The 72089-nt window shown below is 35.8% G+C and overlaps 1 long non-coding RNA gene and 1 pseudogene across 6 annotated transcripts; both read left to right on the top strand.

Annotated features, from left to right (window-relative positions):
• Window positions 1–977: 977 nt before the first annotated feature.
• On the top strand, window positions 978–3012 carry LOC133801726 (tetrahydroberberine oxidase-like; annotated as a pseudogene).
• Window positions 3013–45001: 41989 nt separating this feature from the next.
• On the top strand, window positions 45002–54068 carry LOC133801347 (uncharacterized). 6 transcript variants are annotated; one of them, XR_009876838.1, is made up of 8 exons: window positions 45002–45280; window positions 45745–45793; window positions 46022–46111; window positions 48253–48345; window positions 48837–52380; window positions 52479–52714; window positions 52794–53114; window positions 53188–54068. It is a non-coding gene; the product is annotated as an uncharacterized LOC133801347 (long non-coding RNA). The 6 variants fall into 6 exon arrangements; XR_009876836.1 differs by lacking the exons at window positions 45002–45280; window positions 45745–45793 and having other exon boundaries at window positions 45804–46111; window positions 48837–48955; window positions 49085–52380; XR_009876839.1 differs by lacking the exons at window positions 45002–45280; window positions 45745–45793 and having other exon boundaries at window positions 45804–46111; window positions 53188–53295; window positions 53402–54068.
• Window positions 54069–72089: the final 18021 nt, after the last annotated feature.

Raw genomic sequence — 72089 nt, 5'->3', positions numbered from 1 at the left:
ATTAAATCAATTTAAATTAATATTAAATAAATTTTCATTTAATTAATTTGTTTTTAAAAAAAATTGGGAGACTTTTTAATATCTCCTATCGTGAGACGTGGGATGTCTCTCACGTTTTCCAATAAAAGATATTGAAAAGTCTTTAAAGGACTTTCAATATCTACTATTGAGAGAGATGAGAGACATCACACGTCTCCTAGTGTGAGACATTGAAAGTCTACGTTTTTTTCTGACACCTTTCAATGTCTCCCACTGGAAAATGTGAGATGTCTCTCACATTTTTTCATAGTAAACGTGAGATGTGCACCTACAATGACTCAACTTACAATGCCATCGCCAGCAGAAGAGATTGTAGACTTTTATTGTCTCCAAAATAAAGTCATAAAAACCTCGTATAGTTGCAGTGTATTTATCCTAATTTGATTTCTCACCATGTTTCGAAAATTAAATAAGAAACGTCATCTTTTATTTAAGTAGATTGTTTTAGATGACAAACATTTCATACTTTATCAAATTTCCCAATTTAAAACTCTTTGTTGCCCAAATTTCATGATGGTATGGAAGCGAATGGTTGCTATAAAACTGGCAACTGCTGGCCAAAATGAATTGCGGCGGTCAATAGGAGAAAGTCAGACAAAGGAAGGTCATTCTATATTTGCTTTTGACCATAACTTCAGTAATAGTGAACAACTTAGTCAGGTGTTGAATGCTACAAATTTATCGAATCGAATCAAATAAAAATCCGAATTCAATTTATAATTCCCAAAATTGAGAAGAATTTAAATCATTTTTAAATAACTTTTCAAAAGAACAATAGAAAGTTATTATACCACTTTATAAAAATAATGTATATATTAACTCTTCTGGTCAAACTTTAAACTTCATATTCATGGACATATATATGAATTGTACAATTTGGAAAACTAGACAGAAATCAAAGATATATTTCAAACGGTCATTGGATTTGGAGATGATTTATACATAGCTTTCGTCCCATTTTTAATTTACATATCAAGTCCTACATCAATGCAACAAATTATAATAAAATAATAAGCCCTTGTGGAAAGCCGCCATAATAATGCTTATATTGTTCATTATGCAACCCAATTAAAAAACATTATCTCTACCGTCCCTCCAGAACCACAATAAATATAAATATACACATTCATCCCTGCTATCACAGCTAATTAGATCATCATGAAGTCTTCTCTTCCATTAATCTTACTCCCTTTCTTTTTACTCTTCTCATTTCCATGGGCAAATTCATCTCCCTCTCACGAAGGCTTTTTTCATTGCCTCTCAGAACATGATCATTCTCCTTCAAACACTTCCAGCTCCATTTCCAAACTAATTTACACCCCAAACGACCCGTCGTATTTCTCTCTCTTGAATCTCTCCATACAAAACTCTCGTTTCTCTTCTCCTTTCTTACCAAAACCCTTAGTTATCGTTACACCATTGCGCGCCTCCCATGTCCAAGCCGCCATATTCTGTTCGAAGAAACATGAACTGCAGGTTAGAGTTCGAAGTGGTGGCCACGATTACGAGGGTCTTTCTTTTGTGTCCAAAGCCCCATTTGTTATAATCGATCTCTTCAACCTTCGATCTATCAACGTAGACGTCGAGAAAAGAACTGCATGGGTCGAAGCCGGGGCTACCATTGGCGAAGTTTACTATAAGATTGCCGAGGCGAGCAGTAATCTTGGCTTTCCAGCGGGTACTTGCGCTAGTATAGGTGTTGGTGGACATTTCAGTGGAGGAGGTTATGGAACGATGTTGAGAAAATATGGCCTTGCAGCTGATAATATCATTGATGCTGAAATAGTTAACGTGGAAGGAAGAATTTTAAATAGAAAATCCATGGGGAAGATTTGTTTTGGGCCATTCGCGGTGGTGGAGGAGCGAGCTTCGGAGTTGTTCTCTCGTGGAAACTTCAACTTGTTCCAGTTCCATCGACCGTGACTGTCTTCACGGTCAACCGGAACTTGACACAAAATGCTACCAAGCTTCTCCATAAATGGCAATACATCGCAGACAAATTTCATGAGGATTTATTCATCAGACTCTTCTTACAAGCAATTTCTGCACAAGACGGTAAAAAGACAATACAAGTCTCATTCAACTCGTTGTTTATTGGTAGTGTGGAGACACTAATTCCCTTGATGCAAAAGAGCTTTCCCGAGTTGGGTTTGGTTAGAGAAGATTGCTTCGAAATGAGTTGGATTGAATCTGTTGTGTACTTTCATACATTCCGAACAGGACAACCTCTTGACGTTTTGCTTCATAGAACGACTCCTTCTAGGTTGTCCTTCAAAGGAAAATCTGACTTTGTGACTTGCCCAATTCCGGAGAAGGGTTTGGAAGGTATATGGGAAAGGTTGTATGAAGAAGAAGTTGGTAGGGCTATTATTATCATGAGTCCTTATGGTGGGAAAATGAATGAAATTTCAGAATCAGAACTCCCATTCCCACATAGAGCTGGGAACATATTCTTCATTCAATATTTGGTATATTGGAAAGAAGAAGAAAACGCTTCTAAAGCTGAACAACGTATAAGTTGGATTAGAAGGCTTTATAGTTACATGGCTCCTTTTGTGTCTAAAAATCCGAGAGCTGCATATCTGAATTATAGAGATCTTGATATTGGCACATATAGCAATAAGGGCGAGCTAAGTTATCCAAGAATTTGGGGCCCCAAATATTTCAAGAACAACTTTGACAAGTTGGTTCAAGTGAAGACCAAGGTTGATCCAACTAATTTCTTCATGAATGAACAAAGCATTCCAACTCGTTCGGCCTTGTAGAAGGGAAGAGGATAAGATAGTTCTATATAAATAATATTGGGATCTCATATTGAAGTATGTGTATTAATTCTCCAGGTCCATTCCATAGATTTAAATGTAATAAGTTTTCAAAAATATTAAGCTTCTACACGGGTATATAATAATATGTGCTGGGTAAATTCTCATTTGTACCTATTTATAAATATAAACAGCTAGCAATTTAATGTAAGTGACCTTGTGTTCAATATTGTGGTAAGCGATTTAAATTTGCGTTTAAAGAAAAATCACCCGTCTCAATGTCTCCAATATATAGGTCCCACTTATTACATTTCATTCTATTTTTAAAGAGAACACCAGAAATTAATTTTAATTCACTGTGAGAAAGGTTTTAAAAATTACACTTAGATTTACTAAAGAAAAAGATTTACTTAAATATAAATCAAAGATAAATCTAATCAAATTTTATTTTCTTTTCTTAAGAATCAAATATTGACTAATAATCTGTATCTCTTTTATATAATAATTGTGTAAATAATGAAAATTCTTGATTTTAATTATTTTTTTCCGTCAACTTTAATAAAATATTCTTATATTTAATTGTAGATTATAAACATGACTTCTTATATTTAACTGTAGTTATAAACATGACTTAAACTTAAATAAATAAATAATCAAACAAATTAAAATATGATATTTTTGAGATATTTTATAATTATTCAAAAATAATAAAATCATTTATTTTATAACATAAATAAAATTTAATTAAACTTAAACTTAATATTATATTAAACATATAATATATAATATTTTGTTATCACTGCCAAATTCAAAAACTAGAACAAACATAAACTTAAACAAAACAAAAAATTAATCAAAATATGATATTTTAAAGATATTTTATGATAATTTAAATAATTAAATCATATTTATTTAAAAATAAAAAATGCATACATATCTTTTTTTTTTATCTTATAAATATGTGTGATAATTTATTTTTTTATCACGTGATTGAAGCTATTTTTCTTTATCAAATTCATCAAATGACATTACGAGTTACATTAGAAACTAAAAATAGTTGATGCATGTATACTACTCTATACTATGACTTTTTCTATTCTTATTTAATTAAACTTAAACTTAAACTTCACGTATTAGAATAATATTATATTAAACATATAACATAATATAATCTACTATATCCTTAGTATATTATATTAACAACTACATAAACTTCAACAAAAATTAATTAATTAATTAATTAATTAAAATATGATATTTTAAAGATATTTTATGATAATTTTAATAATTAAATCATATTTATTTAAAAATAATAAAGTTATACATATCATTTTTTATGTTATAAATTTGTGCGATAATTTATTTTTTATCAAGTGATTGTAGCTCTTTTTATTTATCAAATTCATCAAAGAACATAGCGAGTTACATTAGAAACTAAAAATAGTTGATGCATATATACTACTCTACACTATGACTTTTTATATTCTATTATTAATTTCTTTTTAAATATTATTGTAATTTATATATATGACATGTAGTCATGTAAATATATATTTATGTCAATGTTGTGTTTAGCTGTCATATATATAGAGATTATTGATATAAATATTTATATATACTATAGAACTATAATTCATTCTATTATATATATATATATATTTTTAAATGACAGTGAACCAGTTTTTATTAAAATTATAGACAAGGTTTACAACTTTAAAACTAAAAAAATATTTATTGCACGTTGCTTCTTCCTAGTATTTATATATAAAAAAAAAAGCTAAATGGAGGTGATGCAGCTTCATGGAATCAATAATATATGATTTATCTATTTTATCATAATTTGTGATTTTTCTAATTTTTTATTTAAAAAATGATTAATTAATCATTTGAAAAATCTCTATAGTCTCACATGGTTTACAAATCATTGTGGGCTTATACTTCTAGGCTATAAATAAATCTTTCATTGACTTTGATTTGAAATTTTTCCAAATATTAATATATTTTTTTCTTATGATGGTTGATTTAACTCAATATTTCCCTATAATTATATTTTTTTTAGTTTATCAAATTTATATTAATTTTTTTTTTGATCAAGAAGAAAGAAACTTCATTGAACAAACCAATCAGTACAAATGAAGGGCCAATTCACCCAAAACTAACAAACAACCTGTACAACCAGCTAACAAAAGCACCTGAAAAAACCTTAGTTACATTGGAGTTTCCTAATGAAAAGCTGGTTTTGAATAGAGATCTTTCTGTTATTAACAGTGTATAATCTATACTTAACTATGTTTATAACTTCCTTAGCTATACTATTAGCTGTCAAAGAATAGCCATCAAAAACACATCTATTCCTGTTCCGCCAAATGCTGTAGATAACAGCAGCCACAACCAAGCTCAGAATAGAAGCAGTAGTACCAAGCCGACCATGATTAAGCCAACCAACCCAGCCATTGAAATTACTAGGCCAGGCTTTAAACCCAATCCATGAAAAGATGAGGTTAAGAATCATCTTGGAAAGGCAGCACTCAAAAAAGAGATGAGTGTGACTTTCATTGTGATCTTCACAAACTGGACATAAGAGGCTGTTCAACTGGAAGTTGAACCTGGTCAAATTGTCTCTAGTGAGAAGGTGAACATTTACCACCTGCCAAAGAAGAAATCGGTGCTTAGGGAGAGTCAGCTTACACCAAATCGCATGATGATAACCCACCAGCTGCTGGTTTAAGGTACTGTTGTACAGTTTTGAAGGCTTAAACCTCCCTGAAACCCCAGCAGCAAGAATCTCTGTCTTACTAAATTTTCTCCTTAAATGGCACAATTTCCTCCAATACCAGCTACTATCTGGTTTCAGAATATAATTCCAGAAATTGACACCCTTCAGATAGATTTCCTTGATCCATTTGACCCAAAGTAAATCCTGCTTTTCAGAAATAGCCCAGATGTATTTAGCTAATATAGCTCTATTCCAACTAGCCCCATACTTAAACCTGAGACCTCCATAAGCTTTAGGGAGACACACCTGTTGCCAAGAAGCCATATGAAGCTTACTCCTGTTCCCTGAAGCTCCCCACAGAAATCCTCGGCAAATCTTATCAACCTCCTTAATAATGCTCTGAGGTAAGACAAAGACACTCATCCAGTAATTCCTAAGACCAAAAAGAACTGAATGAATGAGAAGCATTCGGCCTGCAAAGGACAGATGCCTACTGGTCCAAGACATCAGTTTCAATCTGATTTTGTGAAGAATTATTTCACAATCCTCATGTCTCCACTTAGTAGGCCTCATAGGCACCCCAAGATACCTAAGAGGAAAAGATCCTTCAGGTAACTGAATCTCTTGGGCAATAATCCGTCTCTCGGTTGCATTGACTCCTCCAAGATAAATATGAGACTTATTAGCATTTATAGAGAGACCAGTAGCAGCACTAAACTTCACTAGGACCTCCTTAAAAATGCTAACAACCGAACGAGTTCCTTTACAAAAAAGAATCAGGTCATCAGCAAAGCACAAATTGAGAAGCTTAAGGCTCTTACACATGGGGTGATATCTGAATTTAGAAATCTGAGCAGCATGTTGAAGGCTCTTAGTCAAATACTCCGTAATAAGCACAAACAGAAGGGGAGACATTGGATCACCCTGTCGCAGCCCCTTCTTACCCTTAAAACTACCTTGAACTCTACCATTCATAAGTAAAGAGTATGAAGTATTTCTCACACAGACCATTATCCAACCTATAAATTTCATAGGGAAACAAAGGGCCCTTAAAATATCCTCAAGAAACTGCCAATCAACCGTATCATAAGCTTAACTTAGATCTATTTTAATCGCACATCTAGGAGAAGTAGAAGCCCTCCCATAGTTCTTGATTAGGTCCTGAAATATCATGATGTTATGAGCAATTGAACGACCCCTAACAAAAACTCCCTAGTTCGGCTGAAAGAGGACAGGAAGGACTAAAGCCATGCGAGAACATAATAGTTTGGCCATACACTTCTATAAAGTAGAACAGCAAGCAATAGGTCTATAGTCTATAGCCCGAGCTGGATTAAAGACTTTAGGGACCAAAGATATAGTAGTTTCATGAAGCTCAGAAAGAAACTGCCCTGTGGCAAAACACTGACCTATCGCTGAACAGACTTCATCCCCAATATCTTGCCATAATGCTTTGAAAAAACCAGATCTGAAGCCATCTGGTCATGGAGTCTTAGTGTTGGGAATACCAAATAATGAAGCTCTGATTTCCTTACGAGAAAAGGGTTTTAAGAGAAGCAGTTGTTGATCCATAGAGAGCTTGGAACCCATCTCAATACAATGTAAATCGATCCTGCCTGTAGCCGAACTTGGACTACCTAAGTAGCTTCTAAAATGATCAACAAAGTGAGCCACTACCTCCTGAAAATCATCAATCAAATTTCCTTGCTCAGTAATATAGGAAGCAATATTATTATCAGCTCTGCGTTTTTTCAAACAACCATGGAAAAAAGAAGTATTCATATCTCCCTTCCTAATCCAAGTAAGTTTGCTGCGTTGGGCAAGGAAGCTATAGTACATATGTTCCTGAATAGTAAACGCTTCAGCAGTCATTTTCACTGCCTCTTGCAAGTTGTAATCTCGAGGATGAGATTAAGCTTGAAGTTGAGCTTCCTGATAAGCCTCCTTAGTCGAGTGATAGTTCAGACCTATATCACCAATGTCATCTCTATTGAATTTCTTTAGCCTATGCTTCAACCTCATTGTCTTTAAAAAGATTGCTCTCAACCCAGATGCCTTAACAGGGACCCTCCAACTACTCATAACCACATCTTTGAAATCCAGATGGACAGTCCAAATATTATAAAATCTAAACAGATTGATTCCCACCTTCTCCATAGGCAAGTTAGTGACAAAACACGAGCAATGATCTGAAACTACTTCCCATCTAAACACAGCCATAGAATGAGGAAAAAGATCAAGCCAATCCTCGTTCATGAAAACATGGTCAATTTTAGAGTAAATCCTAGCTGAACCTTCTTGGTTGTTTGTCCAAGTAAAATAGGAGCCAATACTTTTAAGAGACTCAACTTGAGTATCAGCTAGCCATTGAAGAAGATCTGTCAATTCCAAACCAGAAACTGGTTTCTCACCAGATCCGTCTAAACCAGAGAAAGGGGCATTGAAGTCCCCTAAAACAATCCAAGCTTTAACTGAAAGAGAAATCTTGTGTAACCCTTGCCATAAACTCCTCCTCCCCTCCATCGCATTGTAACTGTTGACCGCGTTTTTGGCCAACGACGTGTAGACGTCAAAAACGATAAAAACCTTCAAGAGAAATAAACGACACAGACGATTTTATAGTGGTTCAACCCCAATGTGTTGGTAATAGCCTAATCCACTTAGAGTTATGATTATAGATCTGCACTCAAGATCAGAGGAACCTGAGTCAACTGAGTTTCTTCAGTGTAGATTACAAGAATACAATAATTCTCTCAAATACAAGTATTCTCTCTCTAGAAAATTCGGATCAAAAGTTCAAAAGTCCAAAAGTCCCCTTTATGATGCCATAAGCCTTGTATTTATAGGCTCAGGATCGTACAGATGATATCCCCCATAATCAGGATATTCTATTATTCTCATTATATTTAAATTACATTAATATTCAAAATATAACAATACACTACATTTGTGGGATAAATTGAGAGATTCATGCGTATGCCAATACCGATTCTTGTTGAAGCCGTTTCTGGGAATCTTGACGCAGTCCTGCTCTATGTAGTCGATCCATATCACATTCAGTCTGGTCGGCCAAACCTTCACTGGGCAGACACGCACTTAACTGGGCAGACATGCACTTGGCTGGGCAGACATGCACTTGACTGGGCAGACATGCACTTAACTGGGCAGACAGGGCATGACTGGTCGAACATGGTCATGACTGGTCGGACATGGTCATGACTGGGCAGACAAGGTCATGCCTCGTCGGTCATGACATTTGACTGGCCAGTCAAAACTCTTCATTGGTCTACTGGGTCACTCCTAAGCCAGATCACTTTATCACAACTCTGAGGAGCCAATATATTTATTGACTATTAATGTGTTGTTTACGGACCATGCACTACCACTTGTCACCTCTATTGCCACGTTTTCAATCTCCAATTTTTGGGGATAACATTTTCCCCCCAAGTTTATTATACGATTTTCTCGTATGATAAACTTTTCTTCTAGCAAAATGTTCTTAAGGTCATTCAAAAGCTCCTATCCGGTCGATAACTTTCACATAAACCCACGACTGAACTTGCCTTTTGATTTCTTCAAATTCTATTTTTTTGATCTTGTTGCAGTATGTGTTTTGGATGAGAAATGGTGTTTATGCTAGATGGAATTTAGGGCTTTGCTTTTCGGAATGGGTTTATGGTATGTTGGGGTATGGCCGATTGGCCATTACTCATGGCACTTTGAAAATGCCAGTCCGATCGGACCCTACAACAGCCCCTCGGACCCAAGTCCCATCCGATCGGATGCTTGGCTTTGGGCTCGGGCTAGGGCCTCATGCTTGGACACGCACACTTCGAACATGCTGGGCTTCTCGGACACAAGCGCTGCTGGTCGGATGTTGTGCTATCTACTCGGACGCAGGCCTGGCTCCTCAGACATAGGCGAGATGCTCAGATGTAGGTTGGCTTCTCGGACACGGGTGCAGCCCCTCGGACGCACGCTCCTCCTCAAACACAGGCGTCCGCTCGGACACCACGCTGCTCCTCGGACACGCTGGGCCATCCGCTCGAACGTTCATGTCTTGGCTCCTTAGATGCTTCGGCACACGATCCTCGGGCGCGCACCAGACTCCGCTCGGACACCAAGGGGCAGCTGCTCGGATGTCGCGTCTTAGGCACCCAATGTCTGGGCTTAGTTCCTCGGACACCCCGGCCAATCTGGTTGGACACCACTCACACTAGGCACCAAATTTTTGCCTTTTACTTTTTCCTTCATACATGTTTTTTCTAAGGGATAAAAAATATTTTTACTACCCAATAAAATAATTTCTGAGTAGTAACATATATTTTTCCTTTACATGTATCGATTTATGTTTGTTTGATTCACTCCAGGGACTCGTCAATGTTATTTATTCTAAATAACAGAGTTTCCTACTCGATCGGTGATACATGCTTAGCCGACCAGGGAAGCTGTATCTGCTCTCCCGAGCAGGAAAACTTTGCACCTGATCAGCTAAACTTGTACCTGGCTAGTAGTTTACTCTCTATTCTTGTATAGCTGAGCTGTTGGCATTTATACTTTACTTTTCTTTTCTAACTTAAAACATTCTAAGTCTCTTTTAGGCTTAAAAATTTTATAAGTTTTTTGTGAATAGTAAAGTCACTCTGATGTATGCCTTATATTTTCGCATGAGTACTTAGTTTTCTAACTTGGAAATTCTAGACATTTCATAAGTCCATACTAAGTATACTTTCTCACACTCTTATTGCTCTAACATTTTATGAGCATAATGTTTATTGTCACACGAATATCTGCTCCTAACTTGAAATTTTAAAAAATTCCAAGTTACTTAAGCTGTGTCAAACAAGTTAGCTTAATGGCCTTTTTGGACTTTGAAAATTTACAAGTCAGCCTAAAAATAGATATATTAACTCGTGCTCTTATTGCCTGTGTTAAATTATATACCAGTATACCCCATGTGCCCCCCAGGTGATCAAGGGTTGAAAGATCCTTAGTCACTCGCTACTTGACCGAATCTGTTCGAGCAGTTAATTACTCGTGAAACACATAGAATATATGGAAAATATTCGAACAGTTGAACACTGCTTGAACGTATCGACCAGTTGAACACTATCCGATTTTACCGACCAGTTGAACACTGCTTGGATAACTAACACACATGCATATTTGTAGCAAGAATCGACCATGCTGCGCGCAGTCTCTTTTATTACTCGTAAATTAAAAGGGACAAAACATGTCTGACAACGAGTCTTAAACAACCAAAATTGTTCAAAAATAAAATGACTGGTTAGCAAATAACCAGCTCATAAACCAAACTTAAATAACAAGTCAAACAAATTGAAATCAAGCTACCACTCTGAAAGTGGTATTTAGAAATAATATATCCTCCGATGCTCGCCACTTTAGTGGTTTCTGATCCTAGCACTCCCGCTCAGCATACTTCTCCTTTGCTTCGTTGCTTTCCTCAGCCAAGTGTGGACCTCCACATACAGTGTCTAAGGTAAAGTCCAAAGGTTCGGGCTGCAAGGGTGGAGATCTTTGTCGCTTGAAACCAGGATTGATGCTGCCTCCTTCTCCCTGGGGTGTCTCTGCCCGATACTTCCTCAACTTGCCCGACTGGAGAAGAAATTCTATCTCGTCCTTGAGGTGATTGCATTCATTCGTGTCGTGACCATAATCTCCATGGAAACGACAAAACTTATTCATTTCTCTCTTCCTCATCTCTTTCCTGATGGGTGGAGGTTTCTTGTAGGGAACCTCTTCATGACTAGCAAGATATATTTCCGCTCGGCTGGTCGATAGAGTGGTGTAGTTAGTGAATTGAGGCTCATACTTGGTTGGCTTTTCACTTGAATTCAACTTTGGTTTCTTTTCCTCATGGTGGTCAGACCCGTTATTTCAACGTTTCCTTCCACCAGAGTCAATTGATCCGCCCGGATTGTTTATGCCATTCACCTCTTTCTCTATTGCATCATCCAATTTCATATACTTGTCCGCCCGGTCAAGAAATTGTTGAAGTGTTGAAATTGGATTTCTATGTATACTGTCCCACAAAGGGCTCCGATAAGTTATCCCAGCAGATATGGCAACCATCTTCCCCTCGTCTCCTACAGCAGTTGCTTTATTGGCTTCTCTCATGAATCTCTGTATATAGCTCTTTATAGACTCATCTTTTCCTTGTTTGATATCTGCCAAGTGGTTGGCATAAACTGGTGGAGTCCGGGCAGTGTTGACTTGTCTACAAAACTCCTTCTTGAATGCTTCCCAAGAGGTAATGGAGTTTGGATTAAACTTCCAATACCATTCCTGGGCAGTATCCGTCAATGTAGTTGGGAAAACTCTACACCGATAATCGTCACTTACTCCGAGCAATTCCATCTCGTCCTCGAATTTCCCAATATGTCTGATGGGATCTTCCTTTTCTGTATATACTTGCAGAACCGGTGCTTTATATTTTGCCGGTGGCTGGGCTGCTCTAATCCGGGCACAAAATGGGCTGCCACTCCGGTGGTCTATCGCATCTATCTCAGAAGGTCGTTTTGACAAACTTTGCATTGCAGCTGTTAGCATGTCAAGCTGGGCTTGGATGGCCGGTGCAACTGATGAGGTTCCAAGGTCTTGACCGCCTGGTCGGGCATTACCAACTGGCGCGCCATCGTCAAGTATTTTTACTTGACTGGCAGGGCAGTCCAGATTTTGCCCTTCGACAGGGACGGTCCTCCTCTTGTTGGTGATAACGTCCCTCAGATCCTTCCAGGAACCATGCTCTCCTGCCCAATCAAACACCGTACTTTTCGATTTTTCAGGGGGCTTACCACGTGGGACTTGCTCTCTCCCACTACTTTGCTGGCCTGGGTGCAGTGGAGGCCTTTCGGTACGCCCTGGGCAGTCTTTTCCTCCTTGTTGGCCATTTCCCTCCTTTTCCTTTGACTAGTCGGTGTGATGACTATCAGCCTCATCACGACCATGCCCATCTTTGAATTGTGAACTCCTCTTCTCTCGAGGAGTCTTGGTCTGATCCTGCCCGAGTGGGGTCTTCTTACTGCCCGATCGGTGACTTCCTGATCTCGAAGTTTCTGATCGGTGGCTCCTGGAGGGGGTTCTAGAGTGCTCCCTTTGCATCGAGGCAGTTCTAGATCAGTCCCCATCATCTTCCCTGCCAGGGGGGTTACTCCTGCTTCTGCCCGGTTCTCGAGAATCGACTCTGTCAGTGGTCCTCCGACCAGCGTTATTATTTCTTGCTCCCTGGGTGGTTGCTTGTGCTGTGGCTTGAGCATTGGCCTGGGCTAATTGGGTAGCTACTTCTAGAGCAAGTGCTTCTTCACGATGTCTCCAGTTGACCACCTCCTGTCGTTGTCTGAGCTCTTCGCTTCTGGCCTCCATATCACGCCTTTGCTGCTCTAACGCGGCTTTCTGCCTGGCCATCTCTTCAGCGAACGCCTTCTGTCTAGCGTGGAATTGTGCCATCTCCTCCTGGAAGGCGCTCATGGCTTCCTGGAGTTCTTCGACTTCTGGAGCCACGTCCTCGAGCATGACCCTAGGCTCAGTCTCATGGTCTTGTGGGCTAGGAACTTCTGATCTAGCAGGCTCTTTAGAGGAGTCTGTCTTCTTGGAGGCCGCATTGGTGCTCTTAGGCACCATAATACTTCAGGGACCATCTGTCTTTCTCTTCAGGCTCTCAATGAAAGCACCAAAATGTTGACCGCGTTTTTGGCCAACGACGTGAAGACGTGAAAAACGATAAAAACCTTCAAGAGAAATAAACGACACAGACGACTTTAAAGTGGTTCAGCCCCAATGTGTTGGTAATAGCCTAATCCACTTAGAGTTGTGATTATAGATCTGCACTCAAGATCAGATGAACCTGAGTCAACTGAGTTTCTTCAGTGTAGATTACAAGAATACAAGAATTCTCTCAAATACAAGTATTCTCTCTCTAGAAAATTTGGATCAAAAGTTCAAAAGTCCAAAAGTCCCCTTTATGATGCCATAAGCCTTGTATTTATAGGCTCAGGATCGTACATATGATATATCCCATAATCAGGATATTCTATTATTCTCATTATATTTAAATTATATTAATATTCAAAATATAACAATACACTAAATTTGTGGGATAAATTGAGAGATTCCCGCGTATGCCAAGACCGATTCTTGTTGAAGCCGTTTCTGGGAATCTTGACGTAGTCCTGCTCTATCTAGTCGATCCATATCACATTCAGTCTGGTTGGCCAAACCTTCACTGGGCAGACACGCACTTAACTGGGCAGACATGCACTTGACTAGGCAGACATGCACTTGGCTGGGTAGACAGGTGATGACTGGTCGGACATGGTCATGACTGGTTGGACATGGTTATGAATGGTCGGACATGGTCATGACTGGTCGAACATGGTCATGACTGGTTGGACATGGTTATGACTGGTCAGACATGGTCATGCCTGGGCAGACAAGGTCATGCCTGGGCAGACAATCATATGACTGGTCGAACAAGGTCATGTCTGGTCGGTCATGACATTTTACTGGCCAGTCAAAACTCTTCATTGGTCTACCGGGTCACTCCTAAGCCAAACTACTTTATCACAACTCTGAGGAGCCAATATATTTATTGACTATTAATGTGTCGTTTAGGGACCATGCACTGCCACTTGTCACCTCTATTGCCACATCATCGATCTCCAATTTTTGGGGATAACAACAACCATGGACAAAAGTAACATAAAAAGTGGCCTTTGACCAGCCAATGTTACCTTCTTTGCCACCCTTCATCTGCTCCTGAAGCACCACAAACTTATTCAGCTACTTTTGCACTTGACTAGGAGGAGAAACACTAATACCAGTAGTTGGTCCCTGCCTTGTTTGAGTAGCCACATGCTTTGGTGTTTGCCATTTCTCACCTTCATTTGTTTCCTTCAATTGATCAACCTTAGCCGTAACTGGAAGCTGTAATGCCTTAGGATTCTGAACCGGAACACCCTCAGCAGCTTTAGCACTAGGCAAAACCTCAGGTATCTCATCATTAAGCTCATCTGAATCCTTATTCCTCCTTTCTTTTACCTCTGTTTTAGCCACATCATCCTTTTTCACCCACTGAGTTTTTAGCTCCTTACGAAAATCCACCATAGAATGACCAAACCTAGAGCATACCTTGCACTTAATAGGCAACCATTCATATTCCACTCCCTATTCCATAATCTGGCCATGCTCATTAAGAAACTGAATATTTCTAGGAGGATTATCAGTTATTTCCATTTCCACAAGAACCCTAGCAAATTGAATTCTTGAACGCTCCCTAATAAACTTATCAACCATAAGCGGTTTTCCAATAGTGCTCACTAGTGCACTAAGACATTTACTACCCCAATACTGAAGCCCAAGGTCATGTAATCGAATCCACAGTGGAACTGAACGAATTAATCGAATTGCACTGAGATCAGCTGTCCATGGCCTGATAATAACATGTTTTCTATCAAATTGAATCACCCCATTCTCCAACACATGATCTCTCGTAGCTTCATCATTAAACTTGACCATAGTTAGCCCCATCGTCATTCTAGCAATTTGAGCAATCCCTAGATGACCCCAAACTCTTTTGATGAACCCTTCAAAAACAATCATTGGAGGATTGGCACCAAGAACCATACAAATCACTGCCGAACTCCAATTTACAGATTGAACTTTGACCTCTTCTATATCCACCTTAGCATACTTTTGACCATCTCTAAACAAAGGTTCAGAAAATTCTAGTTTCTGGTCAGTAAAGGAGAACATACTAGCCGTAAACTGCTGCCATTGACGATGGGCCGAAGTCTGAAAATCCCCTTCATCTGCCTTATCCGCCTGGGATGCAGGGATCGGACCTTTAGCGAAACCATCTCCCTTAGAGTCGGACCCCTGAGTGCCGACATTCAGTCGATCGTCTTCACATGCGAGATTCAATCCCTCAAACCCAGCCTCATCCAGAGTATTCTAAACATCAGTCACCATGCCTTCATTTGTCAAACCCTCAGGACCTGAAACAATCGGAACCTGCTCATCGAGAATCAATAGATCAACCTATTCTGCTATATGAATTTCAGGCTTACGTACCGGCTTCTTCTTCTTCACCATGGAAGAGAACAAACCGAGGCTTAACTTGGAAGATATATAATTATAATTTATATTAATATTTATATTTATAATTTTAGTTATGTACTATATATTGAAAAAATGATAAATATAGTGTAACAAGAATGTATATATACATTTTATCACTTATTTTCTAAAAAAAGTCATCTTCACAATTGATATTGCCCAATAAACTCCTAAGCAGTCGCATTAGTAATCGGGCTATGTCGTATCCACAGAGAGGCAAACACAACTAAATATTTGATTAGTAAATTAAAGATAAAAATAAAGTAGAATTGAAGAAATGGATTTTATGACAGTAAAATGATAGAATAGGGAAAATTATCAGATAAAGTGCATGGCAAGGTAGAGATGCAGTGCTATAAAACCTATTCTAATATTGATATTAATTCAAAACACAGTTGCAATTCTACACCATTAACTCCAACTGGAAGATGTATATGTTAAAAGCACAAATTAAATAAGGGTTTATACCTTTTTGGACCCTGTGTTTTTTCCCACTACCTGTCTGGACCCTGTGTTTTGACAAAATACTTTTTGGACCATATGTTTTGTAAAATGGTTAAAATAGAACCCTAAACCCGATTTTGGTCAATGTTTTCTCAACTAAAATCACAAATAATTTACCAAACTAACAATTCAGAACAAAAAAAAAATCATTCTGCTTAAAAACTGTGTTGTTATATTCAATTTTTTTCCATCAAAATTGAATTTAGGGTTCTATTTTAACCATTTTACAAAACATAGGGTCTAAAAAGTAATTTGTCAAAACACAGGGTCCAAAAAGGTATAAACCCATTAAATAATCTAGATTAAATTGAATCTAACTCCTAATTTCATAGCATATCATACTATATATCCAAGAGCGAAAAAATACCACTGGCAGAATGCAGTAAAAGACATACAATATAACAAATATACTAAAATAAATTAACAATCTAAGTTACATAAGAAAATCATGACTGAATTGATGTAAAAGATGTTAAATAATTTTATAAAAGAAATTAGAAGATGAGAAACAAAATAATTAATGAGATATGAAAATGAAGTATAAGAAGAATCAATATCAATATTGAGAATGAAAAGTATAACAACTACACTCTAACCTCACCAATATTTCTAAAATAATTCACTCATTTTTGTCACCTAAAACAAGCAAAATTAAACTAGAAATAAGAAAAGAAACAAAATACAAAGTGTATTTTTCCACTCTCCAATCTGATACTTTTTTCCCTACATTTGGTCCTCTATTTATAGTGGAAATAGCACCCAAAATGTGTATTTTTGTGCATTAGGAAGTGGCGAAAGTGGCTACAAAATCTGATAGAAAAATGGACAAGTGGGACATGTGGCATGCGTTAATTGGCTTTAGAAAAATGGTTGTTGGTGGAGTGGGGGACAAGGAGGCCACGTGGCGCATTGTGGTTGGCTGGCAGGCATGCGTGGCAGGCTGGCAGCGCGCGTCAGGTGGATCGAACTCGCTGCGTCAGGTGGTGGCAGCACGTCAGGCGGCGTCAGGCGGCGTTAGGCTCGACTGGAGGCTAGCTGGAAGGGACACGTGTCGGCTGCTGGAGGCTCGGCTCGGCTCCTGTCAGACTCGGCTTGGCTTGGCTGAGCGAATGGCAAGCTGCCATGTGGCAGCGTGGGCATTACTAAAAGCTTGGGCCTAAGCTCCATTTTTGGCCTAATCTTGACAAAAATGTCATTTTCTTCATGATTTCTTCAATTTTAATTCTTTCTTTTTCTTTTTGTCAAAATACATTTTATTTCCTGAAAATTAAACACAAATTAAATTAAAATAAATATTTTCAAATATAAAATATATGACAATAAATCCATGAAAATATTAATTAAAATTTAATTAATCTTAAACTTTAAGACTAATAAAATGATACTTTTGAACACTAATCACAACCCCCAACCAGCTTATTGATAGTCTCTAGCAATTCAAGCGAAATAATAAATGTCAACATGATATATTTCCGGTCAAAAATTATAAAAGAACTTAAGTATAATCACAGATTGTTAGTAACAAGTCAACAAGAGTTATCCAAATTACTTCGAATAAATCTAGAGTTGTGAGTGTGTGCACCAAACTTGAACTTTCTTACCGCGAACCATAGCACATAAAGCCTTCAAAATTATGCCAAGTAAAAGTCTCAACTCCATTAACCTCTCACGTAATTGAAAATATTTAAAGTTTAAGGGTTTCACTCATGGAGTTGGAAAAGAAGTGAGCACTCATCAAATGGGTATGTATTTAGGACAAACTCTTAAATAATTATTGAAACGAAGATAGGAAATAAACTATTGTGACAACCACCATAAAGAGTACCACAAAACCAGTTTTTCGGGAATTCTAAGTTAAATAGACAATCTTTACATTTATTCTAAGAGCCATAAAATAAAACATGAAATTAATAAATACTTTTTTTTGACACAAGAGACAACATAATTGTAAATGATAAAACTATTGCTCTTGTGTTTTTCTATTTTTTTTTCTTTCTTTTTTTTTTCATCTTTTTTTTTTAACATAATAAAAGGCTCTCTAATACGATTTGTCTATAGAAAATATTATCCATAAAACATCATCCATTCATACCACAATACCTTGTCCAAATAATTATAACCATTTCTAAGAATCAATAAAAATTTAAAAGTTGTTTTCTCAAGTCTCACCTCTCACACAAAAGAATGAATTACTTAAACATGGAAAATTTCTAAGCAAATATGTGCTAACAATCATCTTACCACAACGTTTGGCATGTGCATTAGGTAACTCTAGAGAAACTCTTAGTAATTCGGATAACACAAATTGACTCAAAAGTAACATTTTGCAAGAATAAATAAGTAATTTTTAAAAAATTTGGCCATGAAAATATTAATATGACAAAAATGAACATGCATGAATATGCTCACCACCCCCAACCAAAATCAGACAATGCCCTCATTGTTTAAAAATATATGCACGAAAAGCATGAAATGAGAACATGTAGAGAATGAGCTAATGCAAAATGATATGATATTGATTCTTAGAAAAAGAAAAATAAAGGACAAGACAAACTATCAGAATAAAATAAAATAAAAAGGAAAAACAAATATTAAACAAACCAGAAATAAGGAAAGCAAGGTAAGATAGAACCTGATTAGTCTTGGCAAACCGGAGAAAAGTCTCCTCAAGTCGGTTCACCAACTCAATATTCTTGACTATCCAGTATCAAAAATGAATTTTATTTTATCCTGTGTCTCAAAAATGGAAGCATTAGTAACATTCTCAAGATAAAGAAAATGTTCGTTTTCAGTATCGTGGAGGAAATAGTGTGATTGATTCTTTGAGAAAAGTTTGTGAATTTCCTCCACAATAAGGTTTATCACATCAGTATGATAACACTTGTTTTCATTTGGAGTTGTTGGAAGAATTTCAACATGAGGAATATTTTCACTCCGAATAGTAATGACATCATCCTCATCAAATTTGTTGGAAATAGGATTAGAGATTGGTGCCATTGTTTCCTCATTTGTTTGGAATTGGCTGAAACAATGTGAATTAACTTTGTTGGTTAATTCTTAAAATTGAGTCTGAATTTCTCTAAGTTCCTCCATCATGTGTTTAGTAATGTTTTTTATGTGTTCAGTATAGTTTATTTGTTCCTCCATAAATGTGTATAATGCTTTTTCTAAGGAATTCGTATTAGTCCAAACATTATGTGGAGGTTCATGGTAGGAGTTAGAAAAATCGTGCTCAACATTACTTCTAGATGGTGCCAATTCCCAACCAATCGATGCACGGTAGTTGTACTTAGACTTCCAACTTGAAGTAACGGGGTTTTTCCAGCTAAGATTAATGTTCTTGTAGTAAGAATAGTATTGAAAAGCTTCATCCCTTTCTCTAAGAGTTGAGTAATCTTGAGCAAAATGGTCGACTCTTTCACAGTCAAGATATGGTTCATCATACTCTACCCTTATGACCTCGTTACTTTCTCAACTATAATTAGCTTTCAAGTTTTCGAATTCTCTAGTCAAGAATTCTACTTCAGATTTAAGGTACTCTCTTTCGCTAAGTTGGTAGGCACCTCTAAAATTGCTAGTACCCTCAGTAGCACTAGATTTTGGATTGTTTTGAAGTGAAGAGAGATATATTGGATAGTAGTACTCAGAATGTTGATGATCTTCTTCATTCATTTGCTATTTTTTATTATTTTTTATTTATATATATTTTTTTGTAAGTATTATAAGCACAAGTGTGTAATAGTGTAACAAGTATACACCAAAAATGTTCCCAGGCTAATTGGCAAGACTGCCAAGGTACCACTTTAGGCCCAAGAGTTTTTCTAGAACTCTCCGAGATTCTTAGAAAAGGTTGGAGGGTAACGCTAACACAGACCTTATTGAAAAACTAATTTTTCTAAGACAGAACAAGTTTGGTTTTTACTGATTTCCAAAATTACACAAATGTTCTCAATACTTTGTTTTGATACAAAATTTTATTTTTTTTTTATTATTTTTTTTAAAAAAAAAAAACTAAATCTAAAAAATAAAATCCTAAACCTAAACCTAAAAGCAAACAAAAAAGAATAACTAAATAACTAAAAATGAGCCCAAAAACAAAAATTAAAAACAAATAAACACACTAAAAATAAAAATAAACCTAAAAGTAAAATAAACAAATAAAACAATTAGAAAAATGAATAAATGAATAAATAAAAAAATAAAAAAAAATAAACTAAAAATAAAAATTACTAAGGAAAAAATAAAAAGAGAAATTAAAAAAAATATACTACTTTTTTTATAAAAAAAAAAATTAATGTACTATGCAAACCTTTAATTGTAGAATTACCTCCCCGGCAACGGCAGCAAAAATTGATATCGCCCAATAAACTCCTAAGCGGTTGCAATAGTAATCGGGTTATGTCATATCCACAGAGAGGCAAACACAACTAAATATTTGATTAGTAAATAAAAGATAAAAATAAAGTAGAATTAATGAAATGGATTTTGTGAAAGTAAAATGATAGAATAGGGAAAATGATCAGATAAAGTGCATGGCAGAGTAGAGATTCAGTGCTGTAAAACCTATTCTAATATTGATATTAATTCAAAACACAGTTGCAATTCTACACCATTAATTCCAACTGAAAGATGTATATGTTAAAATCACAAATTAAATAATCTAGATTAAATTGAATCTAACTCCTAATTTCATTGCATATAATATTATATATCCAAGAGCGACAAAATACCACTGGCAGAATGCAGTAAAAGACATACAATATAACAAATATACTAAAATAAATTAACAATCTAAGTTGCATAAGAAAATCATGACTGAATTTATGTAAAAGATGTTAAATAATTTTATAAAAGAAATTAGAAGATGAGAAACAAAATAATTAATGAGATATGGAAATGAAGTATAAGAAGAATCAATATCAATATTGAGAATGAAAAGTACAACAACTACACTCTAACCTCACCAATATTTCTAAAATAATTCACTCATTTTTATCACCTAAAACAAGTAAAATTAAATTAGAAATAAGAAAAGAAACAAAATACAAAGTGTCTTTTTCCACTCTCCAATCTGATGCTTTTTTCCCTACATTTGGTCCTCTATTTATAGTGGAAATAGGACCCAAAATGTGTATTTTCGTGCATTAGGAAGTGGAGAAAGTGGCTTCAAAATCTGAAAAAAGGGACAAGTGGGACATGTGGCATGCGTTAATTGGCTTTAGAAAAATGGTTGCTGGTGGAGTGGGAGACAAGGAGGCCGTGTGGCGCATTGTGGTTGGCTGGCAGGCATGCGTGGCAGGCTAGCAGCACGCGTCAGGCAGATGGGAGCCGATGCGTCAAGTGGTGGCAGCACGTCAGGCGGTGTCAGGCTCGGCTTGTGTTAGGCGGCGCAGCTGGAGGCTAGCTAGAAGAGACACGTGTCGGCTGCTGGAGGAAAGGCTCGGTTCCTGTCAGACTCGGCTTAGCTTGGCTGAGCGATTTGCAAGCTGCCATGTGGCAGCGTGGGCATTGCTGAAAGCTTGGGCCTAAGCTCCATTTTGGGCCTAATCTTGACAAAAATGTCATTTTCTTCATGATTTCTTCAATTTTAATTCTTTCTTTCTTCTTTCTTCTTTCTTTTTCTTTGTGTCAAAATATATTTTATTTCCTGAAAATTAAACACAAATTAAATTAAAAATAAATATTTTGAAATATAAAATATATGTCAATAAATCCATAAAAATATTAATTAAAACTTAATTAATTTTAAACTTTAAGACTAATAAAATGATACTTTTGAACACTAATCAACAATCTTTGAAGCGGTATATAAAATATTTTATGGTGTGATGATATTCATTTTTTTTTAAATATTATAGATTTATATATTTACATAATATATATATATAGATATCTATATCTTTATATAAATGAGAGCTATATGGAGGTAATGTGGCTTCCTAGAATCAATAATATATGATTTATCAATTTTCTCATAATTTGTGGTTTTTCTAATTTTTTTATTTAAAAAAAGATTAATTAATCATTTAAAAAATCCCTATAGTCCCACATGGTTTACAAATCATTGTGAGGCTGTACTTTTAGGCTATAAATAAATCTTTCATTGACTTTGATTTGTAATTTTTCCAAATATTAAAAAAATTTCTCATGATGATTGATTTAACTTAATCTTGCCCAATAATTATATTTTTTTTGAGTTTATCAAATTTATATTTTATATATAATTTCGGCTGAATTATATAAATATATATAACATAAAAGAAAAGTGGAGAATTATTAAGTGTCTACAAAAATTATAATTTTTTTACTCTTATTGTATTATTTTTTTAAAATATTTTAAATATATATTTATTTATATAAAGGAGAGTCTCAAGGAGATGATGTATTTTCTTAGTTTTTCTAAAAAAATTTATATATTATAAATCTAGTTATTTATATAAAGGCACTCTAAAATTACTTTAACTCACTCTATCGATTTTCTTAGTTTTTCTCATCTTTTATTCATCTTTTTTCTAAAAACAATCTATTTTTATTCTATTTTTTAAAATAATAATAATTAACTCTGTTTTATTTTAGTTTAGTTTCTAAATATCTATATATATATAATAATAAATTAATTACTATTAACTCTATTTTATTTTATCTTAGTTTCTAAACATCTATCTATATATAATATGATATATTAATTAACTTATTTAAATACAGATATATATTTTTTTAAATATTATAATTAAAATGAATCATGCATGCATATATAAATATATATTTAGATGATTTAAAAATTAAACTACATCACAATTATATAAAAGAAAATATATTTTGATTTACTCTATTTTAATCAAATATTTTTTCTGAAAATTCATATACGAACTCTTTGTTCTATAAATTTTTAATAATTTATTTTACCATTTTAAAAAATAAGGGGTCCAAAAATAAGTAATCGATCAACATACATGTAGTTCAAATAATCTATCTATCTATATTCTTATTCTTAAATTTTTCACAAAACACTGTTGGGGTTTTATACCCTAATTAAAACTCAAATTCTTTGTAATCTCATTATCAATAAAAGAATATAAATCATTTTTTGACTTGGTCAATCACTTTGCTCGCATATTTTATTTTCATGATTATTTGTTTAATATAAACTTCTATTAAATCCCGAGCATATAGCTAATCTTATTTATAGTGACATCATCACAGTGGAATATAAATATGATATATGTTCAAAATAAGTTAGTCCTAAGATTAGTCAGTGCACAAGATTTACACTGACTTGCCAATTTACGATATGATCTACTTACACATTACAGTGGTATGTTCTTTCCAGAACATTAGCAAAGTAGATAAGATCGGATGTATTTTTTACATCGGACTGGACCAATATTGACAGTTGATAAGATAAGTAAACATACTGTTATTATCTATTCTAGTCATATCATATAGTTGACCATAGGTCAATTCAATCTCAATTCTGAGTGGTTAGTATTCTAGCTGATTGTATTATTTGAGTTCTTTGACTTGTTCGTTACCAGCTTACCCTATGGACTAGCCCATACTTACATCTTGGGAACTTGGTAGTATAATTGTGGGGAGTGATTATCATAGATATGAACATCTATAGCTTCTGATGAAGAAGTGAAACGATTGTTTCCTTATAGTTTGGTTCAAGGTGTTAAATGATAGAGATCTCATTTCAGTAATTAAATTAGTTTACTGAAATATCATTTACAAAGAACTAAGTGTTTTAAGGATAAAATACAATGATGGGTAAAACGATATTTTAGTCCTATCTCATTGTAGACCGTCTATAGAGGATTGAGTGACAATTATGGCTGTAACAATGGATAATTAATAGCGTATCTATAATTTTTTATAGAGCGTTCTATGAATTGAAGAGTGCAATTCCGAGTCTATAGTGGAGTCACGAGGAATTAATAAGTTAGTAAATTTATTTGTTAGATTTATGATAACTTATTGGAGCTTGATTTCATAGGCCCATGGTCCCCATTGTACCTTGGATAAAATCATCTAGATAGTCTTAATTAATTGATTTTATCATCAATTAGAATTATCAAAGTTGACCAGGTCAATTTTGGATAGTTTCACAGAGTTGTGTAATTTTGAGAAGAAAAGAGAAATTATTGCAGATTTATTAATTATGATAAATTGGTATTTAAATTAATAAATAAGTTTAAATCAAGGTTCAAATTATAAATAATTAATTTGATAAATGATTTAAATAATTATTTAATTAATTAAATCAATAGAAAATAATACAGGCCTTGATTTTAAGTTCAATGGGCTTATAAGCAAATGAGAAATTTCACGTAGCCCATGATAATTTCGACCTAGGGCTTCAAAATGGCTATTATTTTATTGATTTTTTAATTAAATTAAATGGTCTAATTGATTCTATAAAAGGAGTGCTTAGAGAGAAGTCAAAACATAAGTCACAAGTCACATTTTCTGATAGTTTTAGATTCTCTCTAAACACAAGTCCTTTTCTAAGCCTCTTTGTTATTTTCTCTTCTTCTCTCTATATCTATCTCATGTGTTGAGAATTGCCCACAGTAGTCTAGGTGGTTCTAAGGATACTTTGGAAGATTGTGAAGAAAATAGATGATCGGTTCAGTTTCTTGATAATACTCTGCGACAGAGAGGATACAAGAGTTAGAGAAACTAAAGGAAGGACTCTTTAATTCCGCTGCGTATACTGTAAGTATTCTATTCTTTGTTTCTCTTTGAATTCAATTTTAGAAACATGTTTCAGGCTATCTTGTATTAATTTCTTTAATATTAGATATACATGAAAATAAATAAAGATCATGTATAAGCTAATCCAACAAACACGAGGTCTAAAAGTTAATTTTTTTAAAATAAAGGATCCAATCCGGTAATCAGCTAAAAAAGAAGGTTCAAAATGGTGTGAACCCTTACACAAAACATATTATATATAATTTACTTTTTATAAAGAATTTTGAACTTTTTGAATACATACTAGGTCCAAAGGTTAATTTAAAAATATAAAAGTTCAAAACAACTAATCGGTCAAAATAGAGTATTCAAATAATCTATCTATCTATTTATATTTTTAACCTTTAGACAAAACACTAGATGAGTAATCAGCCACAATAACCCTTGCACAAAACATAAATTTCTTTATACATAATTTAGACTTTTTATAAAAAAATCATGCAAAGTGTATAATAATAAATATGTGAATAAAATTACTCTTACAACAAGCTGTTTGAACTTTATTTTTGTTGATGCCATTTTTCGTCAACTTAAAATATAGAGCAATTAAACAATAAGAACTATGGCGCAGACGAATAATATGGTAGAACAACCAGAATTTTACGTGGTTCAGCAGTTAACTCTGCCTAGTCCACGAGTCTATTTTATTAAGACTTGGAGTTTTCTGGAAATCCTTCAGGGATGAATTCTCCAGAATTCTCTCAGTATATCAAAAGATCCGTCCTCTACAAATGTTCATGAACTCTCTATTTATAGAGAGTTTTCAGAGTTCATTCCCACATATTTCGGGAAGATACTTCTGATTATTAATTAAAATAATGATATTAAATACTGTAACTCCTATATAAAAGGAAATGTCCCCTGAAGACCAGGGGCGAATAATAGACTTGTTAATATCCCTTTAATGTTGGGATGTTACAACAATAAATATCTTTAAATGCATGGAACGTGTTACATCAGATGACTCATTAAATCTTCTGAGGTCGGCAATCAACATCATGTTGGTCCAGGTCTATAGATAAGTTACGAACTAGCGGCCTTACTCCAAGACTAGCTCGGAGTGGGTAGATACCATCGAGGCTGTTACATTCCGAGCCTGTACTCTTGCTAATCTCGGGCTACTTGATCCGAAGACACCCGATGATGCTAAGTTCTTTGAGCTCAGAAAGAACTTCGAGGTTAAATGTCTTCAAGGTTGCCATCTTGATTTGAGGGTTTGACATCTGGGCCACGAACATGCGTTTTAGATATCTCGAGCTCACACTTGACGAGTCCAACTTTTGAGGTCACAATCTCGGGTCTCGAAATCTAGGTGTAACATTTTGCCCCCTCAAAAGTATTAGTTCGAATCCTATGAGAAGGAAACTTTTGAACTACTTTCTTCGAGAACCGTTCCGTCACACACTCGAGTATGGACATGCGTCAGTTGGGTATTACTCACTCAAGGTACTTGAGTGCCTTGAAACTCTGCCCATGTCTATCTGCCTGCCCTCCTTTTGTATACTATCATTTCACTTGTCCCTGGCCATCAGATCTGATACGGAATCTGGCCAATGGCCCAGATTAGTTCAACTTTTAACATCTCCATGGGCCTATAAATAAGCCTCCGGTCGTCTTCTTCATTTTTCTTTCACATTCAAATTCTCAGAGAGAAAAAACCATAAAATTTTGCCCAGTTCTTGCATGTTCTCCAAGCCGAGAAGACAAAGCAACGTTGGACTTTTTGACTCAGTGAGATCGCACTTGCAACCGCTCATTCAATCATCCATTTCTCTGTTTCCACCAATCACATTGTGTAAGTTTTCGGTTCATGGCTTCTTTGAATTATATATACATTTTTTTTCTTCATGTATGTTTATGCTTCTGTTACACCATTGGCACTAGAATTTATTTTTGACCCATTCATTATTTTAATGCACTAGGATTAGGGTGCTTCGACTGATAGACATTAGATTCAAACCCAGTTTTTGGGAAAAAAGGTCCAAATATGGTTCCTTTTTAGGGTTTTCAAATTTCAGAGACCATATCTTGCACACCAAGATATTGGGTACAAAATCAGGGTTTTTTAAAGAATGCACGATTCCCAAAAATATCACCTTTTTAATAACCGCCACCTTTTTTCCCTAATATTTCAGGATTTCCCATAACTTATCCACCTTCCCTCCTTTCGGTGGAATACACGCTCTGAGATTGGCTTCATCCTTTGGATCGAGCTTGCCTTGTAGCCTCGATAATTTGAGCTTAGGTACTATTTGTCTCTTTATTTCTTGTTCGCTTGGCCCTCACCCTTTTGCTTTCTTGTTAGATGCCGCAGAATTCGGGAAAGTTATGGGGGTCAAAGCTCGCAATTCCTTACTCACCAGTAGCTTCGAGCCCAAAATCTCCTTTTACTCGAAACCAACGCTTAATTCGGGAGCACGAACTGAGGCGTGAGCAAGAGGACACTCGAGACCACTTCCGACGTCAGATAGACGAGGTCAAAGAAGGGAAGAGAAAAAGATTAAGGGTCGCCCTTTATCCGGATCCGGACACCAAGCTTAGACCGATTCCTCTCGATCCTACGCTCAAAGTGACAATCGCCTTCAAGACGGGGACTCTTCAATTTTCGCTGATGGGGGAACCTTCTACCTGGTAGCCGAGGAGAGAATTCTTCGAGGTCGAGCATTACTGGAGCTCGGTTACGTCGTTAGGTCAGATAGCTGATATTCTGGCCTTTCACGGAATAGGACTATCGGGCTTGATGAGGTGTCGAGCTCCGATCTCCCATGAGCGGAGTTGCCGCGCTCCAGGAGATGGAAATCCTGATAGTAAGCTGAGATACGCAGCTTGTAGCCAGGAGCATATGAAGGCAGGGGTGATACTGCCCTTGAAGTATTTTTTCAAGGACTTCACAGACTTTGTTGGGTTGGCTCCTTTCCAACTCAACACCAATTCTTACAGGGTTCTGTCTGCCCTGAGGTCGCTGTACCACGAGCTGAAGTTGAAAGGACCTTGGCTAGAAGAGATCTTATATCTCTTTTGCTTGAAAAGCAATCCCTCTCGAGCTTGGGGAGGAGATGGCTTCTACTATCTCTCGAGCTATCCCAAGGAGAAGAAGATGTTTGAAGATCTTCCCAACCACCCTCCTGATTTCAAGAAGGCCTTCTTCTGGACAGATGGCCTGCCCCGTCTCGATTCTACTCTTTCAGACGGATTCGTAAGTATCTCAAATTCCCTCTATTTTGCACTCGAACTTTGTTTTAGGCTCGTGCTTAGTTGAAATGTGTTTTATCTTCCAGCCAACTACCATCGCCCTACCCCCACCACGGAGATGAGGGAGCACAGAGAAACTCTGTTCCAACTTCCCTATGGCAGGAGATCCCCCTCTCCTACCTCCTATATGAAGGCAAGCTCCGGGCATGTGGGCTCTTAGGGGACGATGAGTCTACCTCTGACTGGTCCAACAAGAAGTACGACTGGTGGGAGCTCGTGCCTCAACCGACCGGCAACCTCCCCCTAAGGAGAGATGCGAGGCCTCCATCTCCGACTCAACGTCAAAGGAGTCCACAATCGGGGAATGAGGCCAACGACGAGGCCTTGAGCTCGGGCTCGGATTAACAAGGTACAACCATCCTTAGCTCTGATTTGTGGTCTCCCTCACTACTAAAACATAAGCTAGATAGATTAGTATTGTGTAAGGATGGTAGGAACCATTTTTATGTATGGTCTTGGGTATATGAGAGGGTACATAGGTTCGATAGCTGGCTAGGGAAATACGACACCATGTATAACCTGAACGAGGTATGGAACGGAATAGCCATCCAATACGGGACTAATGACTATAGGGACCTTTCCAGGTTGACATCCACCTATAGGGAAGGTACTCCCCCCACCTCCTCTGACGATGGGGGAATTTCGTGGTCGCCGAGCACAAGCTCGGGGGAGAGTTCCAGTTAGGTTTCTCTCCACTTGTCTTTTTATCCCTTCTGTCCGTACCATCGCCCTACCCCCACCACAGAGATGAGGGAGCACAGAGAAACTCTGCTCCAACTTCCCTATGGCAGGAGATCCCCCTCTCCTACCTCCTACATGAAGGCAAGCTCCGGGCATGTGGGCTCTTAGGGGAGGATGAGTCTACCTCTGACTGGTCCAACAAGAAGTACGACTGGTGGGAGCTCGTGCCTCAACCGACCGGCAACCTCCCCCTAAGGAGAGATGCGAGGCCTCCATCTCCGACTCAACGTCAAAGGAGTCCACAATCGGGGAATGAGGCCAACGACGAGGCCTTGAGTTCGGGCTCGGATTAACAAGGTACAACCATCCTTAGCTCTGATTTGTGGTCTCCCTCACTACTAAAACATAAGCTAGATAGATTAGTATTGTGTAAGGATGGTAGGAACCATTTTTATGTATGGTCTTGGGTATATGAGAGGGTACATAGGTTCGATAGCTGGCTAGGGAAATACGACACCATGTATAACCTGAACGAGGTATGGAACGGAATAGCCGTCCAATACGGGACTAACGACTATAGGGACCTTTCGAGGTTGACATCCACCTATAGGGAAGGTACTCCCCCCACCTCCTCTGAAGATGGGGGAATTTCATGGTCGCCGAGCACAAGCTCGGGGGAGAGTTCCAGTTAGGTTTCTCTCCACTTGTCTTTTTATCCCTTCTGTCCGTACCATGTTAAATTATTTTGTTTTTGGGATAACTCATAATGTGGTGTAAATGTGCAGGCGAGATGGACTCCGACCTTGACAACATCCTAGAGAGTGGCGGGGCCAAGAGAAGTAAGCACCCGAGGGGCTCGCGGAAGTCTGAGCGACCCACCAAGGTCCTCAAGAGGACTGAGAAGACACCTCCTCCACCAGCTCCAGTTGTTATGAGCCCGACTGTGGAGCCGACTCCTCAAGTTGAAGCAACCACTACGGTCGAGCTCCAACCCCCTCCAATCATGGTTCACTCAACACTCGGCCCACCTCCAAAAAAATCCTCAGTTTCCACAACACGCAGGTTGTCGGTTTCTACTCACGTCGATGAGTATGTAATTGACAATGCTGCCAGACCCCATGGGGCTACACTTGGCTCGGACATTCTGTCTCGAGTGGGCCAGAGCTTTAGTGGCTTTGATGCCCCTCATTGCTAGTTTTTGAACAATGATCGAGACTGCAATACACTTTATGAGAAGAGTATCGAGCTCACTACTGCAGTAACTTCCCTCATCTTTCAGTATTAGCCATATTTACACTTGGTCCATATGCTAATTTGATTTCTTTGCATGACAGACTCTTGCTGTCTCTGCCCAGCTCAATTATAAGCTGAACAACGAGGTCCATTTGAGCATGTCTCTTGCTCAGGAGGCGAAGGATCTTCAGCTTAAACTGAGTGATGAGCTCAAGGCAACAAAAGCAAAGGTGGAGGCAGGAGCTGAGGAGCTAAAGGCCAAGTCTTCCGAGCTTGAAAAGCTGAATGCCCTGTTCGCGGAGCTTGAAAAGGAAAATGTCCGGGTCAAGGAGACCAATGCCAAGCTTGAAGAAGAGAAGGCCGTCACTTTCGAGATCATGGAGGGTGAAAAGACTCGTCTTCTCGAAGAGTTTAAGGAGAAGAAGGACCGGGCAGTCGACATGGCCATGTACAGAATCTGGGCCAACAATGTTGACCTCAACACTAGCTTCTTAGGCCCTCTTGAAGCGAAGCTTGTGGCCCAATGGCAGGCTCGGATGGATGATGAGGAGACTTCTCGAGATGAGGTGGAGGGAGCCAGGGAGGATGCTGACGCTGAGAAGGCTAAGGAAGATGCTGAGAAGGCGAATGCTCCTCCTTCTTAATACTTGCCTCGGGGCTGCATCCCTCTGAATATTTTGTAATAGCCTTTTTTGTTTGATTTATTTTTTATGCCCATAAAGCCAAGACAATTCTATACTTCGTAAAAGAGCTGCCTTTATATGATATTTGAGATACCATTTTTTCTTTTTATTTTAATATATATGCTTTACATTTCTTGGGCTGAAATGTTTTGCACAATTTATATTAAAGTGTCATATATGCTTGTTTATTCATACAAACATAGTTTGGATTAAGCTCGAGGTTCAGTTCATTCATGCACAGTTTGCTCGAATTATCCGCTTCCAATCTCGTTATTTGTCAAGGTCGGATATTACTTTTATCATGCACCTGAAAGTGCTTATATGGCTTGTAATGCAAATGGTTTAGTTATATCTTACTTTTTTAGTTACTTTTTCTCGTCCTCGGTTAGCTCCCCGAGGTTATGAGGTCGAAACTATTGTTTTGCAAGATACTCCAGCCTCGATCTCGACTTAACACGAAGTGGGTTATGCTCCAACTTACTGTCGATTAGTTTTAGTTGTTTGTTCCAAACCTATTAAGGTCGTGTTAGGTTTGTAATCCATACACTTATATTCTTATCTCTTGATAATTTGATTATGGTCAAACTTTCTTATCTCGCGCATTTGGTTACGTCCAAACACTTGTATGTTTACGATAGTTTGGTTATATCCAAACTATCTCAGCTCGCGCATTTGGTTATGTCCAAACGATTGTATGTTTTTTATATATGCTTTTTATTTTTTCAAGCTGATGGTATATGTACCACTAATGCCCCCTTAATATCATATGAATGCGACCATAGGTTATTAAATTAAGAGAGATTGCAAAAAATACAACATATTAAAACGAAATCAAAATTTATTTAATAAACCCAAAAATAGAAAAACAGTACAGACAAACAAGCATGGTTATAGGCGACATCCTTCCTAAATTATTTATAGTAAGGTTGTAGGTGCTCGCCATTCCATGCTCGTGGTACCAGACTTCCATCCAATCTTTCCAACTTGTACACGCTGGGTCGGATGACTGATTCTATCTGATAGGGTCCTTCCCAATTTGGACCGAGCATGCCAGCTGCTGGATCCCGCGTTGCCAAGAATACACGCCTCAGCACCAAATCTCCTACGCCGAATTTTCTATGTCGAACTCTTTTGTTGAAGTATCGGGTAGCTCGTTGTTGGTATGCAGCATTTTTTAATTGAGCTTCATTCCTTCTTTCTTCGATCAGGTCCAGAGTTTCTTCAAGCTGAGAGTGGTTCGAGGTTTGATCATAAGCGAGGGCTCAAATTGTGGGAATTTCGACCTCGATTGGCAACATAGCCTCGCAACCGTACACCAGAGAGAATGGGGTATGTCCTATTGATGTACAGGTTGTGGTCCTATATGCCCATAGGACTTGGGAAAATTCTTCGGGCCATCTTCCTTTAGCTTCTTCCAACTTTTTCTTTAGCGAACTCTTTAGGGTCTTGTTTACAACTTTGACCTCGCCATTCGCCTGGGGATGGGCCACTGATGAGAAGCTCTTTATTATCCCATTTTTATCGCAAAAGTTGGTAAACAGATCGCTGTCGAACTGGGTACCATTATCGAATACAATCTTCCTTGGCATCCCATATCGGCAGATGATGTTCTTCACCACGAAGTCAAGGACTTTCTTTGAGGTTATTGTTGCCAAAGGTTCAGCCTCAGTCCACTTCTTGAAGTAATCTACGGCGACCACTGTGTATTTTGCTTCACCCTTGCCAGTCGGAAGGGAGCCTATGAGGTCGATTCCCCATACCGCAAATGGCCACGAGGAGGTCATCATAGTTAGCTCGGATGGTGGAGCTCGAGGAATTGTGGCAAACCGTTGGCACTTATCACACCTCTTGACGTAGTCGAATGAGTCTGATTTGATGGTAGGCCAGAAGTATCCCTGACGTATGATCTTCTTGGAAAGGCTATGCCCCAAGTATGGTCTCCACAGAACCCTTCATGAATTTCTTCCATGATTTTCTTAGCTTCGGGTGGGGTCATGCATCGGAGTAGCGGCATGGAATATCCTCTCCTATACAGCTTTCCATCTACAATGGTATACCTAGGGATTTGGTACATCAACTTTCGAGCCTTGGCCCATTCTTCCGGGAGAACGTCGGTCTCGAGGTACTCAACTATCGGAGTCATCCAGGTTGGCTCGGAATTGATCATACAAACATCCTCTTGTTCTGGCTCGTTAATACTGGGTGTCTCAAGATGTTCTATTGGCACAATATTCAGTTCGTCATTCTCGGAAGAGGTAGCAAGCCTGGCTAAGGCGTCTGCGTTCGAGTTCTGTTCTCAGGGGACCTGTTCTATCGCATAGAACTTGAACTGCTCCAGTGCTGACTTCACTTTTTCTAAGTATGTCGCCATCCTCATACCACGAGCCTGATATTCTCCTAAAATTTGTTTAACCACTAGCTGGGAGTCGCTGTAGCAATGTATTGCTGTGGCTTTGAGCTCCGTGGCTATGCAAAGTCCCACCAGTAGAGCCTCGTACTCGGCCTCGTTATTCGACGTGTCGAAGTCAAATCTTAAGGCAAAGTGAAATCGGCTTCTTGCAGGGGTGATCAAATTACTCCTGCTCCCGATCCATTTTCATTAGAGGACCCCTCAACATAAAGTTTCCACAACTCGCGGGCCGGGGTTATAACTTCATTGTTGGCCACGCCTGTACACTCCACTATGAAGTCTGCCAAGGCCTGCCCCCTAATGGTTGTCCTTGGATGATAAGTGATCTCGAATTGTCTGAGTTCAACGACCCATTTGTGTAGTTGACCTGAAGCTTCTGCCTTGGACAAGACTTGTCTTAGTGGTTGATCAGTAAGTACATGGATGGGGTGCGCCTGAAAATAGGGTCGGAGCTTTCGAGATGAGTGAATTAGGCCGAGAGCTAACTTCTCCATCAAGGGATATCTTGATTCTGCCCCCAGTAATCTTTTGCTGACGTAATACACGAGCCTTTGCACTTTTTCTTCTTCCCGCACGAGTACCGCGCTTATGACGTGCTCGGTCGTAGCGAGGTACAGGTACAGAACTTCTCCCGTAACGGGTTTTGACAAGATGGGGGGTTCTGCAAGGTGCTTCTTGAGCTCTTGAAAGGCCAACTCACACTCCTGCGTCCATTCAAATTTCTTTCCTCCCCTCAAAAGGTTGAAAAATGGAAGACAACGGTCTGTAGATTTTGAGATAAACCTACTTAATGCCGCCATCCTGGCAGTCAAACTTTAGACATCCTTATGTTTTTGAGGTGAAGGCATGTCGATCAGAGCTTGGATTTTGTCTGGATTAGCTTCTATTCCTCGAGCATTTATAATGAAACCCAGGAATTTTCCTGAAGATACTTTGAAAGAGCACTTCTGAGGGTTAAGTTTCATGTTATATCTCCGTAACACGACAAAGCATTCTTCGAGGTCATCCACATGGTTATTGTTAAGTTGAGATTTAACTAACATATCTTCAACATAAACTTCCATGTTATTCCCTATTTGTTCGGAGAACATCATGTTCACGAGCCGCTGGTAAGTGGCTCCAGCATTCTTGAGCCCGAATGGCATGACGTTATAACAATATAGTCCTTTGTCAGTTATGAATCTCGTATGCTCTTGGTCGAGGGAATGCATGGAAATCTAGTTATATCCAGAATAGGCATCCATAAATGACATGAGTCCATGCCCTGCCGTGGCATCCATGAGCTGATCGATCCGCGGTAAAGGGAAGCAGTCCTTAGGACAGGCGTTATTGAGGTCCGAGTAGTCAATGCAGGTTCGCCACGTCCCGTTAGGCTTCAGGACCAGCACTGGGTTGGCTACCCAATCGGGGTAAAATGCATCCATGATGAATTGATTTGCTTTTAACCTGTCTACTTCCTCTTTAAGGGCCTTCTTCCTATCGTCATCTAGTAGTCTTCACTTTTGCTGCTTCGGCGGGAAGCTTTTGTCAATATTTAACGCGTGGCTAACTACATTTGGACTTATCCCTATCATGTCCAAATGTGACCATGCGAAGACATCCTGGTTCTTCTTCAAAAAGCAAATTAATTGCTATTTGATTTCTTTGTGGAGGTTTTTCCCGACCTTTACCGTTTTCGGGGGGTCTGATTCTTCGAGCCTGATTTCTTCGAGCTCTTCCAATGGTTCGAGATCAGCTTTTTCCTCCACTCTTTGATCGATCTCTTCATCTATATCCAAGACTGTCCCATCCTTAGTTTGAATAACGACGAGAGTTTGTGCGCTCGCCTACTTCTTTCCTCTTATGGAAATGCTATAGCATTCCCTTCCGGCTAACTGGTCTCCCTTCAGCGTCCCAATGCCACTAGAAGTCGGGAACTTGATGGCCAAATGCCTTACAGACGAGACTACCCCCAACCCTACTAGGGTGGGTCTCCCGAGCAACACATTGTAGGCCAATGGCAGGTCCACTACTACAAACTCCATCATCTTGGTTGCTGAGACTGGGTAGTCTCCCAAGGTCACAGGGAGTTCAATGGATCCCATACAGGCAATCCCTTCTCCTGAAAAACTATACAGCGTCGTTGCACAAGCTTTTAGGTCATGAAGCGTGAGTCCCATCTTTTCTAAGGTGGCCTTATAGAGAATGTTCACTGAGCTCCCATTATCAATGAGAACTCGGTGAACCCTCTTGTTTGCGAGCTGGAGAGTGATGACTAGTGGGTCGTTGTGAGGAAAGTGAACATGGGGCGCATCGTCCTCAGTAAAGGTTATAGGCTGAGATTCAACCTTTTTGTACTTTGCAGCTCTGGGTTCGGGTTCATAAGGGGACCCGTCCCCAGTTTTCATATCGTTCACGTATCGCTTCTGGGCGTTCTTGCCCGATCCTGCGAGGTTAGGCCCGCCCGAGATGGTTACCACATCTTCTTCATTAATCGGAGGGGGTCTCTCTTTTCCTTAGCTCGGGAATTGTTGTTTTGAGCAGGCGGCAGCGCAGCTGTCCTCTGGCTGGTAGAAGCCTGATTATTGTTCTGGTTCCTGACATACTGCCTGAAGTATCCTCTCAAGATCAATCCTTCGATCTCGTCCTTCAGTTGCCTACATTCATCAGTAGTGTGCCCAGTATCTCTATGAAATCTACAGTATTTACTGGAGTCTCTCTTGGACTTTTGATTTCTCATGGGGTCTGGATGCCTGAAAGGGACCTGGTTTTCATTAGCCAGGTAAATATTCTCCCGAGACTCGTTGAGCTCAGTGTACACCTTGTACACGAAGAAGTATCTTTCCCCTTTCTTCTTCTTTCCCCCTTCTGCCTTGGGGTTACTTCCTTCATTCTTCTTTCTTTTGGAAGGATTTTCGGCAGGGGGCTTCGAGGCTGACGGGTGCGCCGAGGTCGAGGCAGAGTTTACGTTTATCGTTGTAGTTATGGGTTGAGAAGTCATATTCAGTGTTGACCTCACCTCTTCTACATTGACAAACCTATGAGCTCGTCAATTAAACTCGGTTAAGGACCTCACAGGCTTCCTCTGCATATCTTCCCAGAGGGGACTTCCTGGCATTACCCCGGCTTGGACGACCATTAAATGACCATTTTCGTCTACATCTCGAGCTCGGGTGACTTCCAGATTGAATCTTGTAAGGTAGCTCTTCAACATTTCATTTGGTTGTTGCTGGACGTTGGTCAGGGTCGATGCCTCGGGTCTTACCCCGATCATAGCTCTAAACTACTTCTTGAAATCTTTCGACAAATGATCCCAAGAAGTGATTGAATGTCTCTTATATTTTTCGAACCAGTTTTTCGCTGGTCCTGTAAGCGATGCTGGAAATAACATGCATCTGAGCTCGTAACCCACATTACTTGCTCTCATTATAGTGTTAAATGTACTCAAATGACTATACGAGTCTAATTTCCCTTCAAAAGGTGGGACATGAAGAATCCAAAACCCTTGAGGAAATGGAGTGTTGGAAATGTGGGGAGCGAATGGTTCGAGCTTCTCATCAGAATCTTCGTCCCAATTCTAACCTTGCTCATTGTGTAAGAGCCTAAATGCTCTTTCCAGTTGGTCAATTATATCCTGAACTGGGTCCACAGGGGGTCTCGCCTGAAATTGGTTATCATTGATCATAATTCCAGGCTCGCGCCTTCGCAGGGGATCCTTGCGCCCATTTAGGCGATCTCTCAGATATGGGTTCGAGGGATTATCACTACCCCGATTCTGATTCAGGTGTTCCCGCAAGTCAGGGTGGTTCCTTTGGCTCCCGTATTTCTACGTCCTTGATCATACATACTGACTGATCTGGTGTCCCCTGAGTCGTCACTGGCGAGGCTCATCGCATGATTGTTTCGAGATTGATTCCTTTCAGGCTGCCTTGTCTCTGCAGTGCGAGACCGAGACATTTGGCTTCTCGTAGGCTGGGCGCCTCTCCGTTCGCTAGCCACTTCTCCATTCCCCTGCTTCCGTCCATCCCGCCTTTCCCTATCACCCTGAGTTGGTTGTGTGTTCCTCCGAGGTGGTGAGAGATATCTTATTGGTGATGGAGGGAACCGTATGGGTGACGGTGGCTGCCACCCATTTCGGGGTCTGGATGGTCCCGAGTTCGCCTGTGCCGGCTCGGTAACATTCTGCCTGTTACCAGGATTCTGAGTTCGAGCCTCTGCAGGGGCTCGGTTATTCCCAGTTTCAGCTGGTAACTCAGCAGTTGAGTTAACCGGAGCTCTAGCCCGGGTGTTTCTTCGGGGCCTCAAGAGATCAGGTTTCTCTGCCGGTGGCGGAGGTTGCTCCGTTCTCTTGTGGCAGCGTTTTTGCGAGGTCGCCCACGAGGCCTGCGGGGAGGAACATGAACGTCCCACGGAGGTGGGGCTTGGTTCTGAGGCGGAGGTTGAGGCTGAGCAGCCTGCGCCTCTATAGCTAACCTGGCCAGCTCCTCGTTCTGCTTTTTGGCCTCAGCCAACTGTTTTCTTAACTGTCAATTTTCGAGTTCCACAATGGGGACATACCTCTCGGGATTATAATACATGTCCTCATCGTCCCTGGGATTCGGAGGTGCCGGAGGTCCTCGAGAATCGGAGGACTCACTTCTTTCTTCTGGTTCTGGATTCATCATTGGCTACTTCCCAAGGCGTCGTGGATAGATTTCTTCAGGAACATTCTGATCATTTGCGGCCATAGCTAATCAGGGATTGTACTGCTTAAGGCTCTCAATGAAAGCACCAAACTGTTGACGTCGTTTTTCGTCAACTTAAAATGTAGAGCAATTAAACAATAAGAACTATGGCACAGACGAATAATATGGTAGAACAACCAGAATTTTACGTGGTTCAGCAGTTAACTTTGCCTAATCCACGAGTTTATTTTATTAAGACTTGGAGTCTATTTTATGAATTCTCCAGAATTTTTCTCAGTATATCAAAAGATCTGTCCTCTACAAATGTTCATGAACTCTCTATTTATAGAGAGTTTTCAGAGTTCATTGCCACATATTTCGGGAAGATACTTCTGATTATTAATTAAAATAATGATATTAAATACTGTAACTCCTATATACAAGGAAATGTCCCCTGAAGACCAGGGGGCGAATAACAGACTTGTTAATATCCCTTTAATGTTGGGATGTTACAACAATAAATATCTTTAAATGCATGGAACGCGTTACATCAGATGACCCATTAAATCTTTCGAAGTCGGCAATCAGCATCATGTCGGTCCAGGTCTATAGATAAGTTACGAACTAGCGGCCTTACTCCAAGACCAGCTCGGAGCGAGTAGATACCATCGAGGCTATTACATTCCGAGCTTGTACTCTTGCTACGCTCGGGCTACTTGATCCGAAGACACCCGACAACAGATATACCCTGATGCTAAGTTCTTCGAGCTCAGAAAGAACTTCGAGGTTAAATGTCTTCGAGGTTGCCATCTTGATTGGAGGGTTCGACATCTAGGCCACGAACATGCATTTTAGATATCTGGAGCTCATACTTGACGAGTCCAGCTTTCGAGGTCACAATCTCGGGTCTCGAAATCTGGGTGTAACAATTTTTGACTTTTTAATTATTTATTATATAACGAACACAATCATAAAAAAAAATTGGGGTCAACATGCATCCATATGTCTATACAAGGAACATATTGTTTAGGTAGTGCGAAAAAGACTATTTACACACAATCTCTTCCCAATAAAATTTAAAAATATAAATTTTTTAATCATTACAAAAACTACAAAAGCGCAATTATGTATATATATCAAATGCCCGACAAAAGAAAAAAGTATATATATTAAATGAATATATTAAAAAATTAATGATCGTTAGAGTTTAAATAACTATCAAATAGGTAGGTGTATATATTGAGCGAGTAAATGTCATCCATTGTTTCATTGTCCTTCGTAAATGTGCATGTATTCATCTATATTACAATTTTTTTTTCTTGTCTTGGATTATTCTTTTTAAATTTTACTGATGAGAAAGTGTGCATATTTGTGAGAAAATGCCTGAACACAATCCAAATGAGAAAATTATATAGTTACATTAGGGTACTCAGGATCCAAATCAATCAATTCAATTACTTTGAATAAATTCAAACCAATCCAACTATATAAAAAATTAGATATCAAAGTATAATTGGATTTGATTCGTAAAGTTTGATAATAAATATATCATATTAGTTATAAATATATTTAATCTTTTTTTTATAATTTGTAGCACTTTGGAGATGTTATTATTGTTGTTTTTATGTTATGTTATTATAACACTTTAGTTATTAGTTTTGAGACATTAATAATAAAAATTTAATAGACTTAATGTTGTAAACTTATCACTACAAAAAAACAATGTTTTAGCTACTAAATATTTGGTAGAAAATAATGTCTTTTGGGTAGCTAATACATGTTTTGCCACAAAAAATTTTTGGTAGCTAGTTCGTAGCTAATTCTCCGTCGCTAATAATTTTTTGCTACCACAAACTTTAGTGGCTAAAATTATTTATTTGCTACTAATTTTTTAGTGGCAAAAATATAGTTTCTAGTAGCAAAATAATTATGTTTTGGGAATGCTAAAATAGTAGCAAAATACTTTCAATTTAGTAGCAAATAAATATTTTAATTTAAAATCCAATAAAAATATTTTACAACCAAACCAAAATTATTATAAATTATTTAATTTTTTATTTTTCTAATTTATTATTTATAGTTATTTTATTATTGTAACATTGAAAAGAAAAGAACATTAAAAAAATATCAAAAATATTTTTTGTAGAATTAAATATTTATGAACATGTACACATAATTTAATAATACTCATCAATCTACAAAAAATTAAGTTCACCTATATATTCTAAGAGGAGTGCTAATAAAACTCTTTATTGCACTCTTTTTACAATCTTCTTCATCCATGCATGATATGTGTATATTATTCAATTTTTTATATTTTATTAAATCATTAGTGGAATCCACATGTCAAAGAGAGTGTAATGAGAGTGTATTTAACATTTCTCATATTCTAATCTCTATTCTCTTGTATACATATGCCAAAAGTTCAGTCTAATTATCTAGATTGGGGATTGTCGAAGAACTACACAAAAATACCCATTTTGTGTCAGTCAAATGTGTCAGTCAACGTAGTTGACTGACGCCGTTGACTGAGAATTAACATTTGTGGCAATTAGGAACTGCCACAAATAAAATGGTATTTGCGTCAGTTACAACACTGACAATGTTAGTGGGGACCGTTTGGGTCAGGTAGAAACAGACACTGTTAACAACATCATTAGCATCAGTGGGGCACTAACACTAACGCCCCTTCCCAGTATAATTCCAGCTTTCGTCCCCAAGAGCCTTATTCGCCACTATAAGAAAAAAGGTTATTTGCAGTGAGTTTATTTGCGGCAATTATGGTTTCCGCCGCAAATAAAAATAGTATGAGTTAAGGGTAATATTAGCGGACATATGACGTTATTTGCGGCGAATATTTTCGCCGCAAATAATGAAAAAGTGGTAAATAATATTGGAGGGAAAATCTCGCGGTCTTTATTCAGCAATTAATTGCGGCGGTATTATTATTATTTGCAGGGAATTATTTCGCCGCAAATACATTTAGGGTTTCTAAATGAGTTATTGAAACGACGTTGTGTGCCTTATTTGCGGCGTTAATTCCTTAGTTATTTGCGGCGAATAAGTTTGCCGCAAATAATGGGTTGCATAAACAAAACCGCCCCCTTCTTCTTCCTCATTTCTGAAACTTCTCTCTCTGTCTGAGTGCCCCACGACCGCCCCAGCCACCGCCCCCACCACCTCATCCACCGTGGAGTACCCCCATGACCGCCCCAGCCACCCACCCCACCTCCTCCTCCTCTCTCTCACTCTCTCTCTGTAAAAAATTTGGGTTCTCCACCCCGACCCCATTCCGGTGACCACGAGACAGTAACAACAACCACTAGAAATTTTGCGAATATATTTTTAGTTTTTAAATTTTGTTTTGTATGTTTCTCTCTCTAACTCTCACTTTTCTCTGTATTGGCATAATCGGCACCACCCACCACCACCAACAGCTCCGCCTACGACCACCAGCAGCAGCAGCTCCGCCTATGACCACCACCACCACCACCGGCTTTGCCTATGACCACCACCACCGGCTTTGCCTATGACCACCACCACCATTGGTGTCCACTGTAGCATTGCACAAAGGTATATTTTTTTTAAAATTTCTTGTGTTTTTTTAATTGTTAAGTTTAATTAAAATAAAGAATATTAGTTATATTGTAATTAGGTTGTGAGAAATTTTTGTGGCAATAGTATTTTAATGTTGTTAAATGATAAATATAATTAGAGTCGCAAAATGAAATAATGAATTAGATTATAAATTTTTGTTGTTGTTAAAGTTAGAACACATGTATAAGTTTGATTTGTTTATTGTTGATTTGAATGTTTTATATGTTAATTATGTTTTTGTTAGTGCATGTTAGATTTTTTTTATATATATATGGTATGTTCTGTGACTATTTTTGGACTGTTCTGTGACTGTTATTAACAAGTTTTAAATTTTGGGATATATTAGAATATAGTCATTATGCTGCCGAAATTTTGGTAGGTTTAGAAAATTTAAAAATATAAATTAATTACTTTAATTTATATTTAATAAAATTGTAACAAAAAAATAATAATAAGATTAAATTGTAGGTAATACAAATTTGACTACAAAAAAAAAATATATCTTATTTATATTATTAGTTAAATTATACATTGAAAAATATAATTAATTTTTTTAATTCATAATTAATAAAATTTAACATTAACAAATAAAATTAACACTAAACATTTTTATTACAAAAACCATTATTAAAGATTAATACAATTGAACATCAATTAATAAAATAACTAATTTATTTTATAATCAATATATAATTAGACTTTAACAAATAAAATAAGTAACAAAATTAAACTATAGGTAGTAAATTTGGACTATCAAAATAATAATAAACTTGTTTTGCTTTTCTTTGTTGATAAGACTTTTTTTATAACTAATTCATAAATGTCATAAAACTTAATAAATCATAAGACATCATAAGACCATTTTTTATTTGTCTTGATTTTCTTTGGTAGTAAGATTTTATTACCAAAGATAGAATAGAACGGCTATTATCACATAGTGATAATTTTTTTAATTATTTGTAATCACTAAGTACCTTAAACCCGTTCGGAGATGCTGAGTCAGTATACCTTTCCGACTTATCAATGACTTTTTTATTTGCATGGATAGTTTGGGTATGTACTCTTAATATGAAACAATATTAATTATGATTTATTCGTGTATTGTAGATGCCGATCGATAAGAGTTGGGCGTTTTTGAGAAATCGTAATAGTGATGAGTATTGGAACGGTCTCCAAGTCTTTATGAATTTGGCAAAGCAACACAAAGACTGTGACAAAAATATTAGATGTCCATGTCTGAAATGCCTAAACTCGAGGTTCCATCGCCCGGATACGGTAGATGGACATATCTTTCGATGGGGTTTTCAAGAATGTTATCAACAATGGATTTTCCATGGAGAATTGGACGAAGTTGTTGTCGATGAGTTAGTCGAGGATAATGAAGATGCAGATGAGATGATCGGCGTCATTAACGATTTCATCTTACCGGCAAATATAGAGGAAGCAGATAAGGCGAATGGCAGTCGAATTGGTTAGTATTACAGTGAGTTGTTCGACGAGATTGAATCAGAGTTGTATCCAGGTTGCGATTGGATATCATCCCTTAACTTTTTGGCAAAGTTGATGCACTTGAAAGTGAAGGGGAAATGGCCAAACATTATTGGGTTGAAGTCCCATGACTGTCATGTGATAATGCAACAATTGCTTACAGTAGGTGTTCGAAAGTTTATACCAGAATTCATATCAGGCACAACCATGGAATTGTGAAATTTCTTCAAACAGTTGTGTTCTAAGACGTTGAACATGGAAGACATGGAGAAAGCAAAACAAGATTTGATTATCATTTTATGTAAGTTGGAGTTGATTTTTCCTCCAGCATTCTTCGATATAATGATCCATTTGGTATTGCATCTGCCTGACGAAGATATATTAGGAGGCCCCGTATTTATGCGGTGGATGTATCATTTCGAAAGGTAAATGAAATTTTTTAAAAACTATGTCAGGAATAAAGCTCGTCCAGAAGGGTCTATAGCATAAGGATATGTTGTGGATGAGGCTTTGACATTTTGCTCCATCTATTTCAAAGGTGTTGAAACAAAATTTAACCGTCCTGATTGGAATGAAGATATAGTTTATGTCCCACGACAACTTTCAGTGTTTCAATCTCAATGTCGTCCACTTAGTAAGAGACACCCAATGAGTTAAGTTCAGGGGACCCGCAACATAGCTGAGTGGTTCATTCTCAACAATTCTCCTGAAATTCAATGTTATTTGGAGTAAGTTCTTTAATAAAATTAAATTTGGTGATATTTAACTGTTATCATTAGTTATAATATGTCCACCATGTTAATTAACAGTGAACACCTAATCGAGATTTGACAATGTCCTCTATCTGTTAATCATGGGAGTTACATAATAAAGAGTTTTGTACATGGTTTCATAAGAAGGTATTTTGTAATTACCAAATGATTTACTCAAACATTGTATATCGTTTTATTGTCCAGTATCTTAAATTAAGTTTAACCTATATATTGATGTTTAAGTTGCACCAACTCGGGTCGCCTGACTGCACAGATGAATTACTAGTTTTACCATCTGGGCCAGATTTTCTTACCTATTCCTACCAAGTGTAACGCCCTACTACCTTAGAGCTGTTACTGAGTGAGTTTAAAACAGAAATTGTGCATTTAATTGACTCTAAGTGGTTTCTAAAACCAAAAGTGTGAATAAACCAGAGTTTAAGGCTGTACTCTTCGAAAATGATTAGTTTCATTGAAAACGTTAAATGTAAAACATCTGGGATCCCAAAATAAGGTTTACAAAATATTTACAACTCAAAAATAGATTTACACTTGATCAGTTATCAAAAGAATGATTTAATACAGCCATATACAAAATGCCCCCAACCAAAGCAGTCGGGCAGGCCGAACATGTACGCGCCGCCCCCACGCTCTCCATACTCATGGCCGGTTGACTGACTCCTTGCTTTTACCTGCCACACGGAGCACCCGTGAGCCGAAGCCCAGCAAGAAAACCCAAATAGTACATAACATATGCAAATCATATAGCTGGCATAATTCACTGATAAATAGGAAAACCATCATAATAAACAAGTACGGCCAAACCGCCCCAGAGGCCTTACCAAAGCCTGGGGTTTCGATTCTCACCGCGAGGATAGCTCATGTATCCCTTGGGTCCCACCCTGAATATAAGCATCCCACACTACACCAAACACCCATTACCATAACACATCATTATAATAGTATTTAAAAAGAGTTATTGTATATGTCAAAAATTTCAGGCGGCAAATTAAAACAAAGTACCGCCAAATGACTTAAGTTTTTTCAACCCGTGTACCCATTTCCCCTATACCCATTTCCTCAATCTTTCTTCAGCCTTTCCCTTCCTGGTCTCTTGGTCCCTTCAATCTTCAATATTTCTTCAGTCTTTCCCTTACTGGTCCCTTCCTGGTCTATCTCTCTCGGCATTGGCCCAATTAGTTTGGCTATTAATATCTTCTAGGTGAGTCTCTTTTTCCTACTTTCGTCTATCTCTTTCGTTGTTTCTCACTAGCTGCTTCTTTGGTCCTCCGATTCGCTAATTTCTGTGTGTTTTGTTTGGGAGTTTGGGCTTTATGGTTTCAGATTTGTCGTTCATTTTCGATTCTAGGGTTTGTTTGTTGATGTACTTAAAGGGTTTTAGGTTTGGATTTTTGAGTTTCCATTTTATTGAAGTCTTATTTTGATCTATTGCTTGTTTGGATTGATTCGTTTGTGTGATTGGGTTTCTTGGCATTGATTCAATTATCGATTAGCGCTCACCATTTGTTGAAGCACGCTATGTTATCGTCTTAGAATTTTGTTGCGTTAGCTGGTTCCACTGTAAGTGATTTAGGTGGTCTTGCTTCCCATGGTGTTTTACAGTCAAAGGTAAGTAGTGGATTTGAATTTTGCTTTTACTGGTTTCAAATTAGGCTTAAATTTAATTTTGCTCAAAGCTAACTTGGACGCTTCGGCTGCTGAGAAAAATGTGTGTGAAGAAGAATACGTTAAATTTTTACAATGGTGAGAAGGTTTGGGATATTTGAAGAAAAAGGTGGAGGAGAATATAGTTTGATGGATGATGGGCATGCTTTGTTTACTATTTTTTTAAAACATTTTCTGGTAATTGTGTCTTTTATTGAATGTTTTGTCTTTAGTTCTTTGTTTATAAGTGAGGTAGAACTTTCGTCCCATCTTCAGGATCATAAATGTTCTCGCATTAGACTTTTCTTTAGTTTTCGTCTACACCTCTCCTAAGTGTTTTGTAGGGATGTATATTGTTTTTCTTTTTGTTATTTCTCTGAAAATGGTATTTTTCTTTACTAAAGGGCTTTTTCTTTGTCGTTATCCAGATCTTTTGGTGTAACTTTCTGGGAGACAGAGACGGCAGGAGTAGCACTGGTCAATCAATTACTCTTTTCTTATTGATACTTTAAATGTTTATGGCATGGGAGATTATGTGAAGAAATAAGTTATAAGTTCCATGTGAGAGATGGCATTTTTTAGGAATTTTTCTAGTGAATCAGTTTCCCACAGTGACCTGGAAGAAAAAACTCAGGGAAAAATTGTAAACAGAATTCATAGCTCAGTAGGGAACCTGATTTATCCTGATGATCCTGATGATGGCAGAAGATGATCCTGATGATGGCAGAAGATGATCCCGATGATGTAGATTTTGAACCTGATTATGGCATTACAAGTGAACGCACATTGAAAAAGGTTTGCGACTATTGCGATGTACCATATTATTTCATTCATGTGATTCTTTTCTTGCTTTTATGCTCCTCCTAAAATATTGGATTAAGCAGCCAAATCCTGGGCATTATGTTTTTGATGCAATTTCTTTATCTTTTTGTCCGATTCTTGACCAGTTTTCATGATATCAAAACCAATAGAGAGGATTGCTTTACTTCTATGTTGGAAGCTAATACTAGATGCACGCAAACAACAAATTATTCTTCAGATACTGTCATTAGTTTATGAATTGGTATTGAGGGTTCCCAAATTATTGTTGTTATTATTATTGTTTGGTATGAAATTAAACTAAGATATTAATAAAAATGAAACATTACAAATTAAAGGAACGTGTATGAGGTCATTACAACAACCCAATCCCCACCATAATCTTCATCTTAAAAACCACGGCAGCTTCTTGGAGCAGCCTGTCCAACCTGAACTTTGACCATAAAGATAGTGTAAATGTGCAATGAACAAAAATATGATTCACACTTTCATCTTTTGTTTTTACAAAGAACACTCCAACCCAAAAAAGATAACGGTTAGAACTGTCTATCTGTCTGTGGGTTATGATATACAGTCTTACCAGCCATGTGTGTGTAATCCCTCACCTCGAATCTCCCAAAACTACTATTATCTCAATCTTATATAGCCTCACCAGCCAAACCAACATCCCAATTATACTCAAAACTATCTAGTTCTTGATAACTTTGTGCCACAGAGTATTTGGTTTGTTTGGAAATCTTCACATTGATTTTATAACAGGTGATTTATTCTTCAAAGACAACATACCAACGCCTGTACCTGCTTGTACTCTAAGTTGAGAAACCCTCTCTCTAGCAATAAATGAACAGCCCTATCTTAATGCTATCCAAACTTGTATTTTTATTAATTTTTTTATTTTTGTTTATATTAATGGTTTCTTATAACTGGATCAATGATGCCACTATAAACTTTCTAAAGGAAGGCCTTGATTTTCTTTTACTCTGGGCTATGATTCGGCCATCGTTAAACATTTCATCTAGTTGTAGTATACCAGGTACCTTAGCTGGCTTGCTGGGTAACAATTTCTTTATTTGAATGAGGTCTAATTTTCCTTTGATTTTTTTGTTTTGTTGAATAATTGGTGAATTAATCTCAATGTAGTTTTGGTTTCTTATATTTGTATTAGTCTCGCCACAGTATATTTTCTAATGGAAGGTCCCGATTTCCTTTTTATCGTGCTATTATTCAGCCCTTGTAAAACCTTTCATGTAGTTGTAGTATACTTTAGCTGGTTTGTTGGGTAACAATCTCCATGTTTCTCTCACTCTATAGTTTGATTTTCTATGGACTTTTTTCTTTTTTGAATAATTGATGAATTAGTCTTGATTTTGAGATATACTGTTGTCTTTGATATAACTTTTATGTAATTGCTTTTTTATTGTTTTGTCAGGGTGATTCTCATTCTTTGCCTTGTAACTCATTGATGCAAGTTTTGTTATAAAAAAACAACTATTTGAATGCGCAAACCCCTTTGGAATAATTTGTAAAACTGTTATTGAAATTTGATAGAGGTCCTTGCATGTATAAATGGGTGGTGATTTCGGGTTTGTGTTTCTGACGCTAGATAATCATGATTGATAAGATTTAGTGGATACCCTTTTTTGCTGGTATATGATTGGCTTCTTAGGCTGTAAAATATAATTGACACCTTGAAATAGTTTTTTTTTAAATGTATTTATATTAATTTTAATTTATATATATTAGAGATAGTTATTTAATAAACTTGCATCATATTCTAAGTATTTCAGTTTTTAGTTCATTTGGTTATCCCTTGCTATTATTATGAAACACAACCACTCACATATTTGTATGTTCTTTCTTAATCATTTTTTCTCACTTTTAAACTCCTTTCATTTATTTGTATTAATAAATTCTTAAGTTGAGGAAAATGGAGTGCAACTTATTTTTTTCTGTAACTATTCCTTCTAAGTTTGGGAATTTGGTGAACTTGGAATACTTGTGCATATCCCTAATATTTTCAAAGTAACCATTTGATTATAATGTTAATTTTATACAAAGTTAGATGTAGATGAATGTTAATTTTATACAAAATATAACTATTTTGTGTGTATTTTTAGGTGGGAGCAAGAATGGCATAATCCTAGGCTTGGGTATGATTTTTGGTACAAAAACAAAACACAAGACCATGATAAGTTCAACCCAAACTCAAGGTTTGTTTTTAAAAAAAAAAAAAAAAAATCCATGCTTGAGTTCTACTACTCATGGTTTCTCTTTTTTATAACGCAAAGGCTCCTCCCTTTAAGCTTATGATGTTCTCTATATGTAGGCTTTTGAAAACCTTGACAAAGTGTTATAGTGCTAACGGAAAGAGTCTTTTATGTCCTTCATTATTGGTCTTATTTGACGTACTATTTTTTTTAACAATGTAGTTTGCAGTAAATAGCTTTCATTTACTCATATGACACTAACTATATATATGAATTTAAAAGATAAAATTTTACTAGTGGAATGTATGGAAATGATTAATATAGTACAAAAAAGTTGCACAAATGTATTAGTTTCCTTATTACAATATGTTATAGATATATACTTCCACAAACAAATATATACCTCTGCTTTTTATCATCTTTGTTTTTTGCTCAGTCACATGATGATATTGATAGTTATTTATGTTTATCTTTTACTTTTATCCCTAAATCAGGTACAAGATATAATCCACAATAAGAATGGGAAAACAGTGGCAATGCTTCATTGGAGACTGTTCTAGAAAGGGAAAAGGATTCAAGTCATTGTTCTAAGCTCATCTTCTCTAGAACAGGAGTAAGTTGCCAATTGTCCGACAAGATATGTCCTTGATGCTCTTGTGAAACCATGTAGATGTTATAATGTCATTACATTGATAACACATTATTTTTAGGATCTAAGTTTGGTATTTAATTTGACATGCAGGAAAATCTATCTCCAAAAGATTCAAGGCACAAACTTGATGAAAGGTATCTAGAAAATGGTAAATATGAAATGGAAAATTTAGAAGTTACAGCAAGTACAGCAGAAACAGGGGTAAGTAAAGTATGTATACTTTCTGCGACATGATGATAGTGATAGTGTTACCAAGAAGATGAGGTTGAAAAATACATATATTTTTTCATTGATTTTCCACTGATAAGAAAGCTTTAATGACTGTTTCTTAATTGTAACGTTAATTTGATTACTATAATATTTAGAGCTAAATGGCTGTTTGTTTTTAATTGAGTGTTGAATGTCCAATATATTTTGGCTTTTATTTTGCTTCTTGCATCTCACACTAGCCAATTTTGTTCCTTGATTATGTGTGTAAATATGTATATATATATAGATATTGACTATTGTAATAGTGAGTTGTGGCCTTCGATTTGAGTTGTTTGCTACTATAAATGAATTCAAGTAATTTCATTGCATTCATAGATCTTGTACTTACGTGTTTTTTTGCTGTTATGGATTCCCCTCTATTTCATCAGATTTAGAAAAACTGTAAATCTAATATTTGTGTGCTGTGTGTTACTTTCGGCCATGTGCTGTGTGTTACTTTCGGCCATGTGCTGTGTGTTACTTTCGGCCAAGTAATTTCATGGCCATGTGCTGTGTGTTACTTTCGGCCCCACGGCCGTACCCGGCCTACGCCGCACTCGGCCCTTGCCGTTCATTTCATTAAAATCACACATATAGTACATTCGAAATAATCATTCACACACATCATGATTCATTTAAGGTTAAACATTTGCACATAATACAATTTGGGGCCATGCCCTGAAATCACACAGTAGGGCCATGCCCTATTCTCGGGTGTTATGGTTTTCTTACCTTTAGATTCAGTAGCCTTGATCAACCTGACTCCTTGAGCACGATCTTACCCGAGCCCTAGCGCCTACCTAAGCAAAATCCACAAGTCAAAGTCATCACCAATCCTCAAGTCCAAAACCTAGCCTCGGGACTAATCCCGAGCCCCCGGGAAGTCCTAGATCCCCAAAACAAAGTGGCGGAATCAAGCCCCGAACCCTAGGTCAAAATCCCTTCACAAAAGCCCAAAAATCCCCTCTGTGAACAGTGCAGCGCTACAGCGCTCAAAAGAGGGCGCTGTAGCGCTACAAGCAGAACCACCCTCACCAGACAGGGGCTAGCGCTACAGCGCCCCCTGCCAAGCGCTGTAGCGCTAGTTGCAGCAGACCAAAACCAAAAATCGCATCTTGCGATTTTCTTCCCCCATTTCGACCCCAAACTTGTCCAACTCTTTCCCAAGCCCAAAAACAAACTTATACACACCTCACACTCATCCCAAGCACCCCATGAACTCAATCCCAAGCTCAAGCAACCCACAACTCAAAATCTAACTCAATGAACCCATAAACCAGAAAATCACTCAAACAACAAGGATAGGGTCTTAGAAATCATACCGTGGGTGGAATTTTGACCTTGAACTGAACCCTAGACCTCCTTAGCTTGCACCTTCACAACCTTGACATGTTTTCCCCAAAAACCCCATCCATTTAGCTCAAAAACACAGCTCAAAACCAGCAAAACCCTAAAACCGAAAACCTCAAGAACTTACCTTAAATCTTTGATGTGATCTTGCTATTCCCTTGCCAATCCTCAAGCCTAGCTTAGGATCCTTAATGCTCAGCTAACCCTAGCTTTCCACTGAGCTTGACCTCAAGAAAAATCAAGGGAAATGGTTGGGGGAGCCACAAACCGAATCTCCAAAGCCAAACCCTTCAGCTTTCCCTCTCTTCTTTCTCTTCCTTCTTTCTTTCTTTTCAGCCTATGCTTTTCTCTACAAAATCCACTAAGTATAAAGACCTTTATTTTATCTCTTACAAGCCTAATGACCAAAATTCCCTCCCTTACTAATTCTAAACATTTATGTCCATAAAGGGGCATTTTAGTCATATTACCCAAATTCCCACTAATTCCTCAAGTGTTCCTAATAATTCTCGCTCGCTACCCAATACCGGATTAATCATCAAATATATTCCCAAATTCTCAATTAAACTCCCTAGGCTTAACCCAAGCCTGGTACAGGTTCTCGCTTTGACTTTCCGCTAACCCGCTCATTCTAGGATCGTCTCGAGTCATAGATCACAGGTATCAACATAGTCAGGCCCAACATGGCCAAATTAAAAATACACTCAATCAGGTCTATATGCATACTAATTCACATAGTCATGCATCACAATTAATCAAATAGTCATATAACGTGCATTAAATCATATTCATGCATTAAACTCATAAAAGTCACACACAGAATTCCATTATGCCCTCCAGGCACACTACTCCAGGCCCTTAAGCCTTAATACCGAATTTGGGGTCCTTACACCAAGCTTGTATTGTGAATGGGGTTTGATTTGTGACACATAATCGAGATCAGAATCATTACACAAAATAGTGGAGTATCTGTTGCTGGAGAAAAAAGTTTGATATTTTATGGCCAACTTGAGTAAGTATTGGAACTATCTTATACAGGTGAATATAAAGTAGTATTATTTCGGTGCAAATGGTTCAATACTGATCCGAGCAGGAACAAATCAATCACTAAAAATAATATTACTAGTATAAATGTCACTAGTGAATGGTATAAAGATGACCAGTATATACTTGCTACCCAAGCGAAGCAAGTTTTCTATCTTGATGGTCTGTTGATAGGTCAAGGTTGGAAGGTGGTTCAAGATGTGAATCATAGACATGTTTGGGATATTCCAGAGGCTAATGAAGTCATCACTGATATTGATGTTGTCCACATTGAGAACTCATCAAATTTCATCCTAACTGTCGATTTGGGAGAGTTGATTGTGCAATAGTCTAATGAACTAGCTCAACATGTTGACGTTGTGTCTCGTCCTTCTACTACTAATCAACAAGACCATGATAGTGGAGATGAAGGTTTTATTAATGATGATAATGAGGATAACGATGATGAAGAATGAGGAGCAAATGATAAGGAAGAACTGCTTGAAGACATTAGTGATGACTAATTTGAATCCCATTAATGTAGCTTCAAGTATTGATGATAGTGATTACTCTATGTAGTAGAATTTTGTTATCATAAATGTAACAAAACTTTATGTTTAGAAATAATAATGTGTCTCTTTTTATTATTTCAATACATATTTTTGTTATAAAGATGTCAGCAGATGTCGCACACTCTCATAGTGGAGAGGCAGGTGGTGATCCTCCACCTGATCCTACTAGGATCCTTTCATCTTGTCAGTCAGGTAATGAAATTTAGCATTTTTTAATTTTAAAATATTAAGTGATCGGTCTTTTATTATTTATCAATGTTGTTATTTTGTTCTACAAATAAATAATACAGCTCTGCATAGAGGGCCTGGATGAGGAATGGGTCAGGAACTCGAAAAGGCAAGGCGCAAAGCTGGCAAACCAATTCCAATAACTTTTGACCCAGACACTTATAAGCCATTGGGTAAGCATGGAACATGGTTCACACATTTAGTTAGAAACACCGTGACTAACAAATTGCCACCATATTTTCCAAATTGGAAATCAGTGCCTGATCGATACAAACATTTGCTTTATACCATTGTTAAGGTAAATAATTCAAATATATTTCTAAATAATATATGTTTTGGAGGTACCCCGTTTTACTAATATTTGTTTTTAAATGTAGCATTATTTTGAAATAGCAGAGCAGCCAGACTATGATCATATTATTGAGGCTATAGATGATGGTGCTGGCGTCAAATATCGTGATAGGAAAATACGTAGGAAGGCATACTTCAAGAATGTTTATGGTAATGATAAGAACTTAGAGCAGGCCCTCAACAACCCCCACAGTGGTGTTAATGCTCAAGATTAGAGACAATGCATTGACTTATGGTTGAATGAAAAATCAATTAAATGGGCAGAAAAGAATCAAGCAAATAGGGATTTGATGAAGTATCCTTCTACTCAAGGATCGAAGTCATTTGTGGTGGCCCGTCATGATAGAGTAAGTAACAAAAAAATAAAAAAATTCTTTACTAAAAAACTATTTATCTAATAAGTTGTTTCTTTGTGTTCAGGTGAACCAGGAATCTCAGAATGTACCAGGTTACATTGAAAGCTGGAAGCAATTCCACATTCGCAAGGATAAAGAAGAATTCGTCAATGAGCAAGCGAAAACGGACTATGTAAGACGTATCTTATTGTTTGACCTTAAAATCACTATGATTTGGATGTATTACTAATATTTTTATGTAAAAAGAGGAAATGATGTACAAAGATTTTGAAGCGCAGAGCCAGCAAGTCCTGTCTTGTATTTCTGATGAAGGAAGTTCGGTTCACGAAATGATGATCATGAAAAAAGTGTTGGGTGAACGTCCCAGGCATGAACGAGGAGTTGGTTGCACATTAAAGGGGGAAAATGGCTCCAGTAGTCAATCTCAGACTCGGGCACAGTCGTCGTCATACACCCAGCCTGCTCAATCCAATGATAATAATAACATGATGGGACAGGCGATGGCTAACTTGCTAAGACAATACAAAGCAGACATTGAATTCCTGTCCCAGTGCCTTCCTCCTGAATCCCACCCACCACCTCAAACAATGAGATCAGATGAAGTAACTCAATGGTGGAAGATGTATGCGGCTGTACCTTCACAAGCTCCACCACCGCCTCCACATATGTTCGAAGATGACACGCCTACACATGTTCCTTTGCCAATCCTGCCTCAATCTACATCTAGAAATGACGCGTCTTTGTCAGCACCTCCACCACGATCTCCATCGGCCCTAGTCATTCAGTTTCCAGATGACTTAGACAATGATGATGTGACCAACTTAGGATAGATTATATAGTTATATAAATAGTTGTGTTTATTTGTTTTAATACTATTAAGACAATTATTAATATTAGATTGTATGGATTATTTTCTTATCAATTAATGGAGACTACAATTATGATTATAAATTTTATTATATATTAAATTTTAATTTTTTTTATTTCTGTTACACTATTTGCGACGAAAATATATTATATTTGTGGCGAATTATTCGCCGCAAATAAGAGTTAGATAAGACAAATCACCCATTATTTGCGAATCATAGGACTATTTGCGGCGAATCATTTAAAGTTTCACCGCAAATAAGGGTCAATTACGACCAAATCCAAAATTATTTGTGACGAACATACCACCGCAAATAATGAGGTTATTTGCGACGAATTTTGGGGGCATGCCCTAACTTTTCAAAAAAAAAATCTGAATGTTTTCTCTCCAAAACCAACGCCTCCTTCGAACTTCTTGATACATTTTGGTAGTTTTTCTCTCTTTTTTTTTTATCAATTTTAAGGTTAAAATGATTATTTATATATGTTTATGAACCTTACACATAGTTTTTTTTTTTAAATTTTTGTGTAGATTTTTTATTTTTCAAGATTATTGTTTGAAAACCAAAAAACTTTCTTAGTTTTTTGGGTTTGCTACTTCAAGAACCCACATTACTCAATTACTATAAGTAATGCAATTTTATTAATTTTTATGAATTAAATTTAATTTTTGTGATTTGTTTTATGAAATAGCTATATTTCGGATTTTTAAAATTTTGGTTAGTTTTATATTGATGATTATGTAATTGCTTTACGTTTAAACTTTGCATTTTAATATTTTATTTTTTTAGAATTTTTTTATTATAATTTTTTTATTTTTTGTTAACTTTTTCAATTTTTTTATTAAATTTAATTTCATATTTTATTATGTAAATGGATATATAGATTAATTTATATATTTTCTATAAGTTCCACTTTATTAATTATTTAGTTTTAATATTTTTAATAAATTTATCTTTATATTTTGTTAACTTTTCAATTTTTTTAAAATTTTGGGTTTAATAGTTTGACTATGTATATGTATTAAATTGTTTGTTTTTCTTAAGTTACATTTTATTATTTATTTAGTTAGACTATTTTTAGTATATTTTTCTTTATGTTTTGTTAATTTTTTCAAAAAAAATTATTTAATTTCGAGTTTAAGTATTTAAATGAGTATATATAATTAAATTATGTGTTTTCTTTAAGTTCCACTTTATTGTTTGTTTAGTTAGAATAGTTTTAGTATATTTTTCTTTATATTTTGTTTATTGGTATATTTGAATATGCTTTTTGTTGACGAAATTGTTGGTGAGATCAAGCTTTGGATGATTTTATATTTGAGGTAATATTTTTGACCTTAATGTATCATTAAAATTTTGAACTTAGTGGATGTAGGAACTTAGTGCTGCGATGATATAAGGTTGGAATTATGCATGTTTGATTGATTAATTATTTTGTTGTGTTTATGTGATCAATATATGTTCATTTAAATTTGGGAAATGTAATAGAAATAGAGGAAATGCTGCCCAATTTTTTTTAGATCTAGTAATATGAGAATTATACTTATTTGATTGATATGTTGAATACTTTTGTGTATATTATGTGTTGCATACATGTACGTTTTAAATTTGGAAAATGTGATAGAAATAGAGGAAATGCTGCCCAATTTTTTTTGGACATAGTGTTTCTTTTATTTAATTAACAATTAGGCAATTCATGAACCTAATTATTAATGTTTGTTGTTTTGTTTGTTTGGTTTTTTTTGTTTGTGTGAAATTTGACAATGGATAGAGACTAGATGTCAATATGATACACACCGAAGAAAAAAAGTGTCTATTAAACTAAGAGTTTGTGTTCCTAAAGTAAGTAAATTATTATTTATCTTATTAAAGTTTTGGACATATTTTTATTATAATAACTTGCTAAATATGATACTTACACTTGGATAACTATGTTGTAATAGTGTCGAAACCAAACTGGGTCTACCGAGTGTGGCTATTACATTATGAAGTTGGCTAGAGAATTGATTTCACAGCCTAGACCAAAGACCTACTTGAAAAATGAGGTATCATTATACTCTTTGAATTTTATTTAAACTATCACTTATGATTTTATTTGGATGAATTTTAACTTATTATTTTAAATATTTCTTAAATAGTTTAAGAATACAACACCAGATATGGCTAACGAAATCAACGAGATACAAGATGAGTGGATTGAATCAATTTTGGCATAGCTCAGTTAGCAAATTAGCAAGTTTGGTGAGGAAACTTTAGTTTAAGAGTTTAATGCTTAGAAATTTACAATACAATGTTATAACTATATACATATATCAACTTTGAAATCTAAATTACTTTTGTAGATTTTAATAACAAATGTTAACTATACAAATGTTTTATTGATTTATGGTGTTTTTTTTTTATGTTTACACTACTGTTTTTCTATTTCTACTGTTGTTTTTTTTTTGTTTCTGCTACTGTTTTTTTTTTATCAAATAGGTCATGGGAATTGGTGTAAACATTTTTAGTTTTCCTAGTTAAAACATTATGTGGCAGTTCCTAACTGGACCAAAAAAGTACATTTTTTTAATTTTTATGGCAGTGGAGCACTGTCGCAAATCAGTCTCTACTGATGCAAACCTGACATTTGTGGCAGTGTAGCACTGGCACAAATGTCAAGTTTGCGTTAATGCTCCACTGACACTAATGCCAGACTGATTTGCGTCATGGGATTTCGCGTCACTTTTAAAACCGACACAAAAAATCAATTGTGGCAGTTAGGAGCTGACGCAAATGATCATTTTTGTAGTAGTGAAGCTTATTCTGCATTCTCCTGGGAACTTGTTGCAAGCTTCATTGAGGTAGCACGTTCTGAGCCATCACTTTTGAATTCACAGTGCACACAAATATGTCCACACTCGAGAAATCCTTCTCCTCATATTTGCTATTAGAACATATACATATATATTAGTCATTTATATACAAAGGTAATTAACATAAAGATCAAACAAAAAATCTATAAACTGGCCTGAGAGTTAGCCCATTTTTGAAAGTGTGATGATATAATATGATTCCATCGAACGACAAAAGAGATTAACAATGCATCTTCAACTTTGTATGAAAATAGTATATAAACACAAAAGTTGGGACGAAGTGGCTCCAAAATGGCCAAACAAACAATGATGTGCAGTTTGAGATTATATAGCTACTAATTATCATTTACTAGTAATAAATAAAATATTTTAGAAAAGAAAATGTGTGAAGTGGGAGAAGTTATGTCCCACTACTTTGAGAAGTGGTGTGACACATGGCATCATTAAATAAAATGATATAACAAAATATAAATGAAATGTGCTCTTATATTTCAAAACAAGTTTATGTGACAAATAAAAATATATTAGTACACTACAAAAATCATTACTTTTGCCGGCACAAATTTGAGCCAACAAAAGTAAGGAATTGCGCCGACAAAAGTCCACGACGTACCCCCGTTGATAATGGCACTTTTGCCGACGCAAAACGTAATGCGCCGGCAATGGTATCTTTTGGCGATGAAAAAATGTGCCGGGAAAATTTTTTGTCACGTTGTTGTGGAAAACACTTTAAGCAGAGCAAAAATGCGCCGGCAAAAGATGACCCTTTTAGTGGCGCAAAATTGCGTCGGTAAAAGATGTGTCTTTTAGTGGCGCATTTTTGTGCCGGGAAAAGTTGATATATATAGTGAAGATTGAGACTTTTGCCGACATAATTTTGTGCCGGTAAAAGTTTTTTTTAAATAAACTTTTTGATAATATTACTAATTTTATTTTCAATATATTAATATTAATTAATAAATTTCGATTTTAATATATTAATAATTATTTAAATTTTTTTGTAATATTATTTAATTAGAAATAAAATTAAAATTTTATAAATAAATAAAAAAATACTACTATTAATATTTATTGTCTCCACCAAACATGAAAATATAAAAGTAGTTTAGTAAATTAAATGTCTAAAAAATTAAACTTTAAATAAATAATTTTTTTTTATACAAATGAGTACTGCCCGCCTCATCATCCCCACCCACGCCAGCATCATCGTCCTCTTCCGGATCCTATTCTGGTAAGTCGACAATAAAACCAGGAGCCAATTCACCAACCTGCTTCAATAAAGCACTAAGCAGGACATCTTGACACCGTTGACGACTCTCAAGTTTAGTCGTATACTTCTTTATGTTATGATTTTCTAGGATAATGTCCTGAGTTTGCTACAAAATGGTGTCCACTTCAGGTGGCAATTGCCCATCCATTTGAGAAGTTGACGAAGATGCTACCCTCTTTGCGCCAATTGCCTTCAACCTAGGCAACCCTCGAAACCCTTTCTTATAACGCTAGCGGGGTCCAAGGACATCCGTGACAATATCCATATCAAGCGGGAACTGATCGTCGACATTATCGCCGACACAAGAAGTAGCAGATGATACAGGGGTCGTACTCTGCGATGCTCGACGCTCGATCATTTCAATCTGCACAATAAAAAGCACGTATCTCAAATTCCAATATAACATTATTTGAAAACCTAACTTATAAATTTTTAATATAACAACATATAAAATATAACTTTATTATCTATCTGCCAACATCCTATCATTAATGACTGCAGACCAGTGATTGAAAAAGAATGTAATTAATTTTGTTCTTGTATCAGGGAGCAAGTGGGCTAAAGTAAATTTGGTCATGAAAATCCATATCTAAATCAAAATCATGAAGATGTTGTTGATATATACAGTAAGTGCAGTTAATTCAATTAATGGGGAATTTACGTCTCTAAACATATACATTAACTATATTTGCATGTTTTTTATTTAGATATAGATTTTCATGACCAAATTTACTTTAGCCCACAAGCTCCCTGATACGGGGACAACATTAGTTACATTCTTTTTTTTATCTTAGTCCACAATCATTATTCATAAAAATATTGGCACATAGATTATAAAGATTTAATTGTTAAAACTTTAATTAATAATTAATAAATAATTACTGATTGACACCAACCAATTAATAATTAATATTTATAAATTATTTACTAAACTTTTTTAAAGTTAAATGATCATAAATTAGTTAAGGTTATGCAACTTACATGTTTTGTCGCCGCTACATCACTAATCCACTTATCCTTCTTCTTGTGGAGGCGCTCGAATGTGTCGATCATGCTCGGAAGCTCGCCAGTAGACAAGTCCATCTAAAAAGGCAAATTATTTAAACATTGTTACCTTTATGATATTTTCGTAAATGTAAGGATATAGGTTATTATAATTTACGTGATCATAAACATGAGCAATGATGGATTTGGAACCGTGTCCTCCTGGTATGGTCATTTTTGCTCGAGCTTCTTTATTTCTCTTCGATATACGCTTCAAACAGAAAATAGTACTCATTAATGTACAATCTACGGCATACCTGCTGAGAATCAGAAGCCCAAAAATTGCATAGAATTGTCCAATCAAAAGAAGTAATCGACCCAAAAGGTTTTGACTTCGCTCTCTCGTTGTCCACCTCTCCTCCAACCTCTACCCAGTGTTTATTCATCGTGTGGCGCCAATCAGTCAGATGCTTTTGCATATGTCTTACCATGGCATCGTTGATTACTGGATTGTCTTGTGGATAAATGAATTTGTCCTAAAATCACAATTATATTTGGAATTTGTTAAAATATTATGAAGATAGACAAAATCTTTAATAGTGAGTTATTAAAGGTCTAAAAAATTCTTACAGATAGCCTATGTCGAATAACTTGGATATCAGCTGGTTTTACTTGTTCCCAAGCTAGTGTAGTTGGGGGTACGGTGTTACGCAAATAACGAGCCATGGAATTGTTGAACCACTTGCCGTGCGTTTGAATAGCTTTTCCAGTTTGTGCATCAAACTCTACTTTCAGATGGCTAACTTTTTTGGTGGCCAGTTCTTTCTCGATATTGGCACCGTAATAAGTTCCCCTGCCCCTCTTAGAGCCACCACCTTTGTCATTACTTGGTTCGGCCATTCTATATTAAAATATTCATTAATTAACTAATTCAAATTATGTATGTCTGTTGTTTTTTGTTATAAAATTAACATTTTATTACTTATGGTATTTCCAAACCTACCCTATTCCGACCTAGTGGATCCCTTAGAGATAGTAAGCAGTCATGTAGTTCTCCACATTTTTTCAAAATGTTTCTCAAACATCTTGAAAAATGAGGAGCAGTACATGAATACATTGGCTATCCCCAAGGCATCCACTAGGTGCATGTCTATTATTTTTTGTTATAAAATTAACATTTTATTACTTATTGTCTTTCCCAACCTACCCTATTCCGACCTAGTAGATCCCTTGGAGATAGTAAGTAGACATGTTCTAATACCCATTTTTTCAAGATATTTCATCAAATATCTTGAAAAAATGAGTACCAGTTCATGAATACATTGACTATCCCCAAGGCATCCAATAGGTGTATGTGTACCTATATCTGATACTATCATTAATTAATGATAACAAATAAAGTTTTCATTGAATTAAATAAAAAGTTACATACATTTGTTCAAATTACATATCAGTGTCCTCATTATCACTAACTACAACATCATTACGGACACCACTATCACTATCACTATCACTATCACTATCGACTAGAACATTGTCGTCATCCTCATCGTCTTCATACTCGGCCAACGTGTCGTCTTAAAATTCAACTTCATCATCGACAACAAATTCATCTGAACCTTCGCCAACCAAATCATCGACGTTGTACACTTCAGTGCCATTGACATCAACTTGATCATATTGAAGATTATCAAAAATTGGAAGTTCTACCCACAACTGAAATGAAGAAGAATTAACTTCTTGCAATATTAGTATATCATTTGTGGTCTCAGTATCATCAACATCGGAATTTGAGAAATCCATACATTCCTTGGAATGTATTCATTAACGAGCCTCCATTCATCCCCATTTTTCACATCTCGAAGATAATACACAAACTTTGGTGAGATGCGAGAACGAAAGGATCATCTTTATAACATTCTTCTTTCACATATACCCTCGTAAAATTGGATTCCACTTTAATTTTAATTGTATTGAACCATCTACACTTGAATAGGACAACACTGTAACCCATCAAGTATGACAATTCAATTACTTCTTCCAAAACTCCATAGTAGTTCACTCCTTCCTCACTTGGCACCATTACACCACAATTTTGTGTTTTAAGCTTCATATCATGACCATGAATCACAAATTTCACACCATTCACTATCGTCCCTGGATATGAGAACACGGTCCGCTTGATTTGTTTGCGAGAGCATACAATTCATTATTCACTTCAGTAGGTGTTGACTCATGCAAACAGTTCACCTATCAACATTAACATTGAAAGTTAGTTTTGGATTGATTAAGTGGGGTTTCAGAAAATAATTGACTAATATACATACTCTTTCTTTGAACCACTGAGGAAAATCAGCTTCTTTTTGAACTTCAAGATTCGAGCCCCCTTGTCTTCTTAATTCATCCATATGCTCACTACAAACGGACAACAATGTTATGATTTTTGCCTTTACTCGGTATATAAACCAAAAAAATTTATTGAAAAAAGACTAGAAAACACATCTAAGGTACTCCTTAATTTTGGCACAATTGTTCAAGACATACCACTAAGCCTTTTGCTTTAACTGCGGATTGAGGAGCATACTTGATTTCTTACCAAATGGACGACCAACAGCCTTATAAATAGAATATTCTCGATTTGGTTGGGATTCAACGTGATCTTCATTCCTCTCAGGTCGATTGAATCGAGTCTCAACCCCCCGGAGGTACATTGAGCAAAAGGTTAAGGCCTCGTTGACCACATAAGCTTCTGCGATTGAACCTTCCATACGTGCACAATTTCTTACATACCATTTATAAACCGCCATCGAACGTTCAATGGGATACATCCACCTAAAGTGCACAGGACCGCAAATAATTGCCTCTTTCGGAAGATGCAAAACCAAATGCACCATAATGTCGAAAAATGCTGGAGGAAATATCATTTCCAACTTGCATAAAATGGTGATAATGTCTGTCTCCATCTTCTCAAGTTCTTTCACATTCAAAGTCCATGAACAAAGTTTTTTGAAAAAACCGCACAACTCAATAATTTGCTTCCGAACTTCAGGAACCAAAAATGACCTAATTGCGGCGGACAACAACTGCTGAAACAACACGTGGCAATCGTGTGATTTCAGCCCAGTTATCTTGCCATCATTGACATTGACATTCTTCGAAAGGTTTGCAGCAAAACCGTCTGGGAATTCAATTGACTTCACAAATTCACAGAAAACTCGACGCTCCGGGACACTGAGGGTGTAACTAGCGTGCGATTTCTTCCACTTGTTTCCCTCTTTGCGGAGGTGGAGTTTTTCCCTAATTTTCATGTCTGCTAGATCAAGTCTTGCCTTGTCAGTGTCTTTAGATTTTCCGTCCAAGTTCAACAAAGTTCCCAAGACACTGTCACAAACATTCTTCTCAATGTGCATTACGTCCAAGTTATGCCTCAGCAATAATTCCTTCCAATAATCAAGCTCGAAAAATATGCTCTTCTTCGACCAATTAAGTTCAATCGGAGCCCTTTTGCGTTTCACACAACCAAATTCTTTGTGTTTCCCAAGATATCTAATCTACAAATTCTCTAATTGCTTCAACACATCATCACCGGAGTAATCTTTCGGTGGTGGCCTGAGTAACTTGTTACCGTCGAATAGTGCTCGTTTGCTCCTCCATTCATGATCAATATCAAGAAACCTTCTATGGCCAATGTATGCAATTTTACTTCTAATCCCTACAGAGGGAGTTTCTTCATTGTATGTGGGGCATGCTTTGTACCCTTTTGTGCTCCACCCAGACATCATAGCATAAGCTGAGTAGTCTTTAATGGTCCACAAGATTGTTGCACGCATATTGAACAAGGTACTATTGTATGCATCTCGTGTCTCGACACCATTCACCCATAAATCCTTCAAATCGTCAAGCAACGGTCTCATATAGACATCGATATCTTTTCTAGGTGAAGAAGGACCTGAAATTAGAATAGACAACATTAATGATTGTGGTTTCATGCATTTCCACGGCGGCAAGTTGTAAGGGACAAGTATCATAGGCCACATGCTGTAAGAGTTGCTCATGTTCTCAAAAGGGTTGAAACCATCTGTAGCCAACCCAAGCCTAACATTTCGAGGTTCGGTTGTGAAAGATGGGTACAACTCATCAAGGTGCTTCCGCGCCTTACTGTCAGCGGGGTGCCTCATCACACCATCTTCCTTTGGCCTTTTAGAATAGTGCCATCTCATATCCTCTGCAGTATATCTCGAACTATACAGCCTTTTCAATCTCGGCGTCAACAGAAAGTACCGCATGACCTTATGAGCCACTTTCTTCCCATTCCCACAATTATCTTGCCAGCGACACTCACCACAAACCGGATAAAATTCCAAGTTTGGATTCTCCTTTCAAAACAGTGCACAGTCATGCTTGCAAGCATTGATGGACTCATATCCGAATCCAATACTCCGCAACTTTGCCTTCGTCTCATAGTTAGACTTAGGTAAAATTATTCCGTCAGGCATAGCATCGACTAACAATTCCAGCAAACCATCAAAGTAATGATTGTTGCACTTGTTAATAACTTTAAGATGCATCAACTTCGCCAAGAAGTTCAACGCGGAATACTTTCGGCAACCCGGGTACAGTTCACTTGACATCTCCTTAAATAAATTGTCATACTTGTCGCGATGTTGAACATCATCTTGGGGAGGATCATTATAGTTTCCAGCGGGAACGTCATCTTCAGCGTAAACATCCTCTAGGATATCCGCTATCTCATCTCTATCCTGATCTCGTACCACATCTGGTGGCAGCGGCAGCGCCTCTCCATGGTAATGCCACACTTTGTAGGACTGTATGATGCCATTGTTGAATAAATGTATCGAAATTGCATTTATAGGCTGGAACTTAACATTCCCACATTTCTTGCATGGACAACGAACCAAACCCCGATCGTTCACTTGAGTTTTAGCAATCTCGAAAAACTCCTTAACATCATTTCTATACTCTAGAGACCAACGATTCCTCGCGCTCATCCAGCTTCTGTCGCTCGCCATCTTCAAGCGAAATAATTCAGAAAATATTAATAATTGTCTTAAAATAAGGGAAATGATAGTCAAAATATTCCATGACCGTTTGTCTCCCTTATTATCACTAAGTAATAATAATATTTTATCTCTGGCAAAAATAATTATTTATATTTACCAAAGAAAATATAGCTAATTTTTACAATTTTTTTAAATCATTTAATTGTTTATTACTTTTATTTTCAAAATTAATTTAATTATACATTAATTTCATTTTGTAATTTTTTATTAAATTCTTCAATTTGTATTTGATTATTTGCTTAATTAATAACAATTTTATTGTATTTATATTTTACTTAATTATATTTTTTAAATCATTTATATTTTTAAAAATTTTCAATTACAAAATATTCAATATTAATGTTAAAATTAATTGTTAATTATTATGATTGGTAATTTTACTTTATTTAAATTATAGTTAAAAATTAATGTTTTGATGTATTTTTTAATTATACTTAAACTTTTATTTAATTAATTATTAAACGTTTATTAATTTTACTAACCGTAACAGGATTTGGGCAGCATAACAACTATATTTCAAACTATCTCAAAAATTTTAAAACCTGCAAATTAAACACATATATAACCAGAATATTCCTAAATCATACAAAACATATATATACATTAACAAATACATCAATTTACATATATACAAATATTTAACCACAAAAAAACATATACCAAAACTGATTTTTTTATTAATACAAAAAAATTATTAAATACATATTTACAAACATATCACATTTAATATAAAACAATTTAAAAATATAAACATACATTATTAATCTGATTTTTTTTAAGTTCGTACTTTAACTAATATATATATCACAAAATATAATATAATAAATATTAACACGCAAAAATAAACAAATACATATAAAGCATTAAAATAAAAAAAATACATATTCAAATCTATTTTTTTAATTTTACAAAAAAAATTAATAAATACAAAAAACATATATTATAAAAATATCTTAAAAATAGTTGTTATTAAGAGAAACAAATAAATATAAAGCATTAAAATAAAAATTAATGTTAACGGCTTTAATTTTTGTAATTAATGTTAATTTTACTAAGACTAACGAAATTTGGCCAGCATAACGGATATATTTTAAACTATCCCAAAATTTTATAAAACCTGCAAACTACACACAATATACAGAATATTCCCAGAGCAATATACAGAATATTCCTAGAGCATGCACAACATAAACCAAGATTAATAACATATATCAAATCTTTTTATATCAGTAACATCAAAACAATTTATTTAGTAAATATTTATAAACAAATAATCTTTAATATAAAAAAAAAAGTATAATGCAAATATACAATATAATATAATAATCTAATCTATTTTTTTAATATACATATAAAACATTAAAAATAAAAAAATATACATACTCAAATCAGTTTTTTTTAATAAATACTAAAACCATATTCCTTTTTTTCTTTTTCATTATTAATCTCATTTTTCTAAAATTACACAGACTTATTTGTTTTTTTTTAATAGAAAAATATAACTATAATACCAAATATATTGACAGTTCACAATTAATTAATCAATTTTCTAAAAAAATTAACATTAAATAAACATATGTACACACACATTTACATATATACATATAAACGTATAAACATATAAACATATATAAAAAAACAGATATATAAATATGAATATATATACGGACATATAAATATATATATAAACAGACATAAATATATATAAATATATATGACAATTCTTCTATAGGGGCTTCACTTTAAGCCCTACTGGTAGGGCTTTCAGTGTTTCTCGACCTGTGAACAGTTTTCGACGTGACTTTTTTTTATGACCGTGTATATTGTAGCTATTTAGAGCATCTTGCAAATTTTCAAAATATTCCGAATAGTTTACAGTACCGAAAACTAGGTTTAAACATGTTGTTTTCCACGCGCATAAAAAAAATTAGTCACGTGTGCAACAACATGTTTGAACCTAGTTTTCGGTACTGTAAACTATTCGGAATTTTCTGAAAATTTGCAGGATGCTCTAAATAGCTACAATATACACGGTCATAAAAAAAATTGCGCCGAAAAGTGTTCACGGGTTGTAAACACTGAGAGCCCTACCGCTAGGACTTAAAGTGAAGCCCTTATAGGAGAATTCCCCTAAATATATATATACATATAAACATATATAAAAAAACAGATATATAAATATAAATATACATATATACATATATATAAATATATATATAAACAGACATAAATATATCTATAAATATATATACATAAACTAACCTTTGGAGTTGTTCTACCGAGATATTGGAGCTGCAACACCTGTTTATAGAGAGAGAAAAAAAAATACAATTACAAAACGAGATATAGAGAAAAAAATCTAAAAATGTTAAAAAAAATTCCATTGGATTTACTAACCTTGAGAGAGAAGAGCTTCACTATATGAGCTGAGCCACGGTGGGATTATGGCATCGGGTAGTCGGATTCCATTAACACAGAGAAAGAAGAAGTTTTTTTTTAAAAAAACTCTGAAATGGGGAAGAAGGGCTCACGGCTGCAGTAATATCGCAATGACTTTTGCCGACGCGTTTCGTTGCGCCGGCAAAAGTCTTTAATAAAACCCTAGGACAAAACGGAGCTGTTTTACTTAGTCCGACTTTTGCCGACGCAAAATAGACTTTTGCCGGCGCAACGAAACGCGCCGGGAAAGGTCTAGCCACCTACTTTGTTGAAAACATGCATAAATTTAAAATGCACGTTTTGACTTTTGCCGGCGCGTTAGGTGAAATGCGTCGGCAAAAGTCTATGGTATTTTTTTAAAAAAACACTGATGTTACTTTGGCCGGCGCAAAATTGCGCTGGCAAATCTTTTGCCGGCGCACGGCAAAAGTGCTAGTTTTTGCAGGCGCAATTCACTAAATGCGCCGGTAAAAGCTGTTTTTGCCAACGCAATTTCGAATTGCGCTAGCAAAAACCTTATTTATTGTAGTGGTATAATTGTAAATATAGATATTGGTTGAGAACTTAATTTATAAAAAAAATGAGATTTTATTAGTTTTTTTCGTTTATATGATTGAAATGTTTTTATGTACTAATTAATATAATTTTGTTTTATATGTATTTTTAGCTACCACCAATATTGATATTTTAGTAGCAAAAGAATTTGTAGCTAAAATCCTTTATTTGCTACAAAATATTTGGTAGCAAAAATCTCATACAGCTTAGTAGCAATAAGTAATTTAAATTTGCCACCGAAAACTTGGTAGCTAAATAAATTTATATCACACCACAAAAGAAATAATTTTAGCTACAATAAATATTTGTAGCTGATAATATAAATTGCTACCAAAATACTTTGGATCAATAATTTTTAGTGTTATTTGATTAGATTTTGCAACTAAATTATTGTGCTAACAAAATTTAGTAGCAAAATATAGTTAACTCCTACTAAAAATATTTGGTCGCAAAAATGTTGGTAGCTAAAAGTTTATTTTCTTGTAGTGTTAATATTTCAATGACATAATGTGGCAATATACTTAATTTAGTATTAATACTACATAATGACTAGTTTTTATATGTTTTTTTTTTACTTGTTAATTTCTTTAATATCAAATTTAGGTTCAAAGATAAAATAATTAATCCAATCAAATTACAAATCTCATTACAATTGGATTGGATTGGATTAGATTTTTAGGTCAAATAGGATTAGATCGAATGATGATTTCTAATATCTAACCTTAATTGGATTAGATCGGTTAGGGGTGAAAAATGTTGGATCGATCAGATCGAATGAGCACCTCTTGTTTACATCACTACGAAACAACCACACCAACAATTTGGTAACTATATGTTACAAATTGTTCTAAGTTACTGAAAAATCAACTTGGTTACCAATTTTCGATAATTCACGTGATTATTCTGTTTTCAAAAATACCATCTTTCTAATCGTACCATAAAATCATTTTATTTTTGTGCCATCATAATTTCAAATTTCAGCCCATGATTGATATTTTTATTATTTAAATCTCAATCCTTTAAAGAACATGATTTGAATAATTAAATTACATGGTATATATGACTTTTTTTGCCATTTAAATTTTGTAATGGAAATTTTAAATTGTTAATATATCTATGGTTTTTTTTTTATTAATTTTTCAATTATATAGCTTTAAATTTCTCATATAGATAATTAATATAATAATTATCCCATAGTTTTTTTTTTCAGATTTAAGAAAAGTTAATGATCCAAAAAAATCATATTAGTTATTAATTTTGAAAGTTTGATGTATAGAATTACCATATTTTTATATATTTATTAATTTTTTTTTGAGACATTTTAGTAAATGAATCAAAACAATGGTATCAAGAAGTTAATGTCCTCATTTTTAAAATTGTAGATAAATAACAATTTTACATTGTTGATTACCTAAATTGCTTTTTTCTATCATTTATTTATTTATTTAGGAGCATATGACTTTAATATAGTTGTATATGTATATTAGTTTTGTTTAATTATTTTTTATTTTAAACTTATATTGCTTTTTTAAGTTTTTTTATGGGTTGCTGGTATATTATTTTCCAACTAATATATATATTTTTTGGATATGGTATATCATTTTTTTATGATATTTAATTTCTTTCTTATTATATATAATGGTAGTATATAATTTTATATCATGGTATATACATTTTAATGGTAATATATAATTTTGTTAGCATAATATATACATTTTTTTAGTAATAATTTTGTAAGTTTTATTGGTATATTATTTTTAAACTCATTATATGTATTTTTTTTTTGTATAATATATCATTCAATAACCCATAAACGAAAAAAAATCAAAATAATTATAAAATAAAAACTAATCAAACAAAACTAATATACATATATCATAATATTTAAATATTTAGAATGAAATAGTAATTTGCTAAATCACATATTTGGTAATATGTAATATTAAAAAGATGGTTAGACTATTTTACTACAAAATTAAAAACATAAATATTTACTTATTACACACACCATTAATCGTCATTTTACATCTACCCCTTTTTTTTTAAAGAAAATTCCCTGTAGATAATCGTAAAAATTTTCAAAAGACTATTTCCATAGAGAAAATGCCAACTTCATTGTTCTATAAAATTTGAGCCCAATTAAGATTTTAGCATTTTTTGGCCCACTGTATTTTTATGATTCGGTCACCAAAAATGTTATATTTAATACGGTCATATATTTTATTTTTCAAAATTATAATTTTGTTTTTTTAAAACAGTGTCTTAATAACTTTTATTTAATTTATAGTGTGGCCGTCAAAAGTAGATAAAAAGAGGGTCTTCGTAATTTTTTTAAAAATTTAGGGCTAGTATGTGAAAAGTAATCTCTATTAAAAATTAGGGTCATGGGCAAAATGACCTATTTTTTAGAGTTATTTTGCACTCTGACTTAGTTTTTCAATTAGTTGTCTGGAGTGTTGGAGACCATTTTACAACAAATGATCAAAACTAGGTCAAAATGCAAAATAACTTTTAAAAATAAGTCATTTTCACCAATCACTCTTAGAAATATAACTATAAAAATCATAACAACAACTAAACAAACATAATATCAACCAAATCAACTAAACAAAAAATGGTTTATACTTTTTTTTGATCTCATTACTTATTTGGACCATGTGTTTTGACATATTACTTTTTGGACCATGCGTTCTGTAAAATAGTTCAAATAGACCCCTAAACTCGATTTTGGTCAAAGTTTTTTGAACTAAAATCACAAATAATTTACTAAACTAACAATTCATAATAAAAACACAATCACTCTGGTTAATAACTGTGTTGTCATATTTGAACAATTTTACAAAACATAGGATCCAAAATAATTTATCAAAACATAGGGTCCAAACAAGTAATTGGACAAAATACAAGATCCAAAAAGTATAAATCGAACATAAAATAATATCAACCAATCTGTCTTAATGATGGAAATGAGTCACTTCAACCTATTGTAGGGTCTGTTCAATCCAACCAAATCCTTACTAAATGTATCTTTAATATTTTTCTACCCAAAATCATTTTAAACAAGATTTCTTAATGGATCTTGTTTACCGATTTTTCAGAAACTAGAAATATGTAATGAAATAAGAGATGGAAAGAAATGATAAAAGATGGACAATCACAGTTTTTACGTGGATGGGGCATTAATGAGCCTTAGTCCACGAGTCACGAGTATTAGGCTTTAGAGAGTTTTGACAATGGAGTTTTTCTACAAGTTTTAGCAGAGTTTTTGCTTACAAGAGAAATTCTGGGATCCCTGCTACAGTGCACAACTGGTCCTATTTATAAGCAGTCAAGCATCTTGGGCCGAACTAATCTGGGCCCAATAGGGATGTAATTACAGTTTGCTCACTAATGGAGCCATAATACAATGAATGTCAGATAACTAAATGTTGTTAATCAGGGCCCATTGGGTCGGCTTAGGCATAACCAAGCCTTCTAGCTACCCATTGTACCTTAGCACGGACTAGTCCGCGTGTGTTTCCAAGGGGATCTTGAGGACATGATTTGTTAGAGTAGTGGCAGTACTGGTTCCTAGGAAAAGTGTACGTTTTGTGCGTACCCTCTTCTGTAGGTTAGTTGGGGAGATCAACTGCCGGATTTCTCGACGATATGTCAGCATCAGGGAAGGCCATGCTTGCCCTATTTGGACGTCTCGGTCCGGGTTCGTTTACTAATATCCTGGTTCGTTTACTGGGGGTTGTGGCTCGTTCACCAGGATCCGGGTTCATTCATCAAGGTAGATATCGCGATGGTGGAGACTCTCCCTGGATTTGTGATAGGATCTGTCTCCGGGGAACAGTTTGTCTACCACCTTAATAAGCATCCCAGAGGATGTAGGTTGGTGCTGGCCAGGAAGGTAACTTGGCATGTAGTGCTATCCTGATCCATTTACTAAGATCGTGCCCATCGAACCTTATTGGGCCCGATTCCATTTGGACCGTTAGGATTTCTTCCTTCCTTGTTCACCAGGCTCAGGATGGGCCCGGACCTCTTCTGAGGGCCCACGGATCCATTTGGGCATGCCACATGTTGTTATATTATTTTATAATATAATGTAATATTATATTATATTATAATATAATGTTTTAGATTAAATAAATGTGACAAAGAGTGTCACATATTGTAACATATAATAGAGAGTTACAATATTTAGATATATGAGATATATCCAAATAATGTAACATATTTGGTGTTACAAATTTGTAACTTCCAAATATTACCCTTTATTGTGTAAATTGGTTGTTACATAATATTGAGATGAATTTCATAAAGCCATATGTGATATGGCTATTAGAGATATGATTTTAACCCAATATTGTGTTTTGGGAGTTACAAAATCATTTGGGAGGGTTTGAAACCGTTTGGAAAAACAACACATTTTTTAGTGTTGAAAATGGTCAGTGGCCGCGGCCTGTGGGACAGAGGCTAGTGGCCGCGGCCACAGGCCAAAAACTGACCATTTTTTCAATCTTTGTTGAACGACTCAAAAATCCAAATAACTCCCAAATATCTTTTTTAATTCCATATTAATCAAATTAAACATTGGTAACAGCCATGGGGGTTGATGGAATTTGAAATTAAAAGGGTGTCTCTAAACACTATAAATAGGAGCATATAGCTCACTTGTAAGACACAACATTTTCTATCCATTAGAGCACTTGGCTAGAAACACCTTGATGCTTGATAATTCCAGAAAGCATTTCCTATAATCTGTGAGAGATCCCTTAGTGCTTGAGTTAGGGGGAAATAAGCTTTTGGACAAAGGTTTCAAACCTTGTTCAAGTTGGTGATCCACAACACTCTTCACTTTGGTAGTGTGAATGAGAGTTGTTTATCTTTTCTTTCTTGTTCCTTTCTTTCATTCTATTGCTTTTCAT

This window comes from Humulus lupulus, chromosome 9, assembly GCF_963169125.1.
Source record: "Humulus lupulus chromosome 9, drHumLupu1.1, whole genome shotgun sequence".
Lineage (NCBI taxonomy): Eukaryota > Viridiplantae > Streptophyta > Magnoliopsida > Rosales > Cannabaceae > Humulus > Humulus lupulus.
The sequence above is the reverse complement of the archived record's forward strand: the minus strand, read 5'-3'. Positions and strand labels throughout refer to the sequence as shown.